Here is a 70,503-nt window from a genome sequence, read left to right as displayed (position 1 = left end):
AGGCTGGCAGTTGTAGTTACTAGTGGGCACACCAACATTGAGAACTGGGAGATATTCATTCACCACCTTAAAAAGGAAGCTACATGGGACTCTGGATGCCCGGGACCCATTTCATGAAGAACATAGCACTGCAGCCAGTGTCGATGTCATCGTCTCCAACACACGCATGCGATACTAGATGGTAGTGTGTGGGTTGGTCAGAAGTGGGGACGGAGGCTCCTCTAGAGAGCAAATTTTGTTATTAGAAGGAACACTTTCTGAGGAGCAGAGTTGGCTCAGGAACACTGTTGTGGCCAGTTGGACACTAAGCTGGGGATGGTGAATCACAAGTCTTCACTGGGGTTTTAACCACATCCAGAACAATCATTACTTCTCGAAAAAACACAAGTGCCAATATAGATGCTATGGACTTTGTCGAATCCTTTTTAAATGTAGTCTTAAGACAGCGATCTTTCAGATGTACTGATCACTGACTATAATTTGGTAGTGGCGAGGTCCTAAAATTTTGGTCAGCAACCAGTACTCCCAATTTTCCCTGTCTAAGGCTGCTTGCTCAGAGTACTGAATTGCAGGACTACACCACTGCAAAATTGTTTGAGAATCTGGCAGAATCTAGCACCACTTTCTCCATGTCAGATGATGGGTGTCATAGGCAAGCTGCGTTAGCTCCACTCTAAGTCTGCCATATTGTGACTCCCACTGGAGTTGATCCACCCAAGTAAATGTAGCATTAACCACCATAAGTGGTTTCAGAGGCTGGCCTAGGCACCGAACCAAAGGAGGAAATAAGCTCTTTAAAAGAAAATCAAACCGTTTATTTAAGGAGTTGTCCGTATCTGGAGTATCAGGGTTGAGCCCATACTGAGCAGTATCAGGTGGGAGTAGGATAGTCTTGGGTAATGTGCTGGGTTTTGAAACATCTTTTAAAACTTTGAAGGCAGTAGTCAAGCCAAAAGATGAGCAAGTTTTGGTAGTGTTTAGGATGAGACCGAGGGTGTATACTGGCAAAGCAAAGGTCAACCACAAGGCAGCAGGCATGGGTTACAGAGGAGGTTTTGGGTTTATTGACAGTAAAGGAGTGTGGGGACTCGGAGGATGGAAGATATTGAGCATAAGATGGCGCAGGGACACTCATATAGAGATGGTAGAGAAACAATGGGACACAAAATATAAAAGGGGAGAGGTCAATTTGTGTGTCGACTCTATAGAGCTGGATTAAGTCCAAGAAAATGAGGTATTAAGGACCAAAATAGAGGGCCAGCAGCAATGGCTTCTGGGACTTGAACAGATACGTGAGAGGAGGGTGTACCAAATGTACGGACACTGAAGAAGGGGTTTGATAGGTAGGAAGTGAACTGGGAAAGAAATGTTTCGACAGAGAGGTCCAGGAGGATATGAGACAAATAATGTGGTAGGTGTGAAGAGGCCGGACTAGATATGGTTTCTTTAGGATTGGCGAGATGAGCCTGTTTTTAAAGGAGGAATGAGAATGGATCACCAAAATTAGCTTGTGTAGCAGAGTCCTTAGAAGAACACATATAATCTTAAGTACATAAACCACTGATATATGTAATTACCTCATGATCTTATGAAAAGATTCTTCCTCAACACCACAATCTGGATCGGACAAGCGGCTGATAATATCAGGCAAAAGGTTGTATACAGCATTACCCTGGGGAAACAGACCTGGGTTTAGGAGTGCGGTAATTTATGATGAGGGACATTTTCTTACGGCTATATTCTAAGTACCTTGTTGGACAACTCTGTGAAGAAGTTCTTGGCCAGAGAGGCTATTTCTTGGTCTGCATCTATGAGTAGCACAGCCATCTCACTAACTTGTCCTTTAACCTTCACCATGTCCTTCAGAATTAGATGGGTCATTACAATGGCTGAAGTCTTCCGAACTTCACAGGATTCATCGCGGAGTCTAAAGAACCAATGGGTAGTATTGGCATGAATTAGGTGAAGCTTCTGGTGTCTTGCTTAGAAACCATAAATACTGTAAGTTCACAAGTTAATCATGTACACAGATTGAGAAAACAGTTTCACAAATTCCTTAATCTTGCCATTACCTATACACAGTGGAGACTGCCCAGTGGTAGGCTGCATACTGGTTCAGAACAGGTGAAGACACTTGCGTATCACCTGACACTCATGAGACCTAATCTATACCCATGCCGTAGTGGTTCCCAGTGAATAGATAGGATGCAGTCCCATGAATTCAGCCTATAAAATCACTTCCACTATGTGTAGGTGATGGATCCACATTATTAAAGGCTTAAATTAAACTTTTTTCACCTACCATCAAATCATTTTCTCCAAGGCTTTAAGGGGGACACACATATTGGGTTAAAAACCAAACGCTGAGTTTTCTATAACCCTCGACTCCATCTACTCTAGAATCACGGTATCAAGGGGCATAAGGCTGTAAACATCTTCACGAGCAGGTAGCAAGATGGACTTAACCACGTCAGACGAAAGTAGGGCCAAAAATCCTGTACCCACTTATCACAATTTAATGACAACCGGGAGAGCAGAAGGGTTATAATGGCAAGTAATCTGCCTCCTAGGGGTGGGACATAAGCCAGCCTGCATCAACCTACCTATGCAACAAGTCTTGTTTGGCTACTCTTGAACAGGGCATGACCAGGTCAATAATATCACGGTGTATTTTAATCCAAGTGTATTTTTTTACCTGGCATAGAGGTGTGGGGTCCACGGTTCAATAAGGTTAGGGAAGCGGATGCTGAGGTCCCCCAAGGCAATCATTATATTGGAGCGAACCCCTGGCAGCAGAGACTTCTCCAGAAGAGTGAAGATAAGACGTAGGTGAGTGTCACAGAAATCTGAGCTGGAGACACATCAGAACCAAGAATGAGGATACAAGAGAACGGAATGGATGAGCGTGTGAAACATTCCATGTGAAAGATTCAATTAAAACATGAAGTCCGCGGATCTAGACGTTACCTGATCATCATGAATTTGGTGAGAGCGAGGGTGGCCGCTGTGCACAGGTCTGGGTCGGTGAACTTCGTGGTGCTTTTACAGACCCGGAGAACAAGGGGCAGAAATGCAGACAAGCACTGTTGTCCTACGGACACAAAGGAGGTCAGTTGGCACATTAGTCTAAGAACATCTGTGCCATACATAACCAACCCCAACAAGGACCACGTCCTGCCTCGCCGGCCAGTTGTGCAATGTTTTCTTTAAAATTAAGCAGTTAAATCGGATGGGAGCAGTTTTGTCCCACACTTACCATTAAGTAGCTCATTGTCACAAATCTTTTGTATTAGTTCAGCATCTGCGTCATCGGCTGAGGCGCCCACCAGTCCCAGATCTTCTTCCTCCATACTCTCATTCCCCTAGATAAAACAGAGCCTCAGAATCAGAGAAGCAGAAAGATCTCTGCACCAAATCAATGTGGTCCTTTCATTTTATATTCAGACACACGGATAGCAGGACTTGCCTAGGTCTATAATACCTTTCGAGTTTGCCGCAGAAAGTCCTCACCTTACTCTTCCGTTGCTTGTTCTTCCCCATTTTCTCCGCTTCTTGTTCCTCCTTTAAGACTCTCCTCCTCCTGAGCTCCGCGCTGACCGTACACTCCAAATGTATCACCAGCTGCAACGCCACGTCCCCCGCCAGCGACAGCAGGTGGGTGAGAAGATAAGCGGGTACCGTAGATGCTGAGAAACAAGAGAGGACTTAATCATTGGCAAGATCTCTGAGCTATTTAACACTGCAACCCCGGACATTTTCCTCACTGCACAAACCCACCGTGAACAGAATTTCTTCACTTACTGCACTAACACCTACAGAAAAGTTTAACGAACGTGCTCCTTACTCCGATCCGGAACATTGGGGGCAGCTATAAGCGGCTAGAAAACTGTATAGTCTAAAGGTCTCTATTCCTTAGAATAATCTGTGAATAAGTTCCTGAAAACTGGTTAGGTTAAAAAAAGCCATATATAAAAAGAGGTTGACTATTGTAGTGAAGTATATCCCAGAATCTCAAAGTGGGTATATATTTTGTTGGATGTGCTCACAACTGCAAATTAAAACACAAATAAAACAAGAACCATAAAATATAGAAAGCAGGGAAAAGCCCCAACAGCAGCTGCCAGTAAGTTGGATACATTCACCAGACACAAAAATGGCCCCAGCAGCACCTCCGCAGGTAACACTGCATTAACCGGGGGGAGTACTAACCTCACAATGGCAACATAACTACAGACAATAACTACCTCTGAAAAAACGGGCACTGGGAATTTATAATGGACTAATCCCTTTGGAGGCCAGTTGTGCAGAAAGTGAGACACAGTAGGGTAGACGGAACATTTTCTATTGAGGTTTCTCACATGGCCTCTTGGCACACTACACCAGGCAGAAGAGTGCTGGCATTAATGCGAGGCTAGCTAGACAAGATGTGCCCAATCAGGTGTCGTTACACACCTGCAGCGGGTAGTGGAACAGACAGCTACAATGTGGGGAAGGGGGGGCTTCCATGAATTCCAAATATACCCTCTGACTCATTTCCACAATTACATGTTCAGACTCTGGATTTCACTTCCCCTCTGTATGTCTTCTGCTTACATGTAGGAGAGCATATACTACAGTTCCATCATGGAGATGACAGGGCGATATTGTGGGCATGGCCAGGCCAAGAACAGTCTGAAAACACGTCACCAAACATGGAGAGTTGTATCCACTCCCTCTACCTGTGTGTATCATGTAACTAATGTATCCGTGCGGGTCATCCTCTGCTGTGTCAGCGCCTACTCACCTTCTCCTTGGTTGTTCATCTCCTGTAGGACCAGCTGACTGCATCTCTGCAAGATGTCTGCACAGACCTCCTCTGGTTCTTCCCCGATTTCATACACCAGCCGGACTGCGGTCTCTTTGAAGGGCAACCAGTGCATGTTCTGCTGAGTGATCCCTGATGTAGGATTTCACAGTGTGAATACACAAACCACACACACACAAACCACACACACACAAACTCCCCCCCACACACACACACAAACTCACACACTCTTACCAAAAAAGTTAGGTATATTCATATTAAGCATATGAAAACCAATTCCAGGAACGCTACTTCTGGACAGGTGATGCAAGCGCTTCACGCAGTCACTGAACAGTGACTGATTTTTAGCAATTTAATTGCTCATTTTTAATATCAAACTACTGAAGCATATTAAATGTTAGTACAAACTGAATATACGCAGAACAGGAAGTTCACTCTACAGCTGTCAATACCAAATTAGGACAATCCTAAAGCCTGGAAACTAGGGATAGCTGGCAAATGGCCCTACAGGATGTCATATGCATCACCAAAGTCCTAACACCTTCCAGTGGTCCATCGTTCCTGCTCATTGGGGGAGCCGTAGTAGCACAAGGACCTCCCGGTTAGCCATACATGCAACATGTCAGGGTTTCTTTACCCATCAGTTCAGATCCATGCCCCACATACTCAGATGTTGCTATGCAGCACGTATAAGAACACATAACAATGCAATCACACGAGTGGTGCCTTACTCTCATCACAGCCCCGTCTATACACATGGTCAGCAGTGCCAACCACATGGTCAGCAGTGCCCCCCACATGGCTTTGCAAGACAAACTGAGTTTTTACCAAAAGCACTCACCTCCGACAACGGCTTCGGTCAGATTTTGGAAAAGACAGTGGTCCCGTGGAAGCCGGTAAGGTGCAGATTTCTTACCCAGAGATGGCTGCGGGAATTAAAAAAATAAGTTTAGCTGAAATCCCTGCCAACTTGATCTTAAAGTAACGACAGGAGCCCAACTCATCCGCATTTTTTTTTTTTTTTTAAAGCGCCATAGCAGCCTATAGCTTTATACAAAACTAATCCCACAAACAGAACTGAACACCCCTCATCCTCATTTCAACTGACCTTCTGGCCATCTGTGATTTTTAAGATGCAGGTACAGACTTCTTGTGCCACCTGATAATCCTTCTGCACATCGGGGCCCAGACCCACGGTCACCAGAGTTTCCAAGTTACTGAGCACAATTTCTGGCTGACCCCTGAGATAAACCACACAGACGAGTAAGAAAGAGTCGGCGTATAACACTCAGCATACTGAGGAGGTGTGTATACAAAGACTCACCGAGACATCATACCCAGCAACATGATGGCAGCTCGACGTTCCAGATCAGAACAAGGCGACTTATGGGTAAACTTCTCCCAAAGCAACTGCATGACAGAGGGACGAATTTCCCCCTTCTGTACAAATTCCAAAATCTAGGACATTTAAACACAGATTAAAAAAAAACCCAAAAAACCAGGGGAAATAAATGATCCATGAAGCAGACAAAGAAAGAGAAACATACTATGGTAGCAAAACACAGAACAGATGTATGTAGATGTGCATACTTACAATCTCCTCCAAACACTGGATCGTTCCTGCAGAGGAGTCGACCATCAGCAGAGACAGATTCCGAACCAAATTCTGAGCTTTCACCCTGAAAGACCACAAAGGACCATTTGTGACACCTACACTAAAACGACACTGGGCGCTGGATCACTCCCGTTATACACAACTGTAATCCAGCGAGTGTAATCTAACAATTGAAAATGAAACCCTTATTAGTCCTTATATGTGTTTCTTCCTCTGTGCCTTAAGATACTTTTATATTATATGTTTAATAGTATATCTTTTACTAAGCTGAGTGCTGACTGATTTGGAATACATTAAAGAAAAGCACATTCATGCTATAAAAGTTATATGGTATAAGGAGTCCAAACATAAAATTCCATACTAAAAGGTTGGTTTATTTAAACATAAATTCCCATATGACTAGTCTATTAAGTCAGTTGACTCTACACTTCATATCTGGTGTACAGTATCACTCTTCTCAATAGATTATGAATGAATGGAACCCAGACCCGGGAGTCTTTAATGTTTTGCACTTAAGACACATCCATAAAAAGGACTACAAAATAAACGGGGCATTACCTGTCCGAGTCAGGAGTAGAAGTAAGGTACAGCTGCCGGTAAGCACCCACCACGGCATCACGGACACCAGGCTCCTTCGACCAGATGAGAGGAAGCATGCGACGTACCCCAATAACAGCTTGGGGCACCCCAAATTGCGACACAGTAACAAAGAATTCAATGACTTCCTGCACAACTAGAAAAATGAAAAAAAAAAAAAAAAAAAAACAACAAAATAAAGTCTTGCAACCTTCTGGAGGGGCTCAGGGGGACCAGAATGTGAGTATTTACCAGATGAGGCGGCCTCGTACATCATTTTGCTTATTGCATCAATGGCTTCCTCTATCTTTACGGCAAAATGATGAGCGTCAGTCAGGTACTGAACCAGCATTTCCTGCTTGCTCAATTCAGACTTCTGGTCCTCTGGGGGCTGCTCAGAGGCGGCCCCATCTCGTGAAGGGGGCTGCACTTGTTCCTCGCTTGTGGGGGCTTCTGACTCTTCATCCTTTGCTGGATAAATATAGTAGAGTGAGCTCAGGCGGTATAGTATACAAAGCCCTTTGAGAATAACATCCACTAATGACACAGATTTACAGCCAAGACCCACAGGACAATAGAAGATACCAGTCAGTGCGAAAGGGGTCACTAAAGCTTTGCCAGGTAGTGAACCCTGAGAGGGTTCTGAATATAGACACCCGTCGTTCTGCTAATAAAGGATGAGCAAAATTTGCACCTCTCCAACAACAAAAATGGGATTTATAAGCTGGCTGAACAGGAAAACAATTGTCCCTCAAAGAGGATGGAAAGTAACAAGGTGCACTATTGCAAGCAACTGCCATTAAAGAACCGTCACATGTAGGCCCTGAGGCGGCATCCACATAGGTACTTGTGGTAACCAAACAAAGCCAACTTCCAGGAAAGGAGCAGGTTTGATGCTTCTGAGGGGTTTCCAGAACTACCTTTAAGTCCAAAGCATTCACAGAAAGTTTATATTTGGGTGGGCAGGAAAGACTAATACAACAGTTGCAGAGAGACCACCACAGAGAGAGGCAGAGTTATTTCTCCCAGTGCATGAAAGTTTCACTAATCCTCTATCTTACAGAGGTGGGCCGGTGACAGAAAGCAATACGGTCAATCCAAGAGCCATATCCAAAGAATAATTGGCTTCTACATACATAGGGAGACTCTTGGCATGTCTACATATGTAGACAGACGGCCTCCCTGATAATAATAACCTACTATACAAGGGACTATGATCCGCTGAGTCTGGATGATCGCCATACCATTTGTAAATACTCTCTGTGCTGTCAACAGCTTGAAAAGTGGGTGGGGGGTCTAGAAGGAGACTTCCTAGATTGCAAAATGCAAGAAGCAATGGTTGGAAGAACTACTCATTCTTCCTGCCAAAGAGACACAATGACTGATCACCGTGACTTCCTCCTGAATTTGGAGAAAGCTTTTAGGTCTAAGTTCTCATCTTAAGTTACCCACGGTCTAAGAGACTTGATAATAGTGATTGGGGGAAGGGGGGGCGGAGTCAGTACCAGTGAAGATTTGCTCCAGAATGGTCAGCACTGCATTATCCTCAGAGTCCTGTCCCGCTGCAAACATGGAGTTTTCCGGGAAGCACAATACCCCTTTCTTCACCAGGAGGATGGCCCGTCTACAAAGAGAGAGACAGCGTCAGCGTGGGACCCGGTGCACTGGCCTTAGAGGCTCCCCATGGCCACGCTCACTGACTTGTAACTGGTGTTCCTCAGGAGGAGCAGAATCTGTTTGTGTAGCTGCTGGGGAGTATCTGCCTCCTCCACGGTGTCATCGCCCTCCTCGTTACTCTCCTGCTCCAGGACGCGCAGGGTCTCCTGCAGCTCAGGCAGCATGGCCTCCCACTCCTCTTCCGGGGAGATGACAACAGCTACAAAGAAAACAAGAGGGAGAGGGCTCAGTGGTCAGAAGCAGGGACCAGAAAACAGGTGCAGGAACTGGTGGTATTACAGCAGGTGAAGGAATTGGAGACAGGGGGGTACCTTGGGGTTTCCCTCTCTCTTTCTCCAGAAGTTCTTTAAGCTTCTTTGTTTCTTTTTCCAGAGGCTCCTTTAGGTCAGCGCTGCTAAGCTGTAAAATAACGTACTGGTTATAGAATAAAGAGTAGAACACGTCAACGAGAATAGAAAAGCAGCCTCCAACATACTGCACTGGTTTAGCGTATTAGCGCTTTTTCTGAGAAAGTGACGCTATATTACGTTTATGTCCCATAATGCGCTAAATGGTTCCTCCAAACGATTGATAATCACGAGTAGCGTATCCAAAATCCAACAGCTAGTGAACATCTCGTAACTCCTGCCTTTACATTTAGATCATTGGGGTTATAACAGGTCTACGCAGAGGGGGAGATAGTCACAAACCCTAAAGTAGTGCAAAAGATTTAGGCTATTCCTCTGTACATTTTATGCCTGGCATATAAGCCATTGCAAGTAGGCAAAGCAGAGACGGGAGGTTGAGTGATAACATGTGTAGGGTACTCACCTTACACGTGAAAGGATTGTTGGCCAGGAAAGAGGCCAGGACCTGTATAGCATTCTTGCACACCTTCACCGATTTATCAAACAGACGGCCGACCACCAGAGTGACAACAGACTGGAAGCGAGACAACGGTAGAGCCTGGGAAAGACACAAGGCAGCTTAGAAGACAGGAAGAAGCAGGGTTGAGGGAGGCGTCAGGACCCTTTGAAAAATTAAGACGACAAACCTCTCACCTTTTCCTGGACGATACGATTGTAAATCTGCAGGACGCAGGAACGCACGAAGGTATGGACGTCGTGTATGTGTTCCTGCAACGTGTCCAGAAAGCTCTCTCTGGTGTTCTTTTCCAACTCATCCAGATGATCTCCACTGAGCACACGGACAATCATCTCTCCCATCACAGTCAGCACAGTGTTTCTCATAGTGTACGGCTACGACCAGCGCAAGAAGGAAAACCGGTTAGTACTGGGAAGGTTAATTTCATTTTATTTATGTTTACAGGAAAAATGCTCACAGGAAAATCTATAACGTCACTAGAAAGGGATATAATTATAACTTTTCTTTTCTGCCATTGTGGAAGACTGTGAGACATTGAGGTATAGTAAGCAGTTAGAAGTAAAGGCACTTTAAAACAAATCGCTGAGAGTATATTTGTCCCCCATTATGCCTCTCCTTTCTGGAAGCCATCTCAGTTTTAGTTAAACTGCTTGGTAGTACTATGAGCTTCTGCCTACAGTGGCTTTTTTTCCACTAGTTTCTTGTGTCATCGCAGGGACCCCCTTTTAAGACCCTGGGGTCAAATTATCAAGATGCAGGCTTGACAAAAGTGGAGATGTTGCCTATAGCAACCAGATTCTAGTTGTTATTTACTACATGCTACAAAATAACAGCTAGAATCCAATTGGGTGCTATAAGCAACATCTCCACTTTTTTTAAACCTGCAGCTTGATAAATTTACCCCCCTCCTGTAAGTGAATAGCCTGTCGGCTTCTTTCACCTCGAGTCCCTGTGCCAGGTGTGTATCTTGTCCGCTCCACTCACCCCAGATACTGCCAATGCCGGCTGTCCCCTCTATACAACACTTTTCTTTTCATCCTCCCACCCCACTGTCAGGGCTTACGGGAGTGAAGCTTAAACGGCCTCTCCTGCTTGCCGGCATCTCCCCGGAATTTAACAGGACGGAGTGTGTGCACTAATGCGACAGCTGTGCCGATCGGTGTGGGCCGTGCGATAGTACTCCACTAGGAGTGAACATCTCAGTGGATCCCGATGCTGCAGTTCAGACAGGGCACCTTCAATACATCGGCCTAAAGCCGGGACAGTGTGTGAAAGAAAGACGACAGTTACTCACTGGAAGTAGAGTGTTAGCTGTGAATCGGAGGTGGCTATTCTGTGGGCAGTACTGGGTGGACGGTCCTCCTCCTCCGCATGGAGGCAGCTATTTTTCTGCAGTGGAGACGCTGTCTGACTGCAGCTCTCTGCCCCAAGCAGAGTACTGTTTTCTATGCCCTCTCCTGTCTGGTACCATCTGCCATTTAAATGTATTATAGCCTTCAGCACCTGTTTTTTGCAGTATTATAGGCTTTATTTTGTGGGGATTACACCTGCTGTAGCAGTGTAGTGTGTCTCAGCGTGCAATTATCCGTCTATAGTTTGGTTATACTTTGTTCCTGGAAGAAGCTTAATAACCATAGTTGCAGGTTTTATTTTGACAACTTTTAGTGTTACAATAACTATATACATACACACACGTATACATAGACACACATACAGTATATAATAAAAAAGATCACATTCATTTTGATAATAAAATTTTACTTAGGTGGAAAGAACAAAACAAAAAAACAACATAACTTTTTGGCATGCACTGGTGTCAGGCATTTGGCTGGTTGAGTACAGAAATATCCGTTTTTACAATCGCGAGATTTGCATCCAGCTTTGATACAATTTAATATACACGATTTTCTACATCACTTGGCACCATTTTCGTTTAGAATTTCACAAGGTGATCTTCCATTAATTATGTATACTATACAAGTATGTATTTGCAGTGAAACCTTTTACCACTGATGAAGTGGCTTCAATGAAACGTGTTGGAGGGTTTGCTACGTTAAATCACCTTCGTGTTGCTACATTAGTCCGGACTCGAGCCAATGGTTGTGTACACGACGATTCAGATAAGTCTCATTTTTATTATCCTTTTGTAAGCATTTTAAGCATCTTGATAATAAACACTTTGAAAGCAGTTCTACACGTGTGTAGTCACTTGGTGTGGCTTTGGCTTTTCTTTTGTATCCTTATACGAGTATTTTCTTCCGTTTCTGGATTTGTGTTTTCCTCTGGGATCATTACATGAGGACAACAGCCAAGCTAAAATTTATTACTTTATTGTACGCAGTTTTATTGAGATTTTACACTAGTGCAGTAATCTCTTGGTTTTTCTATACACAATAATTACATACATACACGTCTGTGCCAAACGTAAAGTGAAATTATCTTGTGGGCAGCAGGACCTGGACGCCGTGTGCAGCCTGCGCCCGCTCCTGCGTTGGCGGCCCTGGAGGAATCAGCGTAGGCTAGGTCACAGAAGACCTTGTTAGCCAAATTCACAAGAGTGATGTCCCAGTCCACAGCGGTACCCCTCTATGTGTCTGCCTCCTCTAGTGATATTACTTGTGTGTAAATGTTCACACAAGTTTACACCATTAGGCAAGCTTTGAAGATTTGGCATCTCTCATCATATACTGGGAGCCCAAGAAGAGGATTCCTCCACTCCGCTGTGGTATAATTTCGCTCTCTCTGAACTTGGCAAACTACAGGATTATAATATATGGCGTAGATATAGCATTACTACTATAGGGCAATTATAGGAGGCTGATGTTTGAAGACTTTTGCACACTTATCTCTGGAGAGAGAAATACCTAACTCTGCCTTTCATTGTTGCCTCCCAGCTTTCCTCCTCTATCCCTCTGATCCAGTCATCCTCCCCCATCAAAAGCCTTTTATGCATAGTGGGCACTCAGAATAATATTTCTAGTATATAACCTCAACTTTTGGCTGGCCCCTCCCGATTTATATTCACAAGATGGGAATTGGACTTAGGACCACGTCTGAACGAGGAGTGGTTCCACATGCTTAACAGTCTTTGAAGTGCCACACCATGCCTCCGCTACTAGATTCACTTGTCTATGCTACAGCTGGTGCACCATACTCCATTTGGCCCGTACCGGATGGGTCAAAGGAGTAGTTCCACATGTCAATCCCTTGCTAGTGATTTTTGGCATATACTCTAGGATTGCCTGGTAGTGTATGGTTACTGGTCATTTAGCACCCACAGGTGCCAAATGTTGTCCTTATGGCAATGCCCTAGGTGATATTACTAACAAATATGTAGCTACTTATATCATAACTCTCATAACCCTGGCCAAACCGGCGATTGTTTGGGCCAGGAAGGACATGGAGAGCTCCCTACCAAGGGCAGTCCTTTTCTTCAAGGGGTCCCCCAGAGGCAGACATGGGCTCCCAAGACAGGTGAAAAGCCCGCTTCACAATCTTGTGGTTGGAGCCAGTCAACTGCATTTTCAGGACCAAGAACAGACATCACCTTTGGATGCATAGGCTCAGGGGATGTTGACACGTGGCTATTAAAGATCTGGTAAACTTCCATCAACACAGATTCTCCCCCACAGGTCTGCCTTCATGCACTCTCAGAAAGCTTCTGCAATTGTCCTAGTGCCACCACTGAAACAAGGGATGGGGTTTTACTCCAACCTCTGTCCGATGCCAAAATGAGACTGCTCATTTTGTCTGATCTCAAATCTCAACTGGAGGTAATCATTGAACTCTAAATGCAGCATAGAACACAAGAAATTCCAGGTGTCAATTGACATAAGATGCCTATCTACATGTTTCCATTTTAGGAGAGGCATCAATGTATTCTTTGATCTGCAGTCCACAACAATTATTATCAGTAGGTTCCCTGGGTGTTCTTTAAGATAATAGTCATGGCAAGGGTCCTGCGTTGTCAGAGACTCACTATCGGACCCTATCTGGACAACCTGTTGAAGGCACCGTCCAATTCACTTCCAAGGAAAATTCAGCTAACGATTTGGTTTCTGGAAGCCCATGGCTTAGTGCCAGATCCTCCATGAGTCTGACACAACATATGCATTTTCTGGGTCTCCATATCAATACTATGGCTCAGAAGGTATACCGCTCAAAAGCTAAGATTCTCTCTCTACCCAAGACCAGTGTGTGAGAGTGTGTGTTTTTCCAATAATATCAGCTATCTTCATCCCAGGGGTGAAAGTTTCTGGCCTTCTCATGTAGCATTCAGGGTCAGCCAGACAGCTCATTGTGTCCCTCTCTTCTGCTTGAAGTCCAGGGATGAAAAAGAAGGATACACAGATTCCATGCCAGTTTAATTTAGTGTACCTCTTTTCCCATGCTCCCACAGGCTCTCAAGAAAACCTCAAGTGAACGGGTTACCACCTTACTGGCGGCACCAGACTGCCCACGCAGAGCATGATACTTGAACGTTCTGGCAATGGCGGTAGGTTACCCCCTTTGTCCAGACCTTCTGGTTCAGAGTACTCTTCATTGCCACCATTTCGATAGTCTGGCTTTGACAGCATGGCTACTGTGACCCTAATTCTTCAGACATAGGGATTCTCACAAGCAGTGGTGAGGATAATGCTTAAGACATGGAAGACTTCATCTTCTGCAAATTATCAGGTACAGAAGACTTCCATCCTTTGATATCAAAAACCAGGGTTTTCACACTTCCCATTTTTGCCTTCCTGGAGGTGGGTCTAGATAAGGGCTGATGACTTTTCTCTCTAAAACTGAAGGTTTCTGCGCACTCCATTATCTTCCAGCGCCAGCTCTGAGGAATGTTTAAGACTTTAGCAAGGGATTCTAGACGCTTAGCCCTTTGTACAGCCAACTGAACCATGGGATCTTTATCTGTTGCTCAGGTCTCACTAAGGATCATTTTTAAATTAGTCTTCCAAGTAACGGAGGTGAACCTATGTTTCTTCTGCTCTGCTTGTCCGGTGTCTGAGCTGGGTGCCGTGTGCTGCAACCATCCTTTAGTTTTTCCATTCCGACAGGTCAGTGCTCACTGCACCCTCCCCTAGGTCTAGCTGGTTTCATGTTGCTGTTTACATTTAAGTGGTTTCTTTTACGTTTTGTTGGCCCTCTCTTCTATGCTTGGTAATACAAAGACTGAGGTTGCTTCTAGACAGGACGGGTATAGTATGGGGGAAACTCAAAGATGTTTAAAGTGCCTCTACTCCTAGTCTGCCTACTGTACCCTATTGTCACAAAGAGTCCCCTCATATCACTAGAAACCCCACCACCTTTTTTGGCATCTCACCTCTCCATCCAAGTAACCCATTAACACACTGATATTGGGCATCATGATAGTTGGAATCCGCTCTGATAACTGCGTTATAAAGGTTGAGATGGTTTTCACTCCAGAGTTCTCCCGCGAAAGATCCTGACAGGACTTCTGTCCAATCTTCCTGTAAAATAAGAGAAGATTCTCAAATATCGATAAATTGCCCAGTACACAATTAACTAGAATTAACGCACAATTTACCAACAAAGAACATCATGGCCGTATCCCAACGGACAGTTACATGTGAAAGTATACAGTCATGATACTTCTTTCAACTGTCCCATATTAGGTTTACTATTGCAGCCCAGTTATTTCAGCATTAAAGAATCACAATAACTAAATGTGTTAATCTAATTGTGACCCTGGCAGTCTTATGTTAAGTGGCTCTTTATACCTAGCTGAATAGTCTATATTAAGATGCCATCAGTTCCTATAAATCCATAATTCTGAAAGCACAACCTATCCAACAAATAGGTCTTTCTACTGTGCCCAAAAATGTGGACTTTCTATCAAAACCAAGATTATGGGCTGATTTTTTTTATTGGGGATGGGGATTGGCTGCTCACACCTCGAACCAATTTCAAAAAGGGCGCGCTTGTAGGAGTTGGCACCCCTATACTGCAACCTTTAAGAATATTTTTATGCACCAGTCACGCAGAGCACCTTCCACATTGTGGGGCTAGATGGGCATATTGTCAGATAGTTTTTGTTTTATGCTATTTGGGGAGTGTTCCTTGCAGCTCCTCCACATCAGGTTATCACCCTTATATATGGGTTTGACATCACATACTTAATTTTGATAGCTCTGAAATATGTACATGGCTGTGATCTTGTATGATTCATGAGTATCCTCCCATGCTGTACATGTACCATCACAACCTCAATAAGTGTATGAGCTTCAATAAGACATGGGAGATAAAATTAAAACAAGCCCCCCCCCCCCCCCCTCACCTCATGATCTCCCCCACCAGAGACTTCATCCCATACTCTGTGGCCCAGAGAGTCACAGCCTGGACCAGCACTGGAGCCAAGTGTTCAAAGTGCTGCAAGAGCTGAATCACCTTCACACTGATACCTGCAAGAGACACAACAAATATATTCACACTGATATTGCAGAGAGCACCAATGAGAAGATCAGATGGGTTTATAAAGGACCCACATTGGTGGCATTTAATACTCCAGGTTCTACACAGAATAATCTACAAACAGCCGTATGCTATAAGCCTCTCCATATCAGGCATTATTATCTACATTATCAACACGTGGAGGCAAAACAAAAACAAAACAATTCCACCCCTATTTTGGGTTTTGTGGGGGAAGTTATTTTATAGAGTGAATATCATGTTACTGTTGTTTGAAGTATTTGATTAAAATTAATAAGTACCATTTACAGCCAACCAAAAAGAATGTATACGTTTGTAACATTTATCATTTTCCACCACCTGTTACTTTTATAATCTTAAAATGCTGAAATCCTCCAATGTATATAAATCACAAAATAGAGCTGAATACTGGCATGACATTGCCACTTGGGGAAACTGCCCTGAGGACAATCTAATTTCCAAAAACGAAGCCCATTAGTAATTTTATGGAGCCACCAAACTAGACTACAACAAAGTCACCTGCCATCAGATTACCAAAGATATGTGCTCATGCCTCCCCATCACCTCTTAATGAGCAATGACCTCCGCCCTGCCCCCTCTAGGTGCCGGTCCATCCTGTAGGTCCCCTCAGACTCTGCACACTCACTATGGTGGGCAGATCAGACAAAGGCTGAGAAAGACCAATAATAAAAGTTACTATAGGTCTGGCCTTACAGTGGCAGCGAGATCCTTCTCCACAGCCACCAAGATTACAGACCGAGGGCGATGAGTAGAGGTCATAACCCAGAGGACGAAGGAGTCACATTTGCCTTGGTCTCATCATATGGCAGACCTTAAAAATATGGGACTATTACACTTCAAACCCAACATTGCTGCTCTCTCTAACCCAGTAACCACCATTATGTGGGGGACCAACTTCTATGACAGACAGACAGACAGAGCCAGCGTACATCATTGACTCCATATAGAGCATATGTTGGTCTATGAAGACCCACTTTATATAGAGCACAGAGTACTTCCATATACAGGTCTCATGAATTGATGTATAAAATAGTCTGTCTCAAAAGGCTTTCAACTCAAATATGGATAACACCAGAATCATCAAGTATATACAAGAACATGCTAAATATTTAGCGGCTTCGTGTTGGTGTGATTCAGGCACTCGGGAGGTACCTCAGAAAGGTTATGAATAGATAGTGAGGTCAGCAGTACTAGTGGAGATGTGTGACTACACTACTGTACTAGAAACACCCAGGAACCAACACACCACAAAATGTAACTACCACACTGCACCAAGCTCCAGTTACTTCCTGTCCTGCCCTACATACTTACTCAGAGTGTCATTGGAGCGTTTCACAGCCACTCCGAGGAGGTGCGACAAGGCTTCCCACACAGGTTTGTTTTTCAGCGCTCCTATACTGGGATTCTCCATCATCTTGTAGCAGCAGCCGGTAACCATGCTGAGGAGACAGAAGTCAGACATGTTCATAGTCATCGGGTAAATAGAGGTTTCAGATATACACAGCTAATGCCATTTAACTTGCCATCAGATTACCAAAGATATGTGCTCATGCCTCCCCATCACCTCTTAGTGAGCAATGACCTCCGCCCTGCCCCCTCTAGGTCCCGGTCCATCCTGTAGGTCCCCTCAGACTCTGCACACTCACTATGGTGGGCAGACCAGACAAAGGCTGAGAGAGACCAATAATAAGTTATTATAGGTCTGGCCTTACAGTGGCAGCGAGATCCTTCTCCACAGCCACCAAGATTACAGACCGAGGGCGATGAGTAGAGGTTATAACTCAGAGGCCGAAGGAGTCACATTCGCCTTGGACTCATCACGTGGCAGAAAGACAAAATTGTGCCATCACACGCAACACAAATTATTTTAACAGTGTTACACGATAAAATGTAATTCTTGGTGGTCTATTCAAGGTCTCTCCAATACACACACACACACACCACCTTATGATTAGGTATGACCACATGTATAGTATACAAGATAGAAAGTATCCAAACCTTATAAACTCCTCCTCTACCAGTGACATGCTCCAAAGACGTCGAATATCCAGCTGAAGGAGATGGGTGATCGTCTGCAGGACCTTCTCACGCTCAGACTCCCACAAAAAGCCATCTGCTTTGGACTTGCTCTTCTTGCCCTGATAACAAAAATAAAAAAATTGAGCAAGTGTTTATACAAGAGAACTGAGCTCCTGTGTGTGTTCAGCCATTACCCTGCCACTGGGCTCCACATTTCCCAAAGCAGCTTTGTACGTCTCCACCTCAAAGGCCTCCACCAGGTGTACGAGGAGGAAGCAGGTCATCTTCAGGGTGTTCAGGTGGACACTGCGATCTGCTGTAGATAGCGTCTGATCTTCCAGGATGGACGGGAGCTCACTCGCATGTTGAGAAGTGGCTAGAAAATAATTAGTAAGGAATATAAGCATTACATTCTCTATTGAACTCAGTAGATGAACGAGCTCATGCTCTGGATTTGCTGTGCTCCTATCCTGAGAAAATGTAACCAAACCATTTAGCAATAATAGGGGCTGATCCGAGCTATAAAAGCACATTAGGATCACTCTAGAACAGTGATGGCTAACCTGTGACACTCCAGGTGTTGTGAAACTACAAGCCCCAGCATGCTTTGCCAGTAGATAACTAGCTGAGAGCTGGCAGAGCATGCTGGGACTTGTAGTTTCACAACAGCTGGAGTGTCACAGGTTAGCCATCACTGTTCTAGAAGGCAGATCCTGTTTCTTTGAATAAAACAGACTCATTTCAAACATGGTCAAAACTTTATTTTAAAATTTGTTTTACAGTAGCTGATGGAGGTTGTAGGGTGTTCCTCAGATATTTTTTGTGCCCTACCTCCTAAGAGAGGAGACTCCATTGTCTGTTCTCCTATGATGACTTAGGAGAACCCCATCCCTGGGTAGAGAAAACTGGAACAGCAACTATACCTTTTACAAGCAGCTCCAGAAGATCTTCTTTCAGGGCAGCATCTAAGGAGCGGAAGTGACTGCAGGAAAAGACCAATCGTTAGATGAAAAAGCCTTATAGGTAGACACATCCTACAGCTTTACACTAAGGGACTGGCAGACATTTGTGGAATCCTGGAAAACAAACCTGCACACTAGAAAGTTACATCACAAATATTGATCATATGATACTGGGGTGTGGTCAGGGATACACATTCAATTGAAGATATAAACTACATATAAACTGGTTAAGGTACTGCAGGTATCTAACCAACAATCAGGTATGATTGAGGTTGCAATCCACTTTTATAAATTTCCACAGAAGACCGATTTATCCCTTAAGCGAAAACTTGCCACACATGTGTATTTATGCAAACACTTTACAAAAATTGCATGGTCATGCCTGTTGGTGAAACAACCAAAGAAATGCGGTTTGAAAGATAGTCACAAAATCATATATAATTCGACCATTAGGTTTATAAATTGTGCCACAGATCAACCAGAGTAGACTGACCAAATCAGTCATTGCCATCAGATTACCAAAGATATGTGCTCATGTCTCCCCATCACCTCTTAGTGAGTAATGACCTCTGCCCTGCCCCCTCTAGGTCCCGGTCCATCCTGTAGGTCCCCTCAGACTCTGCACACTCACTATGGTGGGCAGACCAGACAAAGGCTGAGAAAGACCAATAGAAGTTACTATAGGTCTGGCCTTACAGTGGCAGCGAGATCCTTCTCCACAGCCACCAAGATTACAGACCGAGGGCTGCAAGTAGAGGTCATAACCCAGAGGACGAAGGAGTCACATTTGCCATAGATTCATCATGTGGCAAAAGGCGATAAGTTTTAGGCCGACATCTACACTTTAACCACCAGGGTTCACACTTGTGTACATGGCTCCAGCGAAACTTATTCTCCATTGATAAGTACAGCACAGAATAGTGTATTCCATCATGATTCCAAGCAAGTGAATACTTACTACAACATACTGTAAAGCGCATCAAAGTGCTCAAAGACACACTGAGGACCCTTGGAGCAGAGAGATGCTTTATAAGCTGCAGGAACAAGAAAAATTATATTATGAAACGTACATAACTTACAGGAAAGCAAGTGTCTCCCTATGTGAAAACAACTACCCACAACTGGGTCAAAATAAAGTGGGGAATTCAAATTGCATCTAGATAGTTTAATCACTTATTTCTTTTTAATTTTTTTAAAATTAAAATCAAAATACTGTAAATGTATAAGATTAAGTAGTGGGGACTGATAACATTAAGATAGGAAAGTTTGACAGTTGATAAAACAGCAATAGCTTTGGGGGAGCACACATCACCATATATATAGCACCACTAATTCCACAGCGCTGTACAGAGAACTCACTCACATCAGTCCCTGAACCATTGGGGCTTACAGTTAAAATTCCCTAACACAAACAGACAGACTAGGGTCAATTTGTTAGCAGCCAATTAACCTACAAGTATGTTTTTGGAGTGTGGGAGGAAACCAGAGCACCCAGAAGAAACCCACACAAACACAGGAAGGACTTACAAACTCCTCAAAGATAAGGCAAGAATTGAACTCATGACCCCAGTGCTGTAAGGCAGATGTGCTAACCACTGAACCACCATGCTGCCCCACATAATAAAAATTCAATCACCAGGTGGTTAAAACATGCAACACTGACACAAAATTATGAAATTCTAAACAAACATTTAAAAAGTATCTAGTCAGTTCAGCACCTCATCTGCACCAGATGTTTTGCCATGAAATGCACATGCTGACAAGTACTATAACCCACATATAAGAGTCTTACCACTGAGCTGCGGGGCCAGCTGACGTACAGACTGCACCTCTTGGACCACATACTGCCCCACGCCTCCACTCTGCAGCAGATCTTTAAAAGCCAACGGGATATTGAACTGGAAAGACATGGCGGAGACCTGAAAGAGAAGACAACAGATGAGATTTTTTTCTGTGCAGCACACCTCCTCCTCCATACAGCAGAGATAAGGAGCCAGTGTCCCTCCAGCTGCTATGGAGCTACAAGTCCCAGCATGGCCTGCCTGCACACAGATGTCCTAGTGCCCCATTAGGCTGTGGCTCCACAAGTGCTTCCAGACAAGCTGGCAAGTCACAGGCAGGGTATGCTGTTACTTATGGTCCCACAATGGCTGGAAACCAACAGGGCATGTTGTTACTCAGTAGCCAGAGAGCCACAGGCAGGGCATGCTGCTACTTGTGGTGCCACAGCAGAAGGAAAGCCACCAACAGGACATGCTGCTATTTGTGGTGCCACAGCAGAAAGAAGGCCACAGGCAGGACATGCTGCTACTTGTGGTGCCACAGCAGAAGGAAAGCCACCGGCAGGACATGCCGCTACTTGTAGTGCCACAGCAGAAGGAAAGCCACCGGCAGGACATGCCGCTACTTGTAGTGCCACAGCAGAAGGAAGGCCACAGGCAGAACATGCTGCTACTTGTGGTGCCACAGCAGAAGGAAGGCCACAGGCAGGACACGCTGCTACTAGGCAGGGAAGGCACCGTGTACACACACACTGGTAGATAACACATGGAGGGGCTCCTCCGGCCGCTTGAGGCCTGTGCTGGGACAGACGATGACCCGTGTACCATTAGCCCGTATATTACTACTCACCTCAGACGCCCCCGGTCCGGTGCGGCGCAGACACCGAACAACTCCCCAACCCGAAGATTTTAAACCTACTCCTCCCGCCAAAATCCAGCCAATCACAAAGCCCCGATCGTAGAGACAGGAAGCAGTGAGACAGCCAGTCCCAACGGAGTAGGTGGGCTTAAAAGATAAAGTAGGCCAATCAGCAACTCGCAAAGGGACAGCCAATCACGTGACGCAGGTGAGAAATTGTCAGGGGGCGGGAAGCAATAGAATGGCAGATTAGAATCTCAAAGACTACAGGTTCACAGAGAATTGATTGGCAGACAGAAGAGCCAATAGCAGACAAGAGATTTGCAGAAGCAGTGAGTGACCTGTGGGCTGTTGGGGGACTACAAGTCCCAGCAGGCTCTACTGGCTCTCAGCCTATAGTGGCACTACAAGTGCCAGCATGCCTCTGCAGACAGTCACTGGTTGTCTTAGCCTTCACTTACAGAACATGGATATAGAGATCTCAGAGACTGGGAATCATAAGCAGTTGTATATATTGTACAGTGTATCTGGGTCTGCCAACCACCAGTACACTTACTGACAGGACAGATAAAGCCAAGCTAACATCTAAAAAAATGTAAATATATTTTGTACATAAATAAAATGATTCCAGCACTACTTCTAATCCCTACACTCACTGATCCCTACTGCCAGCTGGATACAGGGGTGAAGCAGACACTACTTCACATGGTGGTGACCTCTGCCCTATTTTCCTTTGAGTCAATGTATTTTAGGAGGTGTTCCAAAATTTTCAAAATAAAGAAAAAGACCAGAAAGTATCACATATAACAAATAATAGCCAGGAAACTATGAATATGTCTAGCAGTCCTGAAAGGTGATTTTACAAAGTATAGCTGACGGGTACTATATATTAAGGCAAATCACTAAGGGGGGATTAAATGCCCTGCAATGAGCCACAAGGTGCATCTAGAGTGGTCCTGAAGGCAACTGCAGCAATGTAACCACGGGCAGGCTGGGGGGCATCTGCCCCCTGGGCTGGTCCCATAGTGGGCTACCTTGGGCTGGGTCACCAACATTTTTTTTGCTTTAAAGTGATTCTAAGAGGCTGCTGAGTCGAGTTTTGCCCTCCAAACAAAATTTTGACAGCCCTCCCCTGGATGTAACTTAACTGATTTGCGTTTTGCACCCCACAGAGGTGTGCTGGAATATCAGTGATGTTCATATCCTGTGGTGCCCATAAATGAACCCAGTCAGATATCGCAGTGAGGTCCAGCAGCTGATCCCAGGGAATTTAATTCACCCCTTTGTATCAGTCTGACCCTGATTAGCTGAATAGTGGTGCCCCTCCTCCAGTGCGGTGTCTTTCTCCATTGTAAGAGGTTTCTTATTTCTTTTTCAATGTATTCCTATTTCTGTTTCATACATGACTCTTCCCCGCAACCTGAATTACATGCTCATCGCCAGACTTTAGTTAGGTCCTGAAACACTGATTTTATGTCAGCTTTTAGTTGCATCACTATCAAGAAAACCTGCAAGAAAAGTGTTAGGCTAGTTTCTCAAGTTGCAATTTTTTTCCAGTCCCAGATCAGTATGAATGTTTCTTTTGTATATCCCAACTTACTCCTTGATATACCCAATCAGGCCACAAGACATTTTCCCACATGGTCTGGGGTAATATATGTACTTATTTGTTTGTAATATTTAGCCAGACTTGTATGTTCTTTTTTTTGTGAATAATGGCTTCTATCTTGCCACCCTACCACACAGTCCAGACATATATAGAATACGGGAGATTGTTGTTAAATGCAGTGCGACAAGTTCCTGACAGCAATTCCAACAGCTCCCTAAATGTGTAATTTTCTCCACTTATTGATGACAATCTTCAGTGTTCCATGGTACATGTAATACCTTTTAAATCCTTATATACCACTCTCTGGATTTTCGACAATAAGATCTTATAGATATTTTGACAACTTCTTGGGGACAATGGCTATCCCAGTTGGATGCAACCAAGGAAATCCTAAAAGAACAGCAGATCTTTATTTGGGGTTAATCACAATCACTTTCATATGCTAATTGCCTTTGAACAATATTTTGAATGTGATTGGCTATCTCTGAGCACAGCTACAACCTCATTATGATAGGGTGTGTACGCTGATGCAGCCCGAGTATTGGTTCTTTGTTTATTTTTCCTAAAAAGTGTCTATTTGTTTTTTACTTAAATTTTGTTAATTGCAAGGTCACACTAAAGGTAGAAACAAGTGTGACATGGCTGATCTTGATTCAGGCTTTACATCACAAGCACCTGCAATTTCAATAAGGATGTGTACATTTATTATATCAACTGCATATTAAGCACATATACTTCCAGCCATCAAACCTTTGTGCATTCGCAGATGTGAGTTCTTGGACTCAGCTGTGTGGAAGTAGATTGCTGGATAGAAACGAGCAGCGATAAGTAGTTTTACTGTACCATATATCAGATTGGTCATTTTTGTATATACATTTATTATAACAAAAATATCTGTTTGTCTAGAAAAGGCATTTTTGCAGGGACAGATAAGAGGAGGTGGGGGCTTCAAACCTGCATCTTGCCTGGGGCCCCATGTGGTCTTTATCAAGTGAAACTAAACTAGTGTTGAATCACTGTGATGTAAACAATAGAGTTAATTTGTTTTAGGGCAAGTACCCACTGGTGCTAAAACTATGCATTTAAAGTGTTTTTAACACAAGGTAATTGGACATTAAATGCGCTCACCCTCCCAACTGCATTAACTGGGCTGAACCTGGCCTGGATGTCTGGTCCCAGTCATCCTGGAACAGACAGTGTCTACATGTAGAGCCTTAGTGGTATATTTATTAAACTGCAGGTTTGAAAAAGTGGAGATGTTGCCTATAGCAACCAATCAGATTCTAGCTATTATTTATTTAGTGCATTCTACAAAATGACAGCAAGGATCTGATTGGTTGCTATAGGCAACATCTACACTTTTTCAAACCCAGTTTAGTCAATATACCCCCTAGTGCTTTACTACTATCTTCACCTACATTGCACGTCTCTCCGCACTGCTCCATCACCTGGTCTATATCCCAAAATAAACTGCTTCACTCAACCCTACTTTCTCTTGTCACCCTTCTCCTGCTCTCATGCGCAGAGGGTCCCCTCTAACTTACATCTCATGTCTGTCCTCTGTCTACTGCGTTTGTCCCTTGTCATGTCTGATGCAGAATGTTGTCTGTGTACCATGCAATGTTTGCTATTAATTGCATCCACAAATTCATAATTACCCTCAAAAGTACCCACGTGTGTCATATATGTCAGGCGGTACAAAATCCGTGACCACATATGATGAAGTAAATGTAGTGGTTGAAGTGGCCTATTAGACGGTGGTAGCCTATACCACGACTTCTCCTACTGCCTTCATTGTAAAGCAATAAAATTCCATTATTTACATTTTCCATACCGCCACTTCTAAATTTCCACTTTGACCACTGAGTAAATGGATGTGAAAAGCAAAAAACCCCATTATACTAAATGAGATCATACATATTTACATTCGTGTATTTGACTTACATTGTGCGGTTATGTTTAATGCATCTTGTTGCATTTTAGCGTGTCTACACGTCAATGCAGTTCGAGAACTTAGATTCCGCTCTAAACACATATCAACCATGTATATGAATGGACTGTGGTTTATATGTTGTTCTACTTTCATTATATCATGCGTTGAAAAGTGTATTTCAAACAACAGTGTGTACATAACCTAGTTGCATGATTCTGTGAACCATCTGTAGTGTCAGAATGAAGGGCACTTTGACTATAATTGACAACAAACTGAGTCACTCAGTCATATCGATTTAATAATCAATACTACAACACTTTATTATTATCATTTAAATGTCCTCCCTTGGATATTAAGAGCACAGGGATAGACGAGTTTGTGCGCCCCCTAGTGTTGTCTAGGACTAAGTTGTTGTTTGGTCCATTGTTAAATCATGTTTGATAAAATACAAAAGTTGCCCAAAGGATCTTACACACTAAAGCTGGGTACACACTAAATAATTTTCCACCAACTTTTTATGCCGATCGATTTTACATGCTACGTACGCTAGCCTTGTTTAGGACGATAAAGCGAAGAGCGGACGTCCCTTTAGCGACTTTTTACAGCCGTGTTGTCGTGAGCAATTTCGTACTCACCGTTGTGGATCGGTCGGAAGTTTATACACACTACACAACGGAAACGAGATTGGAACGAAAATATTAAACGGTACGACCAACCAAATGAGGCGACAATCGTCCATTTGGGCAGACTTTCCACCATCGTGTCACTGCACACACTGACCCGACTTTTGAACGAGCGGTCGTATGTCGGCTGATTTAGCCGATTATTGGACGAAAACCGTGTAGTGTGTACCTAGCTTAACCCATGAATCATGACTAGCAATTACTAATTTTCTAAATATTTTATTATATATAACTGTTTTTATTTTCTCTTTTCTGTTTTTTTTTTTTTTTAAATTAAAGAATAAAAGTTTTATAATTCCTATGAATTCCCTATTCTGGGCAGCATGGTGGCTTAGTGGTTAGCACTTCTGCCATACAGCACTGGGGTCACGAGTTAAATTCCCAACCATGGCCTTATCTGTGTGGAGTTAATATGGTGCGCGTGCGTGCGTGTGTTTAGACTCTAAGCCCCAATGGGGCAGGGACTGATGTGAGCGAGTGCTCTCTACATTGCTGTGGTATGAGTGGCGCTATATAAATAAATGGTGATGATGATTCTGAATCTCTGCTATTTCATTACGTGGTCCTTCTTGGTGTGAATCTGTAAAAGTAAAGGATCATAGTCTGTCTGTGATATGTAAATACTGTTAAAGGGGCTATATATTCCCCTTAGATTAATGGTTTATCATTGCTTGTGACGACAATTGGGCGGGAGATGTCTGAAAGAGGAGGGTGCGTACAATCTCTCGTAAGCCACAGCCACCAATCAGATGCCGCCGTCTCAAGCACTGAATGGCTGAGTTAAAGATCCATGATCAGCATTTAAGGCAAGTGGCCATATACAACCTGTTTAAAATTTAGGAATCTTAAGTAATGTATATAAATATATGTGGATTTTGTTTTTTAATGAACATTTAGAAGACAATGCAAACTTGGACTATGTTGTCCTTTAATAAGATAAGAGTCAGTTACAAACCACTTTAACTACTGATCCACAATGCTTCTTTGTGTGCACCAAGTGCATTGCAAACTGGATGCTTGCTCCAAAAGCACACCGTGGCCACTTTCCTCCACCCCCCCCCCCTCCTTTTTCCCTCCACATGTATTAAATTCTTTTGGATTTTGCTATGTGACGCATCTCTTCTCACTGTGAATCTGTTATTTGCCCTAGATGTCCACACTGAACAGGAGAAAAACAAACAAAAACAATTCTGACTTTATGGCTTGTACGAAGGAGATCCTAGTTGGGTTTATCGATCCGTGCCCCCCCCCCCCCCCCCCTTTCATCCTACCACTCAATAAGTAGCATCCACTTTTACAGACAAACGCGTGGGTCCTATGTACTTATTCTGTATCTATGTATGATTTGTTATACCTGATGTCCTGTGCAGCTGAGTTTTGTGGCATCTTACAAATAAGCAATGATAAATCCAACTCAAATGGGCGGTATAGTAAGTGGAAAAAAAAAGAAGGAAAAAGTAATTAAAGGAAGTGGTCAAATGTTTTAGTAGCAAGTGATACTTAGAGGTGTGCTTACGCCGAACGGCGAGATTCTGTCACATGCAAGTCGACAAAACGTTGTGCAGACCAACATAAACCAGCAAAATGGAGCTGAGCTCTAATCTACATGCCCGGAAGACAAACAGGAATATTTGCACACTAAACGTGTGCAGCAGGTCTGCGTTTGTTAAAGAAACCACAGATTGTTGAGATTCTTGGAAGCTTACCTCCGGCTCCAGCCAAACACATCTCATACAACTAATGACAACAGCACAAACTCGTTTACTATTAATTTATTTTTTTTACCAGCAAATCAGGAGAAAAACTTATCTTGGACTGTTGGTGCATTCAGAGATTGTGCACATGGAAAGAAATGAATGCGGAGAGGAAGGGGGAGCTCACTTCATCGTAGAGCGACATACAAATTAGTGTTTCATGATTAATACAGTGTCAGGTAGAAGAGACTTTTGGCAGTCCAGTTGACGGAGCATCAGGAGCTGTGGTGGAGCAGCGCTTGGAGAGCCAAATGTTTCCTACCCCAAAATAAATAACAAGAGGCCTCTCAGACACACACAGCACTCATAGTGACAGACACAAACACACGCACTCCTGGCCATGAAAGGTTTATAGGAGAGAACACACATCCCAACCTTATTTGCTGCTTTAGTGTAAACATTTGGTATTTAAATTCCAAGTACAAATAAAGGAAGACAAATGACTCAGCACCAAAATCCAGTAGTGGGAAGGAGTCCAGGTCGGAAAACGAAAGGGAATGTAAGAGGACCGACCAGGTTACAACGAGAGGGACAGGTTAAAATAAAAAGGGAAAAGAAGAAGTGAAGAGAGAAGGGAAGAGGCCTAGGTGGAAGCGACGGGGAAGGGGCAGAGCTTTGCGGGTGGAAGCGACGGGGAAGGGGCAGAGCTTTGCGGGTGGAAGCGACGGGGAAGGGGCAGAGCTTTGCGGGTGGAAGCGACGGGGAAGGGGCAGAGCTTTGCGGGTGGAAGCGACGGAGAAGGGGCAGAGCTTTGCGGGTGGAAGCGACGGAGAAGGGGCAGAGCTTTGCGGGTGGAAGCGACGGGGAAGGGGCAGAGCTTTGCGGGTGTAAGCGACGGGGAAGGGGCAGAGCTTTGCGGGTGGAAGCGACGGGGAAGGGGCAGAGCTTTGCGGGTGGAAGCGACGGGGAAGGGGCAGAGCTTTGCGGGTGGAAGCGACGGGGAAGGGGCAGAGCTTTGCGGGTGGAAGCGACGGCTTTGCAAGTGGAAACGACGGGGAAGGGGCAGAGCTTTGCAAGTGGAAACGACAGGGAAGGAACAGAGCTTTGCAAGTGGAAGTGATGGGTAAGGGCGCACAAGGGAGGCGGTGGAAGCGAGCGGGGAAGGGGCAGACCTTAGCGGCTGGAAGCGAGCGGGAAAGGGGCAGACCTTAGCGGCTGGAAGCGAGCGGGAAAGGGGCAGACCTTAGCGGCTGGAAGCCAGCGGGAAAGGGGCAGACCTTAGTGGCTGGAAGCCAGCGGGAAAGGGGCAGACCTTAGTGGCTGGAAGCCAGCGGGAAAGGGGCAGACCTTAGTGGCTGGAAGCCAGCGGGAAAGGGGCAGACCTTAGTGGCTGGAAGCCAGCGGGAAAGGGGCAGACCTTAGTGGCTGGAAGCCAGCGGGAAAGGGGCAGACCTTAGTGGCTGGAAGCCAGCGGGAAAGGGGCAGACCTTAGTGGCTGGAAGCCAGCGGGAAAGGGGCAGACCTTAGTGGCTGGAAGCCAGCGGGAAAGGGGCAGACCTTAGTGGCTGGAAGCCAGCGGGAAAGGGGCAGACCTTAGTGGCTGGAAGCCAGCGGGAAAGGGGCAGACCTTAGTGGCTGGAAGCCAGCGGGAAAGGGGCAGACCTTAGCGGCTGGAAGCCAGCGGGAAAGGGGCAGACCTTAGCGGCTGGAAGCGAGCGGGGAAGGGGCAGACCTTAGTGGCTGGAAGCCAGCGGGAAAGGGGCAGAAGGGACAGGAAAGGAATGTAAACAAGACGGAACACTGTTGGCACCTGTATTATAGTTTACTGGGCACTGAAGCTGCCAATAATACATTATTTTTGTCTTTTTTTTAAATCTTCATTGAAGAATAAAGTACACTAATGATATAAAGATGGAAAAGCCCAAAAAGTGAGAATGTCGGGAGCAGAGTATACGGATCGGCAGATACAGAAAAATAGTTTTGTAAAGTTCATGTAGTAAAGAGAAAGATGAAACATCTTAAAGGAGGCGAGAAAATGTCATGGATATTTGGAAAAAGCTTAGTCGGGACAGGTACGGGGAGGAAGTAATCGGCAGAAGCCATTTTTACAATAGAACGGGGAGAGCACTGATAGCTACAGTGAGGAGGAGGAATAGTAATTGGCACAGAGTATGACCAGACAGAAGACAACATAGGCTGTGTTTCGAGGGGGGGGTCTCCGATAACCATCACCAACATTAAACAGCTGGTGACATTGGGCGATCCCTCCTCATGCACAACCAGCACCTGGGAAGAAATGTCTAATACTGCCATTAACACGATCTGTAACTGTTCTCCTAGGATACCTAGAGAAGCGGGTACCACCCACCCCCTTATTCTCATCGCCAATCCCCCACAGGGAGCCGCGGCCGTACAGCTTTACTTCTTCTTCCTCTCTTGTGAGCAACGTGGACAGTACCTGCGGGAGAGAGTGTGAGATTGATGGGAGACACCGTGACAGTAGAAGGAAGGATGATAATAAATCAGATATATAAAGAGATGCAACAAAACCAGCATGCATGAAGGACGACAAAATGGTGATACACAGGCACAACAAGGGGTGTGGTGGCAACGTGGAGCAGCGTGACAGACAGGGCAGTGTGGGGGGGGAGGGGGGACAGGGAGTCAGCAATGTGGGGGAACAAGGGCAACAGGGCGTCAGCATCGTGACGGAACAAGGGCAACAGGGCGTCAGCAACGTGGGGGATCAAAGCAGACAGAGCAGTACCGTTAGTATATGAAATATGAATAGTCATGTTGTGGGTATAAAACATGGAAATGTCACATAATAAACTAGAAAAACTACTCACCATTTTCCACGAGGTTTTGTTGCAAGTCCAACGCAGGCAAAATGAAACCATTCAATTGAACACTGAGGGGATAAAGTGGATGTAAATGTGAACACGACTATCATACACACTAATAGGTCACCATATATGTCACATACTCAACTGCAGGAGAAATATACACATGTGATGGAGTACGTTTAATCTCCAGTCTATTAACCAGATGCCGGAAGCACCTTGTGCAATCAATTATATTTTTATGGAGGGGAGAGACAGGTCCTATATCCCTGATCTCAGAATCATGTATGAGAGATACATAATATACATCTCAGACCGTATAATTGTATGGAGAAGAGACACATATTCTACATCCTTGACTCCGTTATAGATATGTGGGGGAAAGAGGGCGGCTTATGGATTCTATAGCATATAATACTAATAACAAGAGGAGATACAGGACCGATTCCAGTTAGCAAGGCCAGAAAACATCATCACTGCAGATAATTGCACTCACATCTGTATTATCACAGCCGATCATCTCTCCATAGGACACTTGGTGGCACAGACAGTACGTAGGTTCATTGGGGTCCACCGGCATATCCAGCACATCGGAGGGGTGCACCTTCCCAAAATTACTGGCAGGGGCGCCGTATTCAACCCTGAGCAGAAAGAAAAAGGCCAGAATTGCTGCAATTTACTGAAATTATACAGCCGCCGTCCGATTCTCCTCTTCCCTAGGTTGGTCCCACCCAAAATCACCGAACCCCAGATGTTCACCACTTACGTCTGAACAAGTTTAATCTTCTTCTGTCCGATCTTTGCCGCCTCGTCATCCGAGTTCTTCACCTTCGACCTGACCTTTGGGGCTTTCTTCTCCTTTTGACCTCTGCCTTCTGCAGGGAGGATAATCAGAGTGTTATCCCAATGTTAGGACAGGAACAAATGGGTCTAGGGGCCAGATCTGGGGGGGTAAGAAAAAAAGAAGTGATGGTTTATTTTGAAAGTTTGTGCGCTAAGGGTGCAAGAATTCAATATGCCCCATGGTGGAAACTCAATCTGTAAATCTTGACGGAGGCTAAACAATGATTAGATTAGAATACAGGGCAATAGATTTAGATCATGAAGGTAAGACATGAACATGCGGAGGAAAATGGACATATACAGATAAATAAACCAGAAGGATGCAGGTAATTAGACAGACACGGTCGTGAAGAAAAATTAGCGGGGTCAATTGAATAATGGCTAATGGTGCGGATTTTACAACAGGCTAAGCAGCCATAGTGGAAGTTTATAGGAGATCCTGGAGAATACCAAGTTGCAGAACAAATGATGGATAAATACTATATAGCTCCAGAGGAGGAATTTGCATAGAGGGAAGCAGGACATCCAGCAGTGGGATGGGGAAGTAGAGAATCTAGGAAAAGATAAGCGGACAAGCTATGGGGTGATGGACTGTTGGTCAAGGTCTTGGGGCAGGGGAATGGCCAGGCAGAAGGTAAGCTGCTCACTCTTTTTGCCTTTGCTAGAGCAGCTATCATAGTCACTGGATTCAATGTGTTTCTCCTTCAGATCGGCTTCAAATCGGGCCAGGTCCGTGTCCAGCCTCCGAATGTGTTTGTCTACCTGGGTGGGGGAAAGAGAGGGAGAAGGTCAAATCACATGATGACAAAAGCAAACGCCTAAAACATGACACCAGCAGGTCCAGAGACAACTGGATTTAAGTTTCAGACACCAGAAACATATGGACCAATTGGTTTACTGCCTTTTTGGTGGGTTTTTTTTGTAGAATGTTTTTATGGAATGAGAGAGGTGGACTTATTTCTAAATCTTCACAGGAGCGCCTCACATTTATCCCATAGAGACTATGGCAGTGGATCCCAAACTTTCTCAGTTCTAGGCACCCTTAGGGTCTGATAATTTTTTTAAGGCACCCCTAAGCCAAATTACCAAGTAGACCCCCACCCACCTTTGCTTTCCAGACACCCCTTTGAGATCACCAAGGCACCCCAAGGAGCCGTGGTGTACAGTTTGGGAACCACTGGACCATGGCCTTTTGACCTACACAGTGCTGGGAGAACATGCTATGCCAATAAACAGATAATTTTGACTGAACTAGATATATCTAGACAGACATGGTCTGGGAGGGATGAGGAATATCCAGATTGCGGTCTTTATTTTACACTGTATAGACATATAGGCATGCTTGTATAATGTGACAAGCTTAGTGTTAAGAACGTACGTACAGATATGTTTCTTAGACTGTGAACTAACTTGGGCAGGACATTATATTACAAGGAGTACAAGCACAGTGGATAATAATGAGGTGTGTCATTAATGTGGCATCTGATTGGACAGGAGCAACAGCCAATCCAGTGTTACATTACTTACACACCTCCCATCCGTAGTGGAGAATGCCATGGATGGTGTTGAGCCCCCTACCCCCAAAAACCACTAATAAGGAGTGGGGGCACTACTGAAAGAAAAAGGAATGTCCAAATGTGACAAACTCTTTAAGATCATATGGACAAGTAATGCCACAAATATATTTTTCCAAATGAGCCCGCTACCACTAATTCAAATTGAGGGGGTGAGACCTTACAGTTTAGTGCTTGTCCTACTTGGCACAATTAAGGCCAAGATTTCTAGGCTGACAGCAAAAGAGAAGTGGGAAGGTAAACTGGCAGCATCTTTTGGTTGCTCATGAAGTTAAATTGACCGTCCCAGCAGCTTTCAGAGACAACTTTTAGGACAACCATAAAATTTCACCAACATAAAAAGGTTTCAAAACATACACAATACACTGGATTCTTAAACTGGCCACAAGCATATGGATTTAATGCTTTCCCCTAATGAACATTTATCTAAATCAGGCTAACGAAGATCTTATAGTTGTTAAATCACTAATTTGATTGCACAGTAATGCGAGTTATTGTCAGTGAAGAGAGAATACCGATTCATTTAGTTTAAAGGTGCTTACAGAATGATCTTCTCTACTGAGTCAATAATAGCGAAATAATACACTGTTCAATATGGTCATTATATAATACCTCACATGGGAAAATGGGATTGTGAACTTTCCCCGATTCCATTGGGTAACACAGACAGAGGGGAATTAAGCTCCACCAACAACAGACAGCCCCCTCCCCCCATCGACCCCCTTTCCCCAACACCAAAACAAAATGAAACTGGAATGGACAACATGTATGGACTGAGCCTCAGGCATTTGAGGGCTCTGAGAAGACTGGTCCTTATTTTGTCAGTCTAAGTGCCAGTGCTTCCTATGGGTGCAACATCACCCCCAATTGCCAATCTGTGTACCCCAGATGGAAGAAAAAAAATGATCAGACTATGCAATAAATGCTTATACCTACAACATACCTGGCCTGACCTCCCACTAGGCAGCTTATTCGGATCATATTTTATAAAATAGGAAACCAATAAACTAGCTAGGGAGGATCCTAAAGAACGGTAACGTGTGACCGTATGACTTAATAGCAATGTCTGATTAATATAGTCTTTACGGTTGAGATATTAAACAACAACCAAATTGCAAAATGGCGATTACTCTTACCGGTAACTGTCTTTCCTTGTAACCTCCATGACACCAGGAGTGATGGGCCCGCCCACCTGAAGGGACAGGAAGTGGAAAGTTTAAATACCTCCCTCCTTCACATTCCCCAGTGTACGACAAATAACCACACAGGCCCACAGACTACAGCGTTATTAGGGAAGGAATCAAGGGTATTGTCAGAGTTTACAAGGAAAGAATATTACCACCAAGAATAACCTCTAGGACACCACCACCAGGAGATATCACAGGGAGCTACGATCATCTGAAGACCTTTACTGGACTTAACTGGAGGCTAAATCTTGGTTTCCCAGGTCATCCAGTTTGTAACGTCTGGAAAATGGTATGGTCCAGCCTGGTATGCAGTCTGGACCATACTGCAACCCTTCCTACTGCTCATTGGGTGGTAAATGCTCCTTCTAACCAGCAGGCCCTCTTCGTAGGAGCCTTGTCTACCACCTTATGGCCACTTTTCCCTCTAAGAGGAGCGGTCTGTAACTCACAGTATTAAAAGGTAACTGGCTCATAAATCCTGTAGATTGTGCATGCTGCTAATCATGGTGGACTCCTAATTAGGTGAACCGTTTAACACATTTACCTTCCAGTTTGCTCATTTTAGAGGGAAAATTGCTTATACGGGATACAGATTGCCTACATGGTCCTTCGGACATTTGTGGTCCTACTAGCTTCATTGCATTTACTTCCCCCGGAAACTGGATAGGTAGTTGAACATGCATCCTCCAGTGTTGTATAACTTGTATATTGCAGAAGGCATCTTCTCACATTAAGACATCTAAACGTTTTTATGATCATCTGTGCAATCCAGCAACTTCTGGGAGGAAAAACGGTTGTAACCATCTAGTATAACAAACGGAGATTTTTTTAATTTACTGATGCAGCACTGGTTCAGGAAGCAAAAGATTCCTGTTGGCTACTTAGATCCATATTCTTGTTCTGCTAATTTCATTAGATGAGTGAACTACTCTTATGGCCACGAGTCTGATCCCTGTCTTGTCTTCTCATTTTCTTCAGCACTCTTGGAATGATGGCAAGAGGAGGAAAAGCATAATCCAGTGACATTCCCTTCTGTGCTAGGACATTGTCTCAAAGAAAAATTTCTTGGAATCTACTCCCTAAACCCTAACAGACAGGTCTACTCCTGGAATATCCAGTTTTATGGATACCCTTCTAGACATTGTCTGGTCCAGACACAATTCCCCTTGGATTACTTAAGTTGTTGACGGCTCTGAAAACCGTACTGTTTTCCACTCTCAGATAAACCGTTTCTTTGCAGGACCTTACAGACTATTAGTAATTCCTTGTACTTTTAGGAAATCCTCTTCTCCTCTGTCCAAGTCAAGGACCAATAGTGCTTCCCATCCTGCTTGCTTGTATCTTCGATAATTACAATGGGGCGTCTGAGTGTCCAAAGGACTCCCTAGACCAGGTTCTCTGTGGACCTCCAACTTAGAACTTGTTGGAACTGACAACACCATGAGTTGGTTAAATATCCTCATTCCTTTATCTTCAGTACCCACCTGTTCAAAGATTTGTCTCCAAGATTAACAGGAACGTTGATAGTATTTCTACCACAGGACTTCTAGTGCTTTTTGGAAAAGTCATCTGCTAGAATTTTCTTTTTTCTTGAACTCCTACTTTTTCAGGGAGCCACAAAAAAAATTTTTGTACCTTGAATGGCTTCTTCTCGATTGAAAATCGTTTTTCGCATCTGCCGCGTTATCTAGTATTTCTAATTCTGAATTAAACAGACAGTATACAAAGCCTGGATTCAGATCCCATGTTCACAGTCCAATATTTCAGACACATCACCTCTAGCAGTTCTAGAATGTTGAGGCATTCAAAATGTAATCAACGGCTTTACTGAGGACTGATGAGGGATTTTTTCCTCAAGGAAGCAATTTTTAAATGGCTTTTAAATTGTTCTAGCAATATTTTTAAGGACCTGGCAACACTTTTAGAAGCAAATTGTCTTGAAAAGAGTAAGGATTGCTTCTCAATTTCTTTTAAGCACTTCTACCTTCTAATCCATCAGGACATCCTCATCATCAAAAGGGAGCAGTTTTCTTTCAAAACATACCTTCTTTTAATTAAACCCTAAATAGTTCTGTATACTGGAAACAATCTTTTTGACCTAGCCTCCCTCACTCCCTCAATGTTTATAGTGGACCTGATGGATATAAGCAGGATATCAGTTTCCTGGGCTGGGAACAGAAATGAGACATTTCACCTAACAAGTCCTCCTCTCCTTCCGCTATCTTTCGATTCTGACCTATTCCTTCTGAATGGGGACATCCCGATCTCGATGTCACGAGCAAACATATATTTGATTGTGTTCTGCATTTCCGACCTAACCAGTTCCATAAAGTTTCTCTTGGCTCAACACACGGCTACTTATACGACAATAACATTTCTTCCCATGTATGCCCCATTTCTTCCCATGGGACTTATACTGGGATCTTCCTTGTTCCCCATAAAAATAGCATTGGGAGTAATAAAACCCCCTGTCGCTCCATGGGCCAATAAGTAAACAGAGTAGATAGGGAGGAATGTAATAGGATTATGATCTCCTACTCCGATGCAATGTAATTATGGCTCCAAAGATTTGAGGCAGGAGAAGAATTCAGACGTCAACTTTATCAGCAGCAGGATTCCTCCTGCGCTAACTCCAAAAGATATCTATATGTCTTCTTAGCTGGTCCTCGTGTGTAGTCCCAGCCTGTACGTCAACCGAAATCCTGACTGCCGAAGCTCACAATTGCCCAAGACCTCAGACAATACTCCTGGAAGCTGCTCACACTCACGAGTCTCTCGCCAGAAGCTCGAAGTCGCGTCTTTGGCTGGCAACAATCCTGACGGCCCTGCTTATCACCAAGTAGCCCACAGAGGGAAAGGTAAGAAGACCTCCGATACTATTATGAAGGATCAGGGCTAGGACTCTTAATAAAGTAAAAATACATCTTGTCACACCTCTCTCCTCATGGGGCAAATGGAGTACACTGGGAATGTGGCTTAGGGAGGGTTAATTTAAGCTTTTCATTTCCAATCCCTACATGCAATCGGGCCACTTTCACCTGATGGAGCGGGTGCAGTCATTGAGGCATAAGGCAGCGATATTATTTTTGTAGTAATAGGTTTTTCGATTTTCACTTTTACATAACACATTCACTTCTCTGAAGCAAAAATGGAATCTTTAACTAAGCAAGTTATTAATAATAATGCATCACATTTAAAATGTGTTTGAAGGACTTTCATAAAATTCAGACGTGAAAGGGGCCAGAGGCCTGATATATTAAAGAGCTTAAAGTGTACCCGTTGCCTGTACACAATGAACGTTTATGAGGAACACTGTATGTGCGACACAAACCTACTCTCCGGAGACGTCTCCTGCCCAACCTCCTACTTCTTTACAACCGCCACTTCCATTAAATGATGCCTTTCGGTCCTTATCCTAAAATACTGCTCAGATTTGTGTTACAGATCATGACTGAGGGGGAACATTCGGAACGGTCTTTATTACAGGTGGCACCTGATTGAGTATTTTAGATTATTATTATTATTTTTTTTTTACATTAGACAAAGAGTGCCTAGAACTAAACTTCACCACCGAAGTGCAAGGCGCTAAATTCATCCTATTTATATTTCCTTTGCAGAGTGGAAAGGATTGTCAGCTCCTCCGCAAACCAAGGAACGCATCTATAAATGTCCTGTCTCCACCCATGCAAAAAGACTGCTACGTAAAATGAGGCACACCGAGGTGCCCATTCTGTAATTAGCAAGTGGCGCTCACACGCCCCCTAATCGCTTCCATCGGTCAGTGCTCCTCCGCTGACGTCACCAACTTGGACTTATTTTCAATTACGTTTCAAACAAGTTTATCAGGCAAATAATGTCCATACCGCTATAATGTACAGCATGGAGCAAGACTCTAGCTGCGTGGTAAATATATAATGACCACATGACACATTCCTCTGGGGGCAACTCAAATATTAAACAGTGTGTACATAAAATTACTGTCAGCTCTATGCATTGTGTGCAGCATGTAACACAGAATTAAGTGTGAGTGGTGGTGGATGACAATCGCTCACCATCTCATAGGTCTGCATGGCCAGCTGCACTTTGTCATCGCCGTACTCTTTGCACTTGCCGTACGCCTCCTGCACTTGTCTGAGGAGCTGCAGCTTTTCCTCGGAACTCATTGTGCGGGCGCTGCTCATATACTGACAGGACAGGCGGTCTATGTGGCATTTCAGATCTGGAGGAAAAAATAGGATCATAGACACACTGACCAGGGAAATAAATATTGAAAAAAGGGTACATTTGTTTTTTTCGTTCAAGTGTGCAACCAACTTTTCATTCCCTATGCAACTCAGTGAAAGCACACAATCACCAGGGCATGCCATGTGGAGGGCAGCGAGTGCAGAATAATCACCAGGGCATATCCCATGCAGGTCAGGAAAAGCACACATACGTCACACTGCATGCAAGTAATTGGGTGTAGTACTAGGTCAGTGTCATATTTTGCTGTTTGGTGACTGTGTGCAGAAATATAAAACATTAACACCATTTTCCACACTCACCTTCTGTTCTCTGGTCAAGATCTCTCATCAACTGGAAGTTCCTTTGAAGCTCAAATGGCAAATTTTCTATACCTGTGAAAGGTTAATTTGGATTCAAGTCATTCTCTTGATGCCAATAATTTGCTCCACTTGTATTCTATCACACTTACTATGTCCCCTCTCTATTCATGTCTGTTTTAAGAAATTACCCTCTCTCCATCAGCTCCCAGGCTATCCCTCTCATCACTCTCTCCGCCAGCTCCCAGGCTATCCCCCTCGTCTCTCTCTCTCTCCGCCAGCTCCCAGGCTATCCCCCTCGTCTCTCTCTCTCTCCGCCAGCTCCCAGGCTATCCCCCTCGTCTCTCTCTCCGCCAGCTCCCAGGCTATCCCCCTCGTCTCTCTCTCCGCCAGCTCCCAGGCTATCCCCCTCGTCTCTCTCTCCGCCAGCTCCCAGGCTATCCCCCTCGTCTCTCTCTCCGCCAGCTCCCAGGCTATCCCCCTCGTCTCTCTCTCCGCCAGCTCCCAGGCTATCCCCCTCGTCTCTCTCTCCGCCAGCTCCCAGGCTATCCCCCTCGTCTCTCTCTCCGCCAGCTCCCAGGCTATCCCCCTCGTCTCTCTCTCCGCCAGCTCCCAGGCTATCCCCCTCGTCTCTCTCTCCGCCAGCTCCCAGGCTATCCCCCTCGTCTCTCTCTCCGCCAGCTCCCAGGCTATCCCCCTCGTCTCTCTCTCCGCCAGCTCCCAGGCTATCCCCCTCGTCTCTCTCTCCGCCAGCTCCCAGGCTATCCCCCTCGTCTCTCTCTCCGCCAGCTCCCAGGCTATCCCCCTCGTCTCTCTCTCCGCCAGCTCCCAGGCTATCCCCCTCGTCTCTCTCTCCGCCAGCTCCCAGGCTATCCCCCTCGTCTCTCTCTCCGCCAGCTCCCAGGCTATCCCCCTCGTCTCTCTCTCCGCCAGCTCCCAGGCTATCCCCCTCGTCTCTCTCTCTCCGCCAGCTCCCAGGCTATCCCCCTCGTCTCTCTCTCTCTCCGCCAGCTCCCAGGCTATCCCCCTCGTCTCTCTCTCTCTCCGCCAGCTCCCAGGCTATCCCCCTCGTCTCTCTCTCTCTCCGCCAGCTCCCAGGCTATCCCCCTCGTCTCTCTCTCTCTCCGCCAGCTCCCAGGCTATCCCCCTCGTCTCTCTCTCCGCCAGCTCCCAGGCTATCCCCCTCGTCTCTCTCTCCGCCAGCTCCCAGGCTATCCCCCTCGTCTCTCTCTCCGCCAGCTCCCAGGCTATCCCCCTCGTCTCTCTCTCCGCCAGCTCCCAGGCTATCCCCCTCGTCTCTCTCTCCGCCAGCTCCCAGGCTATCCCCCTCGTCTCTCTCTCCGCCAGCTCCCAGGCTATCCCCCTCGTCTCTCTCTCCGCCAGCTCCCAGGATATCCCCCTCGTCTCTCTCTCCGCCAGCTCCCAGGATATCCCGCTCGTCTCTCTCTCCGCCAGCTCCCAGGATATCCCCCTTCCCTCTCTCCGGCAGCTCCCAGGATCCCCTCTTCCCTCTCTCCGCCAGCTCCCAGGATCCCCTCTTCCCTCTCTCCGGCAGCTCCCAGGATCCCCCCCTTCCCTCTCTCCGCCAGCTCCCAGGATCCCCCCCTTCCCTCTCTCCGCCAGCTCCCAGGATCCCCCCTTCCCTCTCTCCGCTAGCTCTCAGGATCCCCCCCTTCCCTTTCTCCGCTAGCTCTCAGGATCCCCCCCTTCCCTTTCTCCGCTAGCTACCAGGATCCCCCCCTTCCCTTTCTCCGCTAGCTACCAGGATTCCCCCCTTCCCTCTCTCCGCCAGCTTCCAGGATCCCCCCTTCCCTCTCTCCGTCAGCTCCCAGGATCCCCCCTTCCCTCTCTCCGTCAGCTCCCAGGATCCCCCCTTCCCTCTCTCCGCTAGCTCTCAGGATCCCCCCCTTCCCTCTCTCCGCCAGCACCCAGGATTCCCCCCTTCCCTCTCTCCGCCAGCTCCCAGGATTCCCCCCTTCCCTCTCTCCGCCAGCTCCCAGGATTCCCCCCTTCCCTCTCTCCGCCAGCACCCAGGATTCCCCCCTTCCCTCTCTCCGCCAGCTCCCAGGATTCCCCCCTTCCCTCTCTCCGCCAGCTCCCAGGATTCCCCCCTTCCCTCTCTCCGCCAGCTCCCAGGATTCCCCCCTTCCCTCTCTCCGCCAGCTCCCAGGATTCCCCCCTTCCCTCTCTCCGCCAGCTCCCAGGATTCCCCCCTTCCCTCTCTCCGCCAGCTCCCAGGATTCCCCCCTTCCCTCTCTCCGCCAGCTGCCAGGATCCCCCCCTTCCCTCTCTCCGCCAGCTCCCAGGATCCCCCCCTTCCCTCTCTCCGCCAGCTCCCAGGATCCCCCCCTTCCCTCTCTCCGCCAGCTCCCAGGATCCCCCCCTTCCCTCTCTTCGCCAGCTCCCAGGATTCCCCCCTTCCCTCTCTCCGTCAGCTCCCAGGATCCCCCTTCCCTCTATCCGCCAGCTCCCAAGATATCCCTCATTTCTCCATGCCAGCTTCAAAGATATACCCCCAACTCCCTTCCCCCGTGAAACTCAAGGATATTAAGCATATGCTAACTGCTTATATAAATTATACATGGTTCTCAATGCAAATAACGGCGTGCATGGTGATGCCCTATACACAGCACCAAATCTGCCCCAATATTAATATTTATGTATCTATCACTATGTATCTCCGGGGAGGTGATCACATTCCTGTCCCAGCTCCACACACACGAACTACCCCTCATTACAAATCACTTACTGTCCAGGTAATGCTCCAGGTACATGCCAGCCGCCATCTTCAGCGACAACAGACAAACTTCCGTCCTCCAGGCTCAGCGCCTCTCTGGTGCTCCTCTTGTCGCCATCTTGACTGTGGCAATGAGACAATCTCTTCTCCGACCATTGAATGGCAATTACAGCGTTCCAATCACTAGAGCCCCAGCGGTGCTCGACGGTTCTGTCCCCATAACAGGAGGCCAAGCGCCATTTTGTCGGAGACCGTGGTCCATGCATCCATTGTTCCCCAATCTGTACAAAGCATCGAGTTGGATTAGGGTGAGGTGGGGTAAAAGCCCTTCACGAATTTGGAAAACCAGACACAGTCAGCAGTATGTAGGGATTTATTTAGCAGTGGTAGGAAGACACTGTAACTTTCCAGATACTGAGGATTCACAAACATCACTAAAGCCACAGGTGTCAACTTCTCTTTTTATGTACTTAAAAATTGCAATTAAATAGAAATACTATGAGGACAGAGTTGTTATAAATTGTGTGTATTAAAAAAGTGCATACAATTCTACATTTGCACTGTTTATGTTTATAGTGAAGATGTATCTGTCTCAATGGATAACCATCTCCTTCACTATGATGCAAATCAAAATCTCCATAAGATATTATTACTGTTGGCTTAGCCAGTGTTGGCTAACCTGTGACACTCCAGGTGTTGTGAAACTACGAGTCCCAGCATACCCTTCCAGCAATAAGCTGCTATATATTGGCAAAGCATGCTGGGACTCGTAGTTTCACGACACCTGGAGTGTCACAGGTTAGCCAACACTGGCCTAGACTCACAGTGGATCCCAAGCTTTGTCAGTTTGAGGGTCTTCATAATTTTTTCAAGGCACCCCTAAGCCAAAATAATTACCAAGTAGCCCCCCACCTTGCTTACCACCGACCGTGGCCGCGGCACCTCTGTGAGATCGCAGCGCGCACAGTCTGGAAAACATGGGCATAGGCGATAATTTGTTCACTTTTATGGCAACATGCTTAAGGGCAGGATTCGGCAAATTGTAAAAAGATGTGGTTTGACAAATCAGCGTGTCCGGCCAACCTTCCATCAGCCAGCACACAATTTCCGAAATTCTCCAGGTAGGGACCTTCATAGCTCTTCTGCATCATGGTTTAGGTATAAAAATGTTTTTAAGAGAATGGTGTTTTCCCTTAATATCTATACAGACGCTGCAATCCAGTCCTCTGGCACACATGGATGGCTACGTTTGACCCAATGTGATTGTTTACTGGGCAGCCTGAAAGGACATATCTAAAGGACACAATAAGATACATTTATAAAAGTGGTAATCATTTAGTTGTAAAAAATTTTAGTTTTTTCGACCATTTTTTTTGTTTTCCACCAAATGTAGCAACTGTCCTGCATTATGCCGATGAAGCCTTGCACCATTTATATTCCATCACTGGAATATAATTCAATTCCTAACGATGTGAATTTGGAATAGTTATGAAAGCACCCTGTGATGATGTAACAGACGTGTGCAGGAAAATCTGTGATGTTCGGATACTGTAGTATCTGATGATAATTGCAGCCAGACATTGCTGTGCTGTCCTGTGGCTCATTGCTAGGAATATAATTCCTATGTCATCACAAAACTAAATTAGGTTGTTTTGTCACTAGTGGGTACGGGTAACTATGACTACTTTCTTTCTGAAAGTTATTATTGCATAGCCCTCGCAAACATTATGTCCTTTTAATTGTATATCTATTGAGATCTCTCTGAACAACACACAACTCTAAGGGCTAGATCTATTAAGCTGCGGGTTTGAAAAAGTGGGGATGTTGCCTATAGCAACCAATCAGATTCTAGCTGTCATTTTGTAGAAAGTACTAAATAAATGAAAGCTAGAATCTGATTGGTTGCTATAGGCAACATCCCTACTTTTTCAAACCCGCAGCTTAGTAAATCTAGCCCTAAGTGATATTACATCTGAAGCACTAATCCCTCCAAGTTGAAAAGCTTAGTTCTCCGGAAAGACATTATGGTAAAATATGGTTCAAAGAAGAGAGTGACCCTCAATGTACATATATGTGTAATACTGTGTGAATAAAAGATAGTAGAATTGCAAAAACAAAGCTGTAACATCTACCGTGTAGGACTCTACAAGTCTGCCGAAGAATGACACTTCAAGTCGTCCAATAGAATGGATTTGTGACACTGTCAGCCTCTTCCACATTAACGTTTGCCGTGCAACTTTACTATATGCATCTTAACGTCTCCTGGTTACATAGGCCGGTATGTTTGGGGGATGATCAGATTTTGAACTTGGGCCACCCAACATCACATCTGCTCTTCCGATTGTATCACACACTGAGCAATTTTATGGGCTAAAAGCACCAGATTGGTCCCAGCTTGCGCCAGTGTCATGAGAGTTTGGTTTAAGCAAAGTCTTACACCTGTATTTTTTGCGATTCATCTAATAAGATAAACCACATCCGCCTCCATTCCTAAGAGACGTGCAATTGGAGTCACTAGAACTCCTCTTCTTTGATAGACGTGCAGCCTTCCCAGAGGTTGTGAAGGGGGTACTTGAGTTCTATCTAAATGGGGTCCCTATGTGGAATCATTGCCAAAATCCCAACAGGATGAAATTCTCAAAATATTTGAATCTACCAAATGGTTCTTGTGTTGACGCTTGGGCTCAGATTATTAATGAAGCTTGCTGGCTATTTTCTTAGGTCCCTCATGTAAAACCTGATATAATGTGTTATCTTGGACAACACAAAATACGTCATTATCTACCCTCCCTCTTTCCTTCACCTCCTTCCCCTCCGTCAATACCTAGTACACGGTATAATTAAAATTTGGAATGTACAAAATGCTGTATAAGTATTGTAGAAAAATTTAATGAAGATCGCCTGAAGCGTTGATTTTGATTCTGGTTATGCTAAGTTATGTTTGATAACAAGTAGATGTTCCCTTAATGGAAACAACTCCACCACAATTCAAATGTACATCTCCTATTATCTCCTTTTTGTATTGTTACAGGATTATCTGATGCATACATTCATTGTTTATGATTTATATTGCTATTTTAAAATCATATATATTGAATATCTTCTATGTGTTTTGTGTTTGGAAAATGCAAAGAAAACATTTTTTTTTTTAAAAAAAAAGAAACCACATCATTTGTAACCAGTGGGTCATTATCGTACCAGTCAATATCCTGGAATGGAGGGTGGTGTTTACAGCATTGTGTAGATCAGGCCTGTCCAACCTGCGGCCCTCCAGATGTTGTGAAACTACAAGTCCCAGCATTCCCTTCCAGCTATCAACTGGTTGTCTACCAGCAAAGCATGCTGGGGCTTGTAGTTTCACAACACCTGGAGGGCCGCAGGTTGGACAGGCCTGGTGTAGATGGACAAACCTATTGAGGTCTATGGCTGGCAGTCTGAAACAATTCTGCCCTTTCAGATGACCAAGCAGGTATGATCAATCAGCGGGTGATGGATGTATGGAGAGCAGACAAGTCTGCTGGTCTCCACCATCAACTTCTACATCGGAATTGAGAATGGTCCCACGTTCCAGAGACGCATCACACACTTCCTAGTAGAGGGATTGGATCGTGTTGTGTGCGAGAGAACCTGGTGATTCTAACCAAAATTGTGTAAAAGAAACCATTTGCAGTAAAAAGACAATTGCATCGACCACAGAAGGTTCCCTATAGATGTCTGTAGTACTTTCAGTAAAAGATGGAACTATAGATGGCCAGATAGTGCAATAATGCAGCCAGAAGGTGACTTGCTATCAGATTGTGTGTGTGGTCAACTTCAACCAGGCTAACAGACTGCAGTAAGGCCAGAAGCACTCCAGACACTCAACCTGAGCACTGAATGACCGGGCATATCTTGCAAACTGGATGATGATGCCAGCATACAGGTAGACCAGTAAGATGTGGGTACCTTAAAGGGCATGATCCTATAAGCTTTATTTTTTTTGCATACATTGATCATGCACTTTGCTCTCGCCTACAATTTACACTGCGGCACATGTCATTGATTCCAATGCCCACATCACTTTTCAAAGCGGTTTGCTTCCTTGGCATTCTGTTTGCTTTAGCATGTGCAAAAAAAAAAAACAAACAACAAACATAACGCTTTTCTGAGAAGTCCCGAGGGACCTGACTGATTACTTTTTAATCTTACCTATCTAAATATGAACCATAAAAATGTGGATGGAGAAAACCTCTTATTATTAGAGGACCTTCCAACAGGTCCTCTTTAAAAAAACATTAAACATGTTCTACTGAATTGTGGATAGTACGGGGGAATTTATGTAACCTTGGTCATTGGTAGAAATATGTCGTTTTTCTCATAATATTATAGTATGTCTTCAGTGTATTTGAAAGTCTACATGACATGTATTTCAAGTCCCTGGTGATTGGTTAAATAAGTTGCATTCATGAATATTGCTGCAAGGACTGCGCAGAGACGTGACTTGCAATTTAATATAACATTGCTCTCCTTACTTTGTCATGTACATGGCAAAGCTTCCACCCTCACACAGGAGCAACACATCTCACTCCCGTAAAGTCATGGGTTCACATGTAGCGTGCCTGCGCTTATACCTCACACGCGTGTACATAAAAGGGAGCAGTTATCAGCCATCATACATGTGCACATATACAACTTCTGAAGAACCAGAATACGGAAGATGCTAGTTGGGAATTTTCTTTATAGAATATTAAAAATAAAAACAACAGTAGTACAGCTTCAACGGATGAGAACTTGGAATAATGGTGAGGACATCGGATGCCTGCTGACACAGCGACAATGTCGGAACATCAAGGAAATACAGCTGATGGTTCGATGAGAGAAAGGTGTGCATTTTTGATAAAGATAAAACTTTGCTAAAATTGAAATAACCTTTGTAGTGACTAAAGTACCGAAGGAGAGTATTTTATAAGATTATTGCTGGAAAGGCTCATGAGCAATAATCAGAAATATTATTTCTCTGTCCTTGTAAAGAAACAAACCTTGATCACCACCAACGTACTAAGCTGCGACCTCTCCTCCACAAACACATTGCAATGTGCCGCTATCACCCTATCACAGGGTCCGTTGCCCTCATTCCACATACCGCTGCTCCCGCCCCCTGCACGCGCCACTGGGCCGTTCCTCTATTTAATATGCAGAACTATTTCTAGCCAGCTACACAGAATATAAACATACAATGTATGTACAGTAAAGTCAGAAAGAAGGACAAAACTTCCCTCCTGACAGCAGCATATTGTGTGTGGTACCTTTACCTCTCCCCAAGGCAAATTTTTTTTTTAAAAAAAAAATTATTTTATTTAAAATAAAGATTTTGTTGGTGAACCTAAGAAGGTGACCAGGTCGAGAGTAAGCCGACGACGGAAGAGCAAGAGAGGCCAGGTTAGTCTCAGGTAGGGCTGTGGAGCAGGATAGTCAGGATAGTCAGGTTAGAGGAGGGAAGGGGGGGCAAGGAAACAGCCTGGGTTAGACAGATGGAGGACAAGCACCGGACTGATACCAGGTTAGTCTCAGGTATAGGAGATGAAGAAGACAGAGGCCAAGTTAGTCTCAGGTAGGGCTGTGGAGCAGGATAGTCAGGTAGAGGAGGGGAGGGGGGACAGGAAACAGCCTGGGTTAGTCAGATGGAGAAGAAGGACGGGTTAGTCTCAGGTAGGGGAGAAGAACAGGAAAGACACCAGGTTAGTCTCAGGTAGGGGAGAAGAACAGGAAAGAGACCAGGTTAGTCTCAGGTAGGGGAGACGAACAGGAAAGAGACCAGGTTAGTCTCAGGTAGGGGAGACGAACAGGAAAGAGACCAGGTTAGTCTCAGGTAGGGGAGACGAACAGGAAAGAGACCAGGTTAGTCTCAGGTAGGGGTGAGGAGCAGGTTAGTCAGGTAGAGAAGGGGGGAACAGGAGAGTGACCGGGTTAGTCAGGGAGAAGAGAAGGTCGAAGGTTATTGAGGAAACTGCCGAACAGCCAGGTTGGTGAGGTTTGGGAAGGGCAGGATAAAGACCAGGGTAGTGAGGACAGAAAAATACGCTAGTGATTGGGACATAGAGAAGCAGGACAAAGCAGTGACTGAGGTGGGAGAAGAGCAGGATGGTGAAGTGGGGCCTATCCACCTAGAAGTGCCCCGTCGCTATAGGATATATCAAACAAAATAAGCAACAGCAGTAAATAAGCAGTGGATAGATATACACATTTTGTTCTGTATATATTTATACATAATTATATCCAGGACACAGGCTTAACATCCCCTCCCTGGCAGATTAGCAGATCTAGCTAATATAACCTTTAATGCAGAGTGTCGTTTCACCGGCAGCCTCCTCCTCCTCCCCCCATACCGGCAATGTCAGTTTTATTATCTCTTCCACTCCTTAATCCTATGCAGTGTACTTCCATGGAAGATGTCAGGTGACAAAGAGCAGGAACCAGATAAGGATAAAATAATATATAATACAGAAATCCCTCCCTTCCCCTATTTACGTATTAGGGTATAAAATAAAAAGTCCAAAAATCTTAATTCATCCTTCCCCTCGGTCTGCCCACATGGGCAGTATTGCTGGAAAACGTCTTTCCATAACACTGGATGTGCGCAGGAGAATCAGGTGCTCCATATGACGTTACCCAGGGAATACAGTGCATTCTTTATAACACTGCTTGTGCACTGCACTTTCTCCACGTTCTGTTAATGTAGGCTATCAGCAAGCAGCACGTTGCACTCAGGGCGTCAGCCTGGCTTTGGTGCATGTTCAGGGCTCCAATTCTTGTAACAACTTGAACACCTTTATTACTGAGGCTGCATTAGAGTCCATTCTCTCTGCCTTTTGTGTTAGGGCCAAGCCAAAGTCCCTGCCCATATTGGTTCTTGCCTTTTGTCTTTCTCTTTCCCCCCAAACCCACCAACAATGGTCTGGTCCAGACCTCTCAACCGTTCCCCATGTTCATCTGGTCCAGAACCTCCCCCCTCTTGCAGCAATATCCTGTCCCCCCGTGTGTATAACTAGGAGCTGGCAAGATGCTCCACTTGAATGGCGCTGGTGGAGACTGTCAAACATAAGTCCTTGTGATGATCAGTCTTGAAGGGATTCATGTCGAAGGAGCACTGAGGTCCTTCAGATGCGGAGGCCTGGGACACGGGCGTGAAATGTGCTTGAGAAGTCAGAACCTGCGTAGGGGGCGGCTGCTGAGTATCTGGTGCGTTGTGTTTCCGCATATGTTTCATCAGATAGGTTTCCTGGAGGGAGGGAGGAAACAGACGACAAATTGAGAAGAGGAAAATTAAATAATGCAAAAGGGAGGAGTAAGGCGGAGAGGGGAGAGGACGCAAAACACAGAAAAGGGAGGGTTGGAATCAGTAAGAAAAACAATGAGGTGGATGAGAAAGAACAGAATACGGTGTAAAGAAGGTAATTTGTAGGGACCAGGTAATGTAACCTGTTGAGACAAGAGAAAGACGCAGAAGAAAGAAACTGGGAAATACCAGAGAAAGGGAAGTGAGAAGGGACAGAGAAGACACGGAGACGGGCACCAGAGAGTGAGCAGAGGGAGGTAATAGTCATCCAACAAGGCACAATTGTTATTTAAAATTAAATAAAAAAAATGTGGAAAATAGCTGAAACACACCGAAGTATACGCTCTGCTACAGATAGAACAGGTGTAGACTTTTGCATGTTTGACGGTGTGAGTAGACAGGTGGACCTCCAGCGAGGTAGAGTCGGTGTACGCTCGGTGGCAGTTGTGGCACTTGAATGGTTTATCTTTGTTGTGCTGCCTCCTGTGAGACTGAATGACAAATACAGGTGACGTTATTAAATTAGACTACAAACACAGGAAAACAAACAAACTGAATGATAAGAGAACTGTGCAAAAAGCAGAATAAAAAAAGGGAGATACAAGGAACATAGTTAAAGTTTGGAAATTGTTTAACTAATAAAAGATAGAGAAAAAAAACCACACACAAATCAAAGACAAGGCAAGATTATTATTTTAGCGTCAGAAAATGATATCCCTGCCATGGCACAATGCAGAGATAAATCCCCATACCTGGAGGTTGGACAGCTGGGTGAAGGCCTTGTCACATCCAGGGTGGACGCACTTATAGGGCCGGTCTCCTGTGTGGATCCTGTGTGAAGAGATGAAATAAAAAGCATGAAATAAAGAGACCTTATTGCACAGTATTGGGCAAGCTGGGGAAAAGCAGCGCAGGGAGGGGAGGGGGGATGTTAATGGGGGTGAAATGAGCAGACAGGATGTCATCCCTCCCCTGACCCCGTTTCCATTCAGACACGTGTGCATGCGGTTGGTGGGGGGGAAGGAGGGCACATGCTGGTGTTTGAGGGGGGGGGCTCCCCCAGCTCTCTCCTCCTGCCCCCTTACCGTGTGTGCTGCTGGAGGTGAGAGAGCTGGCGGAAGGCCTTCTGACAGTAACGGCAGTTGTAGGGCTTGGCCCCCGAGTGGATGCGCACGTGCTGAGTCAGGTAGGAGCTGTTGGCGAAGGTTTTGGAGCAGTGCGGGCACTTGTGGGGCTTGGATACAGCAATATGCACCTTCGTATGGATCCTGCCAGAACAACACAATGGTTGGGGGTCTGTGACCATTGAGGAACTTGGATAGTGTATGCATCCTGCCATTTAAGATAGTTGTGTATTGGTGCACAGCCTGAGAATACACGGCCAGGGAACAAGTTAACTGTGTAAATATATATATAAATCATTAGTGTTACCCAACTGCATAGGAGAAAATGTGTTAGTACAAACCCTGATAGCATATGGAGAGATCTTATACAAAGTTATCGGGACTCCTGACTGTTTAAAGGGCAGTGGACAAGCTAGCTGTGCATCAGTTTAACCCCTGAAACAATAGGATGACGGGGGCCTGGGAAAAGCCTGTACGGGTGTAAAGATATGTATGGAGACTGTGTACATTGTTAGGTGAGTGGGGAAAAGGTACATGCTGGTTGTCGGGGCTCCCCCAGCTCTCTCCTCCTGCCCCCTTACCGTGTGTGCTGCTGGAGGTGAGAGAGCTGGCGGAAGGCCTTCAGACAGTAGCGGCAGCTGTAGGGCTTGGCCCCCGAGTGGATGCGCACGTGCTGAGTCAGGTAGGAGCGGTTGGCGAAGGATTTGGAGCAGTACGGGCACTTGTGGGGCTTGGAGACCGCACTGTGCACCTTGGTGTGGATCCTGCCAGAACGACACAAAGGTTGGGTCTGGAACTGTTGTGACAATGAATGCAGTTAGGCAGGCTGACTACACATGTGTATTAGTGGTGAGCATGCTCATAGAGGGTGTGTGTATCTTCCTGTACCTCCTGGTTAGGGGATCATTTTGTTCTGAAGCTTGGACATTTCTAAATGTAAAAAGTGATAAATTGATGTAACCTCTTGTATATGGCCAGCTGTTATGGAACATCAGGCGACCTTGGGACCACATGACCTTTAAAAGGATAACATGGAGCTTCATTGACCAGAGTTACTTCCCTTTTATTGTTTCCAGTGATGCCAATGATAGAATGAGGGCTGTTCATTTACAGTGTCTATGTACGGCTACACATTTGTAAGAGTTGGTCCACCTGTGACACACACCTACTACTTAGGGACAACCCCCCCATATACCCCTACTGTTACTGGAATTAAGTTGGACACTGCCAGTGCTACCAGCTGGGAGAAGAGAGGTCACTGCTGGCCGACCTACACCATCTTCGCTGAACAAGATGCTATGGGGGTTTGTAGTAAACACGGCTCCCGACCGAGCCGGCCGCACAGACTACAACATACTGAGCTGGAGTTTAAATCTCCCACCTACTAATCACTAGCAGCGATGAAAGCTCTCTCCTCTCTCTGGTGAAGCTTGGCTGTGATCTAGAGGGGGTACATGGGATGGAGTCTCTTATACTAGCATGGGTTGTCCATAAGCAAATTAATCCGCTCTTTTTCCTAATCCTGTGTGACCTGTTGCATTCTTGTCATGTTGTCCACCATCAGTGTAATCCCTAACTGTACATACTGTATTCCATTAGGGAAGCTACATAGTAGTATCATTAAAACCCTTGGGGGTATATAAGCTATAGATCTATGTAAACCAGCAGCGGATCTTAGGTAATGCCAATGTATGAATGTATACATGGTAGTAGTGACAGAGGTAAGGTAGCTGTAATTATTACTTGTGTTGGATGTTTTGTGGAGCTATTCTACATAAGAGTGTACAGAGAGAAAGGAGAAGGGGCCAAACGTGAGCTGTGACTGTGCTGGATGTTGTACCTGTGGGTGTCAGGAGAAAGATGTTGGTGAGAGGCTAAGCAGCTGTTAGTGGGATAGAGTCATGGCACCTGTATGCAGCATATATAGAGGAAACATGAATATGAAACCTGGATGGATGAGAAAAAAAAAAAAAAGATTCATAAAAAGTTTAGTGGTGGAAAATGTGACACCTGAATGACTGCCGTAGAGTATGAAACTGATGGATCTCACTTTAGAGGATGAGATTGAGAAGAACAAGGATGATGATCAAGTGTGGGAGACAAAAGGGTGATTGGGTGTTGACCAATGGAGTTTAAAAGAAGGTGGAGGAGGACAGGAAAGCAGAAGAAGGAAAAGTAATGAGATCAAAGCAACTAGCACAGTTGACAGGGCAAGGTACAGGGATGAGCGAGGTCAAAGGGACCAGGAGCAGAGGCCGTACAGGGATGAGCGAGGTCAAGGGGACCAGGAGCAGAGGCGGTACAGGGATGAGCGAGGTCAAGGAGACCAGGAGCAGAGGCGGTACAGGGATGAGCGAGGTCAAGGGGACCAGGAGCAGAGGCGGTACAGGGATGAGCGAGGTCAAGGAGACCAGGAGCAGAGGCGGTACAGGGATGAGCGAGGTCAAGGGGACCAGGAGCAGAGGCGCTACAGGGATGAGCGAGGTCAAAGGGACCAGGAGCAGAGGCCGTACAGGGATGAGCGAGGTCAAGGGGACCAGGAGCAGAGGCGGTACAGGGATGAGCGAGGTCAAGGGGACCAGGAGCAGAGGCGGTACAGGGATGAGCGAGGTTAAGGGGACCAGGAGCAGAGGCAGTACAGGGATGAGCGAGGTCAAGGAGACCAGGAGCAGAGGCGGTACAGGGATGAGCGAGGTCAAGGAGACCAGGAGCAGAGGCGCTACAGGGATGAGCGAGGTTAAGGGGACCAGGAGCAGAGGCGGTACAGGGATGAGCGAGGTCAAGGAGACCAGGAGCAGAGGCGGCACAGGGATGAGCGAGGTTAAGGGGACCAGGAGCAGAGGCGGTACAGGGATGAGTGAAGTCAAGGGGACCAGGAGCAGAGGCGGTACAGGGATGAGCGAGGTCAAGGAGACCAGGAGCAGAGGCGGTACAGGGATGAGTGAGGTCAAAGGGACCAGGAGCAGAGTGGACAAAGGGGTCAGCAGGCAGAGATGGGACAGCTGAGAGGTGAACAGAGAAACTAAATGACAACTTATCAGTAAGCACATGATACCGTATCAGCAGAATGTAAGAGTAGATAGGGTTATAGGACAACATAACAGCATCAGATATGGGGAGGAAACATGATGACCAGCAAAATAAAAAAATAACAATGTATCAAGGTTACGACACTGTGTATAGTTGCTGTGTAAATGGAAAGGTTAAGAGACATGTGACACAATGTCTGAATGGAAACACTCCCTGCTACCAAGGGAAGTACGTGTAACACAGACTGAATATCACACATTCACATCACAGATAACCCTCTGTCTCTAACACAGACATCCGCAGAAACCATTCCCTGAGCAGAATATAAGATATAGCTGCACTGCTGGTGTCATTCATAATGTATACCTCTGACAGTACTACATAGACTGCAGTCACATCTCATCCAGGTCTGGTAGTGTCTGTATGTGTGACTAGTGTCTGATGGACACAGCAGAAGAAAGATAACTATGGCTGGAGAATACATCTGATGAGTTTGCGTTTGTTTGAGACATTATGGAACAGTTGTCAGTGCAAAACTTCGACAAACACATCATACATACAACACGCACTGTAGGACCAGTCTGCAAGAACAAACATCCCTAGTTCCCTCAACTAGCTTCCCGAAATACATAATCCAGACTTTACAGATCAAACATTATTGCTGCTTCAATCCTGTCTCATACTCGACCAATTCTCATTCAACGTCACACTCCTGCCCCCCTCCCCCAAAAGATCAGCACTCCGCTTACCGTGTGTGCTGCTGGAGGTGGGAGAGCTGGCGGAAGGCTTTCTGACAGTAACTGCAGGTATAGGGCTTAGCTCCCGAGTGGATGCGCACGTGTTGGGACAAGTAGGAGCTGTTGGCGAAGGTTTTCGAGCAATGCGGGCACTTGTGGGGCTTGGCCTCCGTGTGAGACTTGGAGTGGATCTGCATCTCTGACTTGGAGAAGAAAGTGATCGAGCACATGCGGCATCTGCAACACAGAACAGGGTGGATCGTCAGCTCTGTTGGCGGGAATGGACAGTGATGGGACCTGCAGTTTTAAAAGGTGTATAATTGGGGAATTAAGGGGACAAAAAAAAAAAAAAAAAAAAAAGCTACATTAGGGGAGAAGAAACTGGTCTACCTAGTAATCAACTATTTCAAATGATCCTTAAAAAGGGACAGAAATCCCTAGCTGCGCAGTAGTATTTGATGTGACTAGACAGGGGATTTGGCAGCAGCGGTGTACCTCACCAACAAGCCCCATGATTGGATGTGTCACCTGATCAGCTCACACACTACCATGTGACATTCGTTATATTTGGCCAGGTATGCCCTTATGAATGCGATTACCCTTTAAATTCTCTCAACTTTCCCCGCTGTGGTGCTACCTCCAGCTTAACCCATTGCGAGCCAACACTATCCATCCAACATCCTATCCCAGCAAGGCCCAGTAAAACAAACGGTAGACAGAACATGGTCTTCACCATTTAGAACAGCGACGGTCACTGAACAGGCACTTGTGGTTCTTACCGATAGGTCTTCCCGTCTCTGTGATGGTCATCGTCATCTTCGTTGGACAAGTCATAGGGGTCATGCAGTTCTGGTAGTGTTGGCTCCGGGAGGCGCTTCTTCTTCCGCCCTCGGTTTGTTTTTTGGGTACCCGTTGCCCCCACCTCCGAGATCTTGGCCTTGGTGATCTCAGAAACAACTTGTAGGGTCTGGGAGCCTGGCAGGGTGGACACGATCATGGTGGAGGGGGCGCATATGGGAAACGTTTGCCCTGAAGAGGATGGCGTGGTCACCAACGATCCGGAGGGAGACGTGATCACCAGGCCAGCTGTGTGGGAAGAGAAATGATAGATTCACTGTTAAGGAGAGGAATGAATGGTGGGTGGCAGATGAACCAGTGAGGCCAGGAAAGAACCCTGACTTGACAACAGTTGCCCAATAACAGTCACTTACTTGCGGTCATGAGCCCGGTGGTAGGAACAGGCAGAACGGTTATGTTCTGTGTGACCGATGCCTGACTATGAGGGATCCCGTGAATCTCCACCTTGTGCTCTCCATCTAGGCTGATTCCTGCGGGCAGAGAGACTGACGTGGGCACCGTCAGAAGAGTCGGGTAGTGTGAACTCAAGTTGCAGCCTTTCTCCTGAATTAGCTGCTCTTTAACTTTGTTCAGAAACATGGAGTTATCAATCTGCTGAGAGGAAAGACACGGTTACATTATCACACGACAGGTCCTACAAGTAGTTCAGAAAAAAGTTTATTCTGACGCTTAATCCTCTAGTCTAGCTCTAGTGCAGAACCAAAAGAGTATGCGTTTTACTAATGAAACGCACTCACCCAGTGGTGATAATATCAATGCTTTGGACAATCTTACACTGATGTCTACCGGTGGTTGTTCGAAGCAACGAAGCTGAATTCCGAGCGAAGTTCATCAAGTTCCAGAATCACAGTATGTCTGTCTGCTTCTTCAGGTACGTCCAAAGCATTGATACTAGTAACACTGGGTCACAGTGTGGTCTCCTTACCACTTTTAACTTTTGTTTTCTAATACAAAAATATTTTGAATATTGCTGTGAGGATACACGTTTTTCCCTGAGTGGATTTGCTTTACTTTTATATTATAACCTAGAAGACATCAGGTTGGATCACGCCACAGATTCTTATTTTTTGTGTTTGAATTTACTTTTTTTCATTCTGTCCCTTGTTATAGTAAAAACCAGGTAGTTTACAAATTGTAAACTTGTAAGATTGTAAGCCTGCGATCAGGGTTCTCTTACCTCTCTGTCTATATGTATTACCCAGTATTGTTTTTATTAATGTTTGTTACCAATTGTAAAGTGCTACAGAATATGCTGGCGCTATATAAATAAATGTTGATGATGAAATTATCCACAAATCCTCTAGAAAATACAGACTGCTCTTTGGCTCCCTCTGCAGGTTAGTCAGGGTATTATTAGCTCACACTTACCTGTCCAGACACTGTGGGGACAGCCGGCCAGAAATAGGAGTTAAAATGTGACTCCTCCATGGCTCCTGTAAAGAGAGAGAGCAAGGGTTAAGTTTCAATAGGCAGATTTCATTTTGAGGGAAAAATAAAATGATCACTTCTGAATGACAGACACCAGATCGGCTGACCCATTACGTCAACCAACAAATCAGACTTTTCTGTTTGCAAACTATCTATAACGTACAGGGTGGGGGGGGGGTAGTTGTGTCAATCTGACTCCAACCTCCCTAAACTTGTCAGAGGCTCCCACTTCTGGAAAGGAGGTAGGGCTGCCAGTGTCCAAGGTCTACTGGAGGATTGGGGAGGCCCTCCAAGGGATCCTATTCTGGGGGGCTGAAGCCAAACATTCTGTTCCTGAAGGGGGCTTTGGTCAACTTCAGGTACAAGGGGACAGCTGCAACTTTGTGTCAAACATAGGCCTTAAGACTCATCTAGTGGTTTAAATGGCCAGAAAACAAAGGATCACTTAAGAGGCTTGAAGACCAAATGCAAGTTTACATGCACTAGGTGATCTGAATGCCCACATCTAAAGCATTAGAGTAAAATTAATAAAAACTGAGGCCTCTCGGCCTTTTGGCTTAGATCAAGTGTAGTATTTCACAGTACTGCAGCTTTCTGCAATTGAGGTTTGGTCCTTGTAGGGACTGTTGAAGGCTTCACAGAAGATTCTCCTCTGCTAGTAAGTGGGAATATTAAAGCAAGCTGAATCTGAAAATCTGAAGAGAATCAGAAGACAAATAATTCCAACCATTGGGAGGGTGTGTCTGCACCTCCTCAGGAAAACGAAACGACATTCACATCACTCCAGGGAAAAAGAAAACTCCAGGAAGGACGGTGTCAACTGCTCCAATCCCAGCCTCTGCTTCAGCCCCTGCTCATAGGAAAGAAGAACAGCAAGAGCCCCAAAGGCAGAAGGAAGCCTGTCCAGCTGCTTCACCGTCTACCTCCAGAACCTCAACCTCCACCAGCAACCTGCAGTCCGCCCGGACTTGCCCAGAGGGTACCCAGGCTCTGGAACCCTGGGTGAGGCAGACAGTGGTTTTGAAGTGAAGGATTAGAGAGGAAGTGGCCTAATATGATGGCGTAGATCCTCCACTAGAAGGGGCTGTTCTGAATAAATGTGCAGCAGACTTCTCTGGAAGGAAGGTAATAAGTTTAGAGAACAATATCTGAGAAATAAGACACACGGAGAAGCAACGCATGGGTTGCAAATCAAATCTGTCCACAATTCATTCCAGCGAGATCTGTAGTTATCGGTCTTAAGGTTAAACAATTGACTGATTGAGTGCTGAGACTGATTGTTTTCCTTCTAAAAAGCACTCCCCCAACTGGTAACTTGCTGTCCCCCAGTGAATCTGTGATGACGCTTGGTCACACGGTGCCAAGAGATGCGCCAGTGACTCTATAGTAAAACAATTAAACCTGTTTTTGAGAGTTTCAATACATGAGAACTTTGAAATCCAAGGTGTGTAACTGTGACCCAAGGGGTGTTCATCGGATATCCAGCAAATGTGGTATAGAATATGTAGGTCAGACTACTGGACGGACCTGCTGCCGACGTAAGACTGCTCCAGGGAAGATATTTGGAATGTGCAAAACAAGGATGAGAATGTGACTGTATCAGGTCGTGTTACTGTGGATCACAATGGGGACCAGAACTGGATACATTTTCAATGCATAGAAAAACCTTTGGTCTCAAAACGTCACAAGGAGACTTATAGGTTTAAATTCTGAACATAATGTATCCATTTTATAGATTAAAGCATATTAAACTTCCTGTGTTTCTAGGTTTACATGGTATGTATTAATTTGCCCTTCATTAGGAACACTTAATTCATTATCTTAGAGTGAAATTATAATAAGCTCATAAATATCTCCTAAAAAGGTTCTTGTCATGCATTTGGGCCTAGCCCAGGCCTCCTCAGGGGAAGATCGTTACTTCCCGACACAAGCGGCCTTTTTAATGTGTGTTCATGAGGTAAAATTACCTCATGAAAATGAGTTTGACCCCTCAACTCGTAAATTTAGCCTTTACTACCCCTCCCACGGGGGGAAGGGGGGATGATGGAAGTTAACTGACTTGACTTTTCTAATTTTTTTTGTCAAATAATGTCAGTATACCAAATTTCAGGTCAATTAGATGAGCCCTTTCTGAGAAAATAGTTTTTTCCACACACACACACACACACACACACACACACACACACACACACACACACACACACACACACACACACACACACGCCTCTACACATGTGTTCATGAGGTAAAATTACCTCACGAAAATGAGTTTGAGCCCTACCAAATTTCAGCCCTTTTTGAATTTTTTTTCCCACACACACTAAGAATTTAGTAGGTCAGTGTATAACGCTGCCCAGCAGGTGGCGCTGCAACTTTTTTTTTTTTTTTCACACACACACAGACAGACGCCACTAAGCATTTATATAATATATATATATATATATATATATATATATACACACATTTCAATCTGTTTATACTGCCCTTTACTATTCAATATTTTTATACTACTACTATTTTAAACAGTAGTTGCTTTTATTTGTCATAACATTGTTCAGTACAGTCTTGTATATCACAAATTACACCCGAATTACGTTTATTGCAACATATATACTTTTCATTCTTAAGCGATAGTTTTGCATTTTATGTGTTTAATACATTTACTGGAGCAATCTCTTTAAATGGAGCGTATTTAGGTCTGGTACGTCACATAGTGGTGGCTCTGCCTCCGATAAAGCACCTGGTTGGACGTAAAACAAGTTAAGCTGTCGGTTTGGTCTCCAGTCGTGGCCTCGTCAGGGGAGAGAGTTTTAGGTCATTTCCTCTAGTCCTCTGCCTAACGCCAAGTGCGTAGTTTTGCTACAAATGCCGGATTGTGGTATTGCACTCACTCTGCGGCCAGAGGTGATGCTGGAAAAATGAAGCAGCCAAAAATAGGGTGGACAAAAATAAATAAATCTTTCACACCTGGCCTCTCCCTCCCGACACTGCCTTCCCTTACCACTCCAGCCCACCAAAATCTGTAATGGGAGCTGACCTACTCCCTCCTCATCCCCTCCATAACTCCCCACATCCTCCTATTACACACTTTTGTATAACCAGAAGAAGTGTGATCTTAAAACCGGTCCTACGATCATTCACCAGGACCAGACCTATGGTATACCAAGGTGCAGGACTGCAGACAGCCTGGCACTAATCAGGGACACGATTCATTACATCCAGTATCACCACGTGCCCGCAGTCCTGGCCAGCCTTCATCAGATGGTCTTTGATGGTGTTTTGTGTGAGAAGATTGTTCAGTTTATGAGTTAACCTGATGTGCCGTGATATTTACAGCAGCAACTGGATGACTTTCTGGGGTCAGGTAAACATTGACTTCATTCAATCTTCATGGCCCTACGAGAGGCCAAGTGATCGCTCTATATGGACGATGTTTACTGCGCAGACCAGCGCTTAGTCCAGACTTGTGAAAACTTCAGCTGAGCTCCAGGGGCAAGGAGATAAAGCACGAGGTGATCCTCCCCATTCTGCGGTACATGGCCCAGGTAAGGCCACTCTCAGTCTGTAGAAGCACCACAAGGACAAAGTTTTACTGCATCTGGGACTATAAAACAAACAGGGTAAAGCAGGTAATGCTCTAGATGTAGCTCTCAAAAAGTGTGAAAAGAACTTCTGACATCCCCAGAAAGCTGCGGGCGCTCTCTTGTCTACAACTCTAGGATTTATGGATTATACCAAAGACTGTGTGGTAACCAAGACTACCCCACAAACACATCAGTGCTAAGCACACCGTGGAGTCTATTCTGGGGCTCATTGTTGCCACAGTAAAGACAAGAGAGAGGGGGACGAGATAAGACAGGGAGTGACTTTCATCACTCTCCGACATTCACACATTGTTGTCCCATTTCTGATAAGGACACATGACAATGCCTGGATCATTCTAATTTGATGGTTAATATAATGGATGAGGCTGCTACTCACCGCTGTGCACTTCCTTCTTTACAATATCTGCAGAGCAGACCGGGGAGAAGCGTCCGGGTCAGTTCATGAAGAACGTCTGAAGACAATCTATAGAATTAATAAACATTCATTGTATCAGTCTGGTTCAGCAACGCTGCTACTAACACAATCACTGCAAGAGGACGACGAGAGGTTATCGGAAGTGTCTGAATATCTATACATCCAAATATACTTCTTTCATAATGATTCATGGAAACGTGCATCACTGAGCTTTTGTCCTGCAGATCTACTGAAAGCTGCAGGAACAGTTACAGCAAAAACATCCCAACATAGAGAAGGATTCTCAGTAATCATCTGGCTCCAGTTATTCTGTAGGATACTTCTAATGCTGTTCATTTAAATTAATGATCTACTATGCTAAGGATGTTGTACATACTGCTATCCCGGCCAAGGCAGACGGACGCTTAAACAAATCTGACAATAAAGCAGAAAGGAGCTGGGGGCCACAGATGAGGGCCCCGGGGGCCACAGACGAGGGCCCCGGGGGCGCCTGTTGTCCATCACTGTTGTAGAGAGTAAAGAATCCAAGTCTCTATCTCTTTCTAAGCATCAATGCTGAAGAGGTTAAGTGCTACGTTGGAAACCTGGCTTTTTATGTGCCCGAGTTACGTTACCATTTCAATAAACAATGTATATTTGTTGATGCATTATTTTCATCACCGTGTGCTACTTTGTTTCAAATAAAAATGTCTATTTTTATGTTTGTGTCAATCCCCTTTACTATTGGATTTCTTACATTCAGTAGACTATATGGGGGAAAGTTATTCTGAGATCCAAGGAGAGGACATATTTCTAGATGAACTGGGCTACAGATAAAAGTCAGTCACAGACTATAGGAACAACGCCATTGCTTACTAATAAACGGCTGAGCTCCTGTCTGCTGTAACATGCCGGACATGGAGCTCATAATAATATCATCATATTATCTGCTTTACGCAGCTGAACACAATAGGAGATAAGTAATGCTTCACTATAAGGTTCCTTACAGGGATTTACTGCTGCCATGAATTCCTAATGCAGCTACAGACAGGGCTTGTTCCATGGCTCCTACTGAGACACGCTTAATCATTGCAAGCGAGCGACACTGGAAATCCAGCAGCGGACACATAACAATCTAGGCGATAAATGGACACACAGACAATCTGAAGCTACAACTACATGGCAGCGACTGTGGCAAATCGTAAATCAGCAAAACCCATATAATACACAGGCTGCATTAATTGATGAAAACAAGAGGTTGCTGACAAGTTTCTCCAAAATGAATGGTCCCGGAGTATATAAGTATTAGTCTGACTTGCAGCTAGCACCGACGGCTGGAAAGTTATCGTACTTCTAGCAATTCTAAGAATAAAGTTACTGATGTAAATCACACAAATACCAGTAACTGACAGTACAATGATCAATCTTTAAACTGTAATCTGATTAGAGAAGCCGCTGCACTCAGCAAGGACGGCATGGCCCACTGTTAGCACTGGGCTTTTACATCATGTTTAAACCTTTCAGTGGGTCATTTAAAGTTAATGAGGGGATGACAAAACAACTAAATGGAACTGTTAACGAGTCCGGCGAAGGTTCAAGTACTGAGATATTTGGAATTTCATTTCCAAAGGCCTCCGTCAGGATCACAGCGGAGAAGTTGTCACAGAGATTTTCTCAGGTTAGGCAAAACTGCATCAGGGTGTAACAGGAGACGTCTGTCTGCAGGACAGTCATCTGTGTAATTCATTCCATATGACACAGAGAAAACAAAACAACGGCAACTTATTTCTGCAGATATGTCGTCGGGCTCTAGTATGATGAAAGAAGACATGAAAATACCCACAGCTGCCACATGAAAATACAGCTGCCTGGGGTACAGAGATACAAGGAAGGCTATGCAGGAATTGATGGTCTAGCCCAGTGTTGACTATCCTGTGACACTCCAGGTGTTGTGAAACTACAAGTCCCAGCATGCTTTGCCAATATATAGCATCTTATTGCTGGAAGGGTATGCTGGGACTTGTAGTTTCACAACACCTGGAGCGTCACACGTTAGCCAACACTGGTCTAGTCCATGTTCCAATGGGAAGTTAAAAACTACTACAAACAGTGTCAGTAAAACACACTCCTGTTAGTTACTCACTGATTCTGAGAGACATTCAACCAAACTGCACCAATACACTCTGTAGTCGGGGGATAGAGGTCTATGGACACTGCCGGTCGTGGGTGCATACACACTGCAGAATTGGAACGACATCGTTCCATCGTTGAACAAGATTTTTTTATTCACAAATCAAATGAAACAATACAATGTGTTTTGGAACGATAATCGTTCATCGTTGCAGAAGACACACCAATGGCATATCGGGCCGGACGGTCATTTATCGTGTGATTGGTCCGATAATCGGCTGAAAACACTGTAGCGTGTACCCAGCCTTACACAGAGCTGTATAATTACAATGTTTATTCATACACGTCAGTGCATCTCACCATCTAAATAACCTACCACAGACACACCCACACTTGGGACAATTTAGTCAGAAGCCAATTAAATAACCACTAAATTTAAGGTGCATTGGAGGAATCCAAAGTGACCACATAAGAACTGCAAACCCAAAAGATAAACCCAAAAGGAAATAGCAGATAGAGATTTTCTTAGGAATCAAAGCAGCTCTGAAATAAGCATCATACAAAGCCTCAAATCAAGCAATAACATAGTGCTCCATGTCATCAACGCAGCCATAATCTATTAAAATGAGTACAACACATACATTAGTTGGGTAGCAAGTTGATTAAGCATAATAAGAGTAGCCTAGTTCACTCTTTGCTGTTAAAAGTTTTACAACTTTAACAGCAGAGGTTACCATTCAATAAACAAACACACACAATGCAGGTTTGGGCATCCCTCAAAGAAATAAATCGTATGGGCCTACAAACTAGCATTAAACAAGTGACATGGCGAGCCAGATGTTATAATGAGGCTTCATACATGCGGATGTTACTGCGCTCAGTGCAGGTCCTGAAAGCCTATTATTAAAACCCCTTTGCTGTTTATGTAAATGGATCAGTGCCCGTTTGCGCTGTAAAGTGCTGGTGCAGCTGCCCACTTGTATCCACCCACTGGGGCACGCTTGTAACCATGGCAGGCGGCCGCTGATCAAAATCGTAATAAGCAAAGGAACACAGCCGCGCACACGCCAGTCAGGAGATTCACCAAGAAAAGTTATTCTGAAAATAGAAAAATCTTCATTGAGGTGGTAAGAGCGGATCTGACAGACGCCTGGTGGTGGGGCGCTACTTCAGGGGCTGTCAAACACTTCCTGACAAGCGTTCACTCTGCATCAATTTCTGTGTTCTGTGCAATGCTCAGAATCGCTAACACTCCGTACAATATATAGGAGTAACTACAGTGCGTTATGCTGTCAGGAGGACTTGAGAACATTCTCTGTTATAAGTGAGGGCAAATGTTGTGTCTATGCTTTGAATAGGTGTTTTGATGTTCAGGTGCATGAGCCCTACACTGGCCATGTGAAGAAACAAATGGGAGAATAAATTACCTCCCTGGAATTATTGCTTAACGTGCACACAAGGGGGTATAGTTAGTAAACTGGGTTTGAAAGGGTAAGTTGTTGCCTATAGCAACCAATCGGATTCTACCTGTCATTTTGTAGAGTGTATTAAATAAATGACAACTAGAATCTGATTGGTTGCTATAGGCAACATCTCCACTTTTTCAAACCAGCAGTTTAGTAAATATACCCCCAAGGACTGTAATAAGATGGATCATGAATACTGACAGAAGAAAGTACAACCTCCATCCACATTCATGACCAATTCTGTGAGCACCAAGGTGTGTTTCTTCTCATCGGTCGATGATTCCTGAGAGCTTCTGCCTTCTCCTGTGCCCAAAACCATCCGAAAGCATATACTATATTCCTTCAACGTGCTGGCTGCAAATACCAAGGCTGTAGTCACTTCTAAACTGCTTTTTCTTTTTTGCTAGTTTTCTTTCTTTCTTCTGGAATCTTCTACCTATATATTCCAATAACTATTTGAAAATCGAAATATTTGAGGTAAGATTAATTGCAAAGAATAACATTACTTGTATCTATAGATCGGAACAGAAAGGTATTTTAGAATCCTTCTATCTTCACTCTGGAACGTTTCATCTTTTTCAGCCAAAATAATGTCTGTGAATCAGCCTCATGACCCACGATTCAGTTTTTCATGACTAATGTTTTACCCTTTACCTTCTATTTGCACTGGCATAGAGACCTCTATGGGCGGCACGATAACCCGTAGGTTAGGAGCCTCTGTAGATATTACTGCTTCTCCTGTGATCTACCTCCCACATTTTGACTCCGATTTAGTTGATATAACATAAGCACAAGAAAGCAGAACATTGGACACAAAAACAAATATTTTCAAGAACAATTCTATAAAGAACAACAGTAAGTACTGTAGGCCAAGGCTGGATACATCCCTGGAGCCACGTAACCAACGTGCCTATAAATTTACTGCTGGCATCTCAATGTTTGGAGTTCTCTTTAGTCTATTTAATGTACTTTTATCTCCCTTGGTTCCTTAAAAGGTCCCACAAGGTTCTGACAATTTGCTGGCTGGCACTAGAATTCTATATTCTTTTGTCCAAGACTAATAAGATGGCTCAGGTTCAACAATATGCGAACAGGTTCACGTAAAAGGGGTCTATAGAGATCAAACAGAAAGTAAAGAAGCCTGCTTAAGACAATGTTCATAAAATAATTTCAGAATCACTGTCTAACACAAAAAGTAAATGACAAATCAGTACTAATGAGAAAAGAACAGAAATATCAGAATGTAAAAAGACTGGAGGAATGTGCATCCCCGATCGACGAGGAAAGAAGTGCTGAGATAAAACAACGTTCACCTCTAAGATACAAGTCCATAGAAAACATACAAGACATTTTGGAAACATTAACTTTATCTATTCGGAGTTTAATGTGGGACAATTAATAGAATGAAGTGTGATCAATAAAAGGATTTATCTCAAGTTTACATTTGATTGACGCATAAGACCTAGCTACTGTGACCGTTAGAAGTGGGACCCTTGTCGTACATTCCATAAGTGAGGTACACAAACAAAATGGTGTGAAAGCTGGACATGTAGAATATCAATTAATCATCCCCTTGTGGGTATGTTTATTTGGAAAAATCACAAAAGGAACACAACATTTCAGGGACCAACACCTGAGGAAGAGGGACCTCTACTTTGCCTATAAACATATCCCTACCCCAAGGGGAAGGAAGATTCACTAAGACGCTCTACGTGCAGCTTACGAACCATTGCTTTTGTGTATATATTTAGAGGCTTTGTGGGAAAGCCTGGTTCATAGCTGGTACCAGAACCAAGTCCTGTGCCCCTTTCATCTACAGGGAGGCACATGGCATGGACAATTTTTTTGGATGCATTTGGTCCAGAAATCAGTCAAGTTTACTGGACTAAGATAGCTGCTACACCTATAATTTTCTCCAGGAATAACAGGATGTCATTACTGACCAATATATTTTTACAGGCAGAAAACGGGCTACACTATTATAACAGAAAACTGGACGCAGTGATCCAACAATTTAACACTGGTTAGGTTATATACAATTAGAGGTTATATCAGTGAAACATATATGGCTCAGGGTTGTCCTCCTAAATACGTAGACATGGGATTCATGGCTGACTGGGCGCCCAGCACTTGGCAACATTTAGACAGTCAGTGCTAAAAACGACCAGATTGGAATAATGCTGTAACTTGCATACTTGATATAGTATATAAAAGCAGACTGTGTATTCTTTGATTAGTAACATGGTATCTATATACTTCACAGTGATTGGTGCATCATGAGTGCAGTCGCATTGGAATGGTTTGTTAGTGTAAAAGTTAATTTCTATTTTAAATCTTTTGATAATTTCACAGTTTAATATGTTGGGGGGCAGGGGGGGGGTGTCAAAAGTGGAGTAAGTTACACCCATTTGTATTTCTACTAAATTCCTAAAGCCAAATTTTTCAACTTGCAGCATGTGTACCCCAAGCAGAATCACAGATAGTCTATGGGCACTTTTAGCATATAAATGTAATTAATAAAACATCTCTAAAAACAAGGGTGTAATTAGTAAACATCAATTAGTACTCATGAAGCAACTTTTTGCTAAACTCTAGAATACACTTAGGACCTCATTTAACTTTTGATATGTTTTACACCCTAAACAGCAGTCTTATATGCATACTAAGTTGCACACATCTCAAACTTATGCTGTTATCAATGCAAAAGCCACATTACTCTATCTGTACACAATATAACAATGTAATGAAGCATCATATGCACAAGGGGGTAGTGTCAATTGTAATTAATAAATGTGAAAGTCACATTTTCTACACAAAATGGAATGAAAAACAAACACCCCCCCACATCCATCGTCAACCGCGTTATAAATCCAAACGTATTTTCTGCAGTAATGCAAATTAAAATGGCAAATGAGTAATCAGAACAGAGGGCCTCAAACTGACCTAATATAGGTGCAACGCTAATAAATTAAGTGCCATCATCTGGTGGGATCAATACGCAAACAGCCAATCAGAAGGAGCAGGACAGTGCCGCCTGTGTCCTCATCACATATCTTTACTCCAGGTCTCCGGTACCCGCAAAAGATACCCCTCTTAGAAGTGTATCCAGGGATGAGGGGTTCTGTATTTTTCACAAAAGCCTTTATTATCCAAGCAGAAATGGTTATTGGATCCCAGTGCAAGAGAAATGCAATTCAGCCCTGTTCTTTGGATATAACTATCCAAGGGAAACACAAATAAACTGAGCCTCACTGACAAAGACTTTGGTGAAAGCGCAGGATGAACCCAGGAACATAAATAATGTATTTATTAAAAGCTGCAGGAACACATGTACAAATCATAAGTCATCTGAAGGTAGAAATGGAAAAGATGTAATTTCTGGAAAATGTAGACGATGTGCAAGGCGGCCTTCAGTATTTGCTTCACTAAGCTACATTTACATTAGCAAATGTTAATTTAAAGTATCATATGAGTCACAATTTCATATATTGCTATCACATTACCTGCATTAATCAGAGTGGAATAAAATTATAAGGCGCAGTGGAAAGAGCAAATCCATACTGATGTCAATACATATAACTTAATATTTGGGGAAGAGGAGAGAACTGTTAACATCAATGAAATGTTTAAATCATATCAAATTATTATTTTTACAGATGCATGCTATGGGGCATATTCAATTCTCGGCGGAAACCTTGAAGTCCGCACATTATTACGGTACTTTACTCACTGGATTTCAGCTCGCAGCTCAAATCCAGCTAACTACTACCGTAATAACGTTAGTAGTTTTTCCGCGGGGCTGAAAACTAACAATTGAATATGCCCCTTTATGTACAAAATAAAAAAGTTACAAAATGTCAAAGTATTTCCAACAATTTTGTGAGTAATTAAGACGAACTTGTTCCCTAATGTGGAGTCTTTACTTACTCAAACCAATTTCAATTGGCGGACTGGTCAATGAGCTCCTGTGAGTGAGCAGTTATCCTTAATGTAGTAAATGCTCATTATATCCTTGACACATAGATGGACTTATCAAAGAATGGCCACATAGATGGTTATATGTAGTATACTGTCTGCATACTAATGCAGACAGCATTATTATACTATATATTATATAATATAATGTTTATTACTACAACTTGTTCCTTTCCAGGCTTAGCCAGAGAGCAGCAATGCTCACACAGAGGGTATAGCACATATAACACAGGGACAGACCCCATACACAGCCTCTGACACTGCACATAGGCTGGCAGGGCATGCTGGGACTTGTAGTACCACACACACTGATGTATAGATCTAACACACAGCCCCCCTCCTCCCCCAGGGGCACCTCTATGGGGGGCAGCTATGGACACAGATACTGTGGGGTCACCCTCGAGGTGTGGGGATCACCCTCTGCGGGTGAGTGTGACGTCACACAAGGATATATATATTACACACACAGTTACCTCACACGTTATCACCTCGCTCCCTCTCAGCCTCCGGGTCCCCCAGCTCCTCGCGCCGCTTCCGCTTCCGGTCCCCGCGGGGAAGCGCGTCCCCCCCAGCCGCTCACTGCTGACACTTCCTGCCGCGTGTATGCGCAAGCTCGGCTCTTCGCGGCGGCCATCTTGGGTGTGGGCAACACCCGGAAGCCGCAGCTCCCGTAGGTGAGGGGAGAATCCTCCCGACGGCGCCAGTGATGCCTAAAGCCGCCCGTCAGACGAGATAATTCGATCCGTCCCGGTCCCGCCGACCGATATCCCTCGAGTCGGAGGCTCGCCTGCCCACAACCAAGATGTCTTCCCTGTCGTCCTAGGCTGTGACGTCATGTGTGCGCCGTCTACAGACTGAGGATTCCGCTTCCTCGCGGCCACGCCCCGCCCACTACTTGCTGGACGAGGGCGTTTTTTTTATCCGCCATTTTTTTTTTTGCAGCAAATTATCTTTATTGACAAATTTGTTTATTGCACAGTGCTGCAAACTCTGGGGATGTCATAAGAGATGGAACCTGCAGAGCAATCACCTCATTGGTCCCCTTATAATTAGTCATGTCAAAGTCCCTTATACCGCATAATCCACATACACAGGTTACTGATCAGTCTGTACACCTAGATGATGCTGATTTCATATACTGCTATAGCAAAGCATTACAATGCATGGGCAGATCAGTTCTATAGATCTGTCATCTATGACCCATGGGTCTAATGTGCATAGGGTTAACCTGGTGCCTTAGGGATGTACATGCTGGTAGTTTTGCACAAAAATGTTGCTGGGTGAAAAGAGGACAAGAACTGTTGTCTGTTCCTGCATAAAAACTACCAAACTGTTGCACCAATTCTGTAACCAAATATGTATAACTGTCTTCAAGCTGTGTTACTCCTCTGGTCCTGACCATTATTAAATGTGTTTGTCTAATTCTGGGTACGAATCTATGCAATTATTGTGCAGATCACCCGATTCACGACCGTTTGTTCAAATATTGCATGGGTGTGTACGCTCCGACAATCGTGTTTTATTGTACCAAAACACATCGTATCTGTTGACTTGGTTTTCTAAAATGCAACAATGGAACGATGTCGAACAAATGTAGCAATGTGTACGCACTCACGACCAGCAGCGTGGGCAGATATCTATAGAGTGTGCAGAGTCACCATCTTTTCAGCAGATCGTTATGAGAGATGAAGATCACAGATCTGAAGATAAATTATGTAGGTGTGTACACATAAATCTGCATGATCATCGGGACTTTCAGTCGGTGAAATTGTTACAGAAATTGCATCTGAAGTAAGATTGCATATGTGTGTACCCAGCTTTAGACAGGTAGCAAACCTACATCTTTTTATATGAACGCAACATAAATCATGTAATGATAAAGGACATTTTCTAGTGTGCAACAGACTTTTATTCTAGTTTGCTGACCCAATATGCCACCATCAGTATTTATATTTACTTAGTGATCTGTGCTGTGATACTGTAAAAAAGTAAATACTTAGCATATGTAGTCAAAATGGCTAAATTTAGTGCTCTCACCCCACAATGATGCATTGAGTAACTGCTTAGTTTGCAGAGGTATTGCAAATAAGAAAATGCAAAATGTACTTTTATATATATATATATATATATATATATATATATATATATAGCCTATCCCTATATATATCATATAGGATGACATGGCAGAATAATAACCCCATCCCCATTCTACAATATCATATCTCCCACACAGGGTGTGGCTTGCTGGTAAATGGATGCTGCTTTGCCCAAAGTGGGTGTAGTTTTGGTGTATATGGTCGTGATTTGGTTGATTGGGGTCGTGGCATATTTGTCCAAAATTTCCAGTCACCCATTATAGTAAGACTACTCCATTTTCCACAATGTACATCCAGTGCTCAACCCAGGTCCTAAAGCAGCTGTCATTGATTAAAGGGCTAAGGTTGCACTTTCTAGTAAGCTCCTAGAACATTAATGTATGTGGGTGCAGTCTCAGGCTCACCTGAATCCCTTTGAGTCAAGGGTTCATAGTCTACACCAGTGCCCCAATATGATAACAGAATAACCGCCATCACCTGCTGCGCATGGGCCATTTAGATAGTTAGCTCTGCAGCTCTTATAAACGGGATAGATACTCTCAGATGCTGTAGCCAAAGCACGGATATGTCATCATCATCATTTATTTATATAGCGCCACTAATTCTGCAGCGCTGTACAGAGAACTCATTCACATCAGTCACTGCCCCATTGGAGCTTACAGTCTAAACTCCCTAACACACACACAGACAGACACACAGACTAGGGTCAATTTGTTAGCAGCCAATTTACCAGTATGTTTTGCATGAGAAGCCTTCTCTATTATATACAATAATTCCATATGATCCCTAGTTTAACAGAGGGGAAATACTGTGTTATCATATGAAAGCGGGACACATATAGGCTTAACCTTTTTTTGATGGTGCCAGCACTCGTCACAACTTCATTAGACTCAAGCTTTGTATGGTAAGTTCAACTGTAGCACTGTAACCAATTGCCAAATTGAAGCAGCTTCCAGATTTTGTTTTTAATTTCCTCTCAGTGAAGCTGCCTCACCCTGTGATCATATTTTAGATAGACATTATTATTCGCACAGGAACTAAATGGACCTACACTATATATCCTCTGTAATTCACAT

At 44.6% G+C, this 70,503-nt stretch overlaps 3 protein-coding genes and 3 non-coding genes across 23 annotated transcripts in view; all 6 read right to left on the bottom strand.

Annotated features, from left to right (window-relative positions):
- NCAPD2 (non-SMC condensin I complex subunit D2) overlaps nt 1–21,724 on the bottom strand; it is a 24,275-nt gene extending 2,551 nt beyond the window's left edge. Inside the window, exons 1-27 of the mRNA XM_075215851.1 lie at nt 21,617–21,724; nt 20,778–20,904; nt 19,944–20,019; nt 18,947–19,005; nt 18,218–18,399; nt 18,003–18,142; nt 17,316–17,443; nt 15,832–15,955; nt 14,857–15,004; nt 9,713–9,910; nt 9,483–9,617; nt 8,984–9,071; nt 8,697–8,871; nt 8,501–8,619; nt 7,248–7,466; nt 6,978–7,152; nt 6,399–6,483; nt 6,129–6,262; nt 5,913–6,045; nt 5,646–5,730; nt 4,784–4,936; nt 3,511–3,686; nt 3,257–3,362; nt 2,968–3,091; nt 2,696–2,851; nt 1,750–1,927; nt 1,578–1,672 (exon numbers count right to left, since the gene is read on the bottom strand). Of these exons, the coding sequence (XP_075071952.1) occupies nt 1,578–1,672; nt 1,750–1,927; nt 2,696–2,851; nt 2,968–3,091; nt 3,257–3,362; nt 3,511–3,686; nt 4,784–4,936; nt 5,646–5,730; nt 5,913–6,045; nt 6,129–6,262; nt 6,399–6,483; nt 6,978–7,152; nt 7,248–7,466; nt 8,501–8,619; nt 8,697–8,871; nt 8,984–9,071; nt 9,483–9,617; nt 9,713–9,910; nt 14,857–15,004; nt 15,832–15,955; nt 17,316–17,443; nt 18,003–18,142; nt 18,218–18,399; nt 18,947–19,005; nt 19,944–20,019; nt 20,778–20,895 (3,509 nt within the window). The 5' untranslated portion in view covers nt 20,896–20,904; nt 21,617–21,724. The remainder of the gene's footprint in view (nt 1–1,577; nt 1,673–1,749; nt 1,928–2,695; nt 2,852–2,967; nt 3,092–3,256; nt 3,363–3,510; nt 3,687–4,783; nt 4,937–5,645; nt 5,731–5,912; nt 6,046–6,128; nt 6,263–6,398; nt 6,484–6,977; nt 7,153–7,247; nt 7,467–8,500; nt 8,620–8,696; nt 8,872–8,983; nt 9,072–9,482; nt 9,618–9,712; nt 9,911–14,856; nt 15,005–15,831; nt 15,956–17,315; nt 17,444–18,002; nt 18,143–18,217; nt 18,400–18,946; nt 19,006–19,943; nt 20,020–20,777; nt 20,905–21,616) is intronic.
- Nucleotides 16,504–16,811, bottom strand: LOC142095542 (small nucleolar RNA U85). The gene has a single exon (XR_012677805.1). It is a non-coding gene; the product is annotated as a small nucleolar RNA U85 (small nucleolar RNA).
- Nucleotides 17,525–17,830, bottom strand: LOC142095543 (small nucleolar RNA U85). Its single transcript, XR_012677806.1, has one exon. It is a non-coding gene; the product is annotated as a small nucleolar RNA U85 (small nucleolar RNA).
- LOC142095545 (small nucleolar RNA U85) lies at nt 19,491–19,795 on the bottom strand. The gene has a single exon (XR_012677807.1). It is a non-coding gene; the product is annotated as a small nucleolar RNA U85 (small nucleolar RNA).
- A 5,883-nt stretch (nt 21,725–27,607) lies between the features above and the next one.
- Nucleotides 27,608–41,430, bottom strand: ING4 (inhibitor of growth family member 4). 7 transcript variants are annotated; one of them, XR_012693316.1, is made up of 10 exons: nt 41,282–41,430; nt 38,536–38,607; nt 38,044–38,210; nt 31,878–31,992; nt 31,154–31,262; nt 30,884–31,028; nt 30,394–30,455; nt 29,277–30,002; nt 28,822–29,206; nt 27,608–28,786 (listed from the first exon to the last, which is right to left on the bottom strand). XR_012693316.1 is itself a non-coding variant. In XM_075215849.1 (8 exons), the coding sequence occupies exons 1-8, from the start codon at nt 41,316–41,318 to the stop codon at nt 29,963–29,965; spliced, it is 747 nt and encodes a 248-aa protein (XP_075071950.1). In that variant the 5' UTR covers nt 41,319–41,430; the 3' UTR covers nt 29,178–29,962. The 7 variants fall into 7 exon arrangements, 1 of the variants encoding a protein (XP_075071950.1); XR_012693317.1 differs by having other exon boundaries at nt 27,608–28,751; XR_012693318.1 differs by having other exon boundaries at nt 27,608–28,751; nt 28,857–29,206.
- Nucleotides 41,431–45,969: 4,539 nt separating this feature from the next.
- ZNF384 (zinc finger protein 384) lies at nt 45,970–67,912 on the bottom strand. Of its 12 annotated transcripts, none has more exons than XM_075215837.1 (11): nt 67,805–67,912; nt 59,743–59,829; nt 55,702–55,766; nt 54,687–54,927; nt 54,255–54,561; nt 53,488–53,772; nt 50,290–50,472; nt 49,670–49,852; nt 49,337–49,415; nt 48,917–49,075; nt 45,970–48,527 (listed from the first exon to the last, which is right to left on the bottom strand). In XM_075215837.1, the coding sequence occupies exons 3-11, from the start codon at nt 55,759–55,761 to the stop codon at nt 48,294–48,296; spliced, it is 1,731 nt and encodes a 576-aa protein (XP_075071938.1). In that variant the 5' UTR covers nt 55,762–55,766; nt 59,743–59,829; nt 67,805–67,912; the 3' UTR covers nt 45,970–48,293. The 12 variants fall into 12 exon arrangements, with proteins under 12 accessions (XP_075071938.1, XP_075071942.1, XP_075071940.1 ...); XM_075215841.1 differs by having other exon boundaries at nt 53,488–53,712; XM_075215839.1 differs by having other exon boundaries at nt 54,687–54,924.
- Between the last annotated feature and the right edge of the window lie 2,591 nt (nt 67,913–70,503).

Source organism: Mixophyes fleayi, chromosome 6, assembly GCF_038048845.1.
Source record: "Mixophyes fleayi isolate aMixFle1 chromosome 6, aMixFle1.hap1, whole genome shotgun sequence".
Lineage (NCBI taxonomy): Eukaryota > Metazoa > Chordata > Amphibia > Anura > Limnodynastidae > Mixophyes > Mixophyes fleayi.
This window is presented reverse-complemented; position numbering and strand designations above follow the sequence as displayed.

Coding starts and splice junctions, on each gene's coding strand:
- ING4 (XM_075215849.1), bottom strand. CDS start 41,318: ATGGCGGCTGGCATGTACCTGGAGCATTACCTGGACA. Junction 38,608..41,281: donor CCTGGAGCATTACCTGGACA/GTAAGTGATTTG, acceptor AACCTTTCACAG/GTATAGAAAATTTGCCATTT. Junction 38,211..38,535: donor TCTTGACCAGAGAACAGAAG/GTGAGTGTGGAA, acceptor TTTTTCCTCCAG/ATCTGAAATGCCACATAGAC.
- ZNF384 (XM_075215837.1), bottom strand. CDS start 55,761: ATGGAGGAGTCACATTTTAACTCCTATTTCTGGCCGGCTGTCCCCACA. Junction 53,773..54,254: donor AGAGACGGGAAGACCTATCG/GTAAGAACCACA, acceptor TTAAAACTGCAG/GTCCCATCACTGTCCATTCC. Junction 50,473..53,487: donor CACCTCCAGCAGCACACACG/GTAAGCGGAGTG, acceptor TCGTTCTGGCAG/GATCCACACCAAGGTGCACA.